This window comes from Sphaeramia orbicularis, chromosome 4 (genome assembly GCF_902148855.1).
Source record: "Sphaeramia orbicularis chromosome 4, fSphaOr1.1, whole genome shotgun sequence".
Classification (NCBI taxonomy): Eukaryota; Metazoa; Chordata; class Actinopteri; order Kurtiformes; family Apogonidae; genus Sphaeramia; species Sphaeramia orbicularis.
In genome coordinates this window covers 38,084,130-38,141,856 of record NC_043960.1, presented here as the reverse complement: position 1 = coordinate 38,141,856, position 57,727 = coordinate 38,084,130, and the positions used below count along the sequence as shown (strand labels likewise).

The window sequence follows — 57,727 nt, the reverse complement described above, 5'->3', positions numbered from 1 at the left end:
GATATAAAGGATAAACAGGTTTGTGCTAATGCTCATGCAGGTGAAAAAATACAGAGCTGCAGATGTGGGATTTATTTGGAGGAGTCTTCAGCTTCTACTGACTTCTCATTAGGATATCAGAGAAACTCTTGTGCCACCAAGTGGACAGAAACACTCATTACACCCATGTTTTAATTTTCATTGGTGAGAAAATGATGCAAAAGTAATGTTCAGAGATGTTTTGTCTGTGACACATGAAGGCTGGTTCTGCTTATTTGACTTATGTGGACCTTTTTTTTTTTATTTTTGCATGCACACAATTATTTTTTGTACAGTTTGTTTCCATCTTTGCTGGTTTGTTTAATTTGTATTGTACACAGCTATGATTGTGTATGCATTTTGTACTGTTTTCATGTTGTTTTATGCATATAGCCCTTAAAGATAGAGTAACTTCCAAATGTATTTTTCTCTGTGCTTATCCTTATCTATGTCATTTGTCACCATTTATTACAATATAATCCTCTGTATTTTGCAGTTTTCAGTCAAATTTGAGTTTTTATGTATCAAATCATGTTCATAAAAGCTCAAAGTAAATTTTAAGGTTATGATCAAAACTGAAATAAAGAAGAAAAAGTTACTTTGGGGTCAAATATATCATTAACTCAATTTAAACACAAGCATCTACAGACATTGTCAAACAGACTGAGGGATAGTTTCTTCCCAAAAGCTATCACCACAATAAGCAACCAAACAATATATCATTAGAACACCTCCACTGTTAGTCCACTGTAGTAGCATTAACCTCACCATACCCTGTAACATGTGCAATACCTGCAATACCTGTTTAATGTTTACAGCCTTCTAAATTATTTTATCCTTTCACTCTATTTATTCCACAGTATTTAAATTCCCATGTCATTTGTACTTTTCTAATTCCATTTGCACCACTGTCAAAATATTTGCACTACCAAATCTACATATCTTTTTTTTTTTCCACTTTATGTTTCCTATTGTAAATAGTGTGCCTTCTATTGTCTTTTGTTGTGCCTTGTAATTTCTGCACCAAGTTGGAGAGCTCTATCTCAATTTCGTTGTACTTGTACAATGACAATAAAGAGATTCTGATTCTGATTTATCAAACTACATGGGTTTTATCGGTAAATGTTGCAGAAGATGGCAGTGTTTCCACATTCACTATGGATTCACTATATCTAATGACCCTGAAAAGTTAAAAAATTACATTTAACTGAATTATTTTAATGTATTAATGTGAATAGGTTTTCACAAGTAATTTCACATTTCAGATCAATAGATACTTTTGGTCACCAGCAGCTGCTCAGGTCTTTGAGGGTTAAATGCCCAGCAAAGGACTGGGACTGGTCTGTGGTAATAGTCTATACTACATACTTGTCCCTGAATAAATACACTGTAGATTAACCCATAAAGACCCAGTGCTTCTTTTGTGGCAGTTTCCAAATGATTTTTTTTCTCTATTAAACCACCAAGTGATTTATCCCCATTAATTATTACATTTTTGTCTATATTTTTTGTGTTTTTTTTCAGTGAAAACCATGCATTTTCCTAAATTTAATTTACTCATCGTGTAGATGTTCCTAAAAGCTCAGAGTAAAGTTAAGGGTTATTATATCAGAAACAGAGAAAACCAAAGAAAATGTGACTTTTTCAGCAAAGATATCAAGTAACCAGTGTGCCCATTCACTGTCATTGATCAAAATCCATGGGTTTTACTGGTGAATCAATGTTGTAGAAGGTGACGGTGTTTCTACGGTAACTACGGAGCCTCTGAATGTCCAAAAGGGTCATATCTGATGACCATGAAAAGATGACAAACTGTATTTTACACTAATTATTTGCATGTATTGATAAGATTATCGGGTCAGAAGGTATTAAACATTTTAAAAGAGTAGATTTAGATTTTGGTCACCGGTGGCTGTTTGAGTCTTTATGGGTTAATAAATAAAACCTTTGGAAACATTTCAATGCAGACTGTAACCAGGCTTTAACACCCAACACCAACATCCCACGTTACTAACACTGAATAATAGCAAAGCCTGTAGTGTAACATGTGAGCATATAATATTTGGCAGCATCATATTTTATTATCATATTACAGGTACATATAGAGAACAACAACCATGCACTTGTACAGCCACAGGCAATTTAGAGTGAGCAGTGAATGCATGAAGGGGTATGTAACCAGACAGAACCCATGCAGAAACTGGGAAAACATGCAACGTCTTCACAAAAAAACAACCTTACTGTGAAGCATGATTTCATACATGCACAAATAATTAAAAACTGAAATAGCAAGACTCAGATTCCTCATTTAATTACAATGAAAACACTTTATTGGTCATGTTGTAAGCATCATTTCATTGAAAGGAAACAGACCAGTAAAAAGAAAACAATACAGATTGAAATTCATATCCTATTCCTCATGATATACCGTACCTTTTTGATCCGGTGCAGATATTATAGAATGGCTTTTTAATTAAGAGTCCTTTCTGTTAATCATGTGTCGATATTGTCATTCAATATTACACACTCTATTATATGTTTACAGTAAATATTAACACAAAAAAATCACAAGTCTACAGCAGAGTCGTGCCATACTGGCATTTTGGCGGTTAAGATGAACTATCGAAGCGTCACTCGCATGCACAGTTTATTGTCTACACAGCCTGGATTAAAAGGGAGCATTACAGGACATCAAAAGCACTGAGAGGAAAATCTTTTCTAAGACTGTGCAACTCTGTTCAATAGCAAAGGTCTATGTTAAAAGCTTTGCATTACACATTGTTACAGAGGTTATCCTTCAGTATGTGCCCCTAGGACATACAAAATGGTCAGCTATTAGAAAGCACATGGCACATTTAACAACTAAGAACCCTTTAAGTGATATAAGAGCAATAATATGATAATAATATTACAGTAATAGGTGCAATCTCCTTTCTCTCTTTCTTCAGAGTCTGTTTTATAATATACAGACCAATCGGTTACATTTTATCTAATGAATTAACTGTACATGGCACTTCAATAACACTATTAACAGCCAACTCAGTGATTCAGAATAAATAGACAAGAAAATAAATATGCATTTCATGTTTATGTTTACTCATTCTCAGATAAGAGCATCCAGTTCTGAATCCAGTTGTAATTCCACCACTTTCTGCCATTTGTGCTGTTGCAGATGCATCCAAAAAACTTACACAGAAAAACCAGACATGGGTTTGGAAATTCACAGCAGCTGTGTGTGCATTTGTTGAACTAAATTTAGTGACAACATATTTACGGTGCAAGAGAATTTCTAGACCATTTTAATCTTTAGAAGACAATACAATGCTATATTATAAAACAGCTCACAATGCTGATTATGTAAACATTTCATAAACCATGAGTTCCAGTATTTGTTTCATGCAGCTCATAAGAGAGCTCTTGTTCTCTTATTTGTCTTTCTCCCCTCTCCTTTGTTTTTTTTTTCGTTTTTTTACCAGTTGATTTTCTCTCAGAATGCCATTAATTAATCAAATCTCTGTGAGAACAAGGAAAATAAAATCTACAATGAATTTTAGCTTTTGTCTTCTTTTGTTTACACCAGTCGTAAAAAATGATCTGAAAGCTCTCGACTGTAATTCACCGTTTTTGAGACAAAAGGGCTTTTTCATTTCATGTATTGAATAATCTGAATGAAGCAAAGAGAAGGCTGATCATTTCAAGGAGTCAGGACTGTACAAGAAAATGTCACGCATGAGGGTAGCTAAATGAAAAGCCCACCGAGCAAAATAAGACATTTCAATGAGATAAACGGCAGGAGATGTGATGATCTTAAAATATGTTTTTAAAAATTCTGGTGACGGACTGAGTCGCATGATGTGTTCGTGTCACCCCTTCCTCCTTCTAGCCTTTAGGTTTTTACATGATTACCTTTGAGAACATAACATCTCTACATATATAGGTCCTGTCTAAACACATGTTTTGTTAAGGTCGACTTTGACCGGCAGTGGCCCCGCCTCCTGACTCTCCTCTGATTGTTTCACAGTGACGGCGATCACGGGGCTCAGGTGGTATGGGTTGACTTTATGGGTGTTATCCAGAAACTCTTTGTCTCCATTGATGCTCAGCTGAAAAGAAACAGAAGAACAGTGACAACAGTGAGAGGAAGTAAGTTTATTTATACATATATTCTGTACACCATCGACGAGTAGGCAGATCAAGTCATGACATTTAAAAATAAAATAACAGTTAGTATGATGTTCCTATCTACTGCAAAAGTTATTAGAAAAAAAAGATGAAGTTGACTTAATATGAAGGATATAAATGACAGGTTGGATCAAACAGTCTAAAAGGTAAGATAAGATAAGGAAAGATAAGATAAGATAAGATAAGATAAGATAAGATAAGATAAGATAAGATAAGATAAGATAAGATAAGATAAGATAAGATGAGATAAGATAAGATAAGATAAGATAAGATAAGATAAGATAAGATAAGATGAGATAAGATAAGATAAGATAAGATAAGATAAGATAAGATAAGATAAGATCAGATCAGATAAGATCAGATCAGATCAGATAAGATAAGATAGCTGAGGATAAAGTAGAGTAAAACACAACAAAGGACTATATACATAGCCCTATGAACACAAGAAAACACTGTAAAAGGAATAAATAAATAAATAAATACATACATACATACATACACACATATATATATATATATTTACTGAGATAAAAGAGAAACAATTTTTCAGATAAAATACATTTTTAAAATTATTTTTGTATTATTTTTATACAAAAAATCTGCATGTAACATGATAAAAAGGACATGAAAATTACGTGCAACTATTTTTTCGAATATTTTTTTATGCTCTCACAGGTACATTTTGGGAGTTGAACTAATTATGCAAGGCAGAGTGTTTCAAAAAATGACCGCTGTTGCAAAATCACTCAGGATTTATATGTGTTTAAATGGGCAGGTTCTGCATGTAACGCGAGTGGACATGATGGGTTACACACAAAACCTGGAATGAGACTGAGATTCATGACTGAGACATCTAGGTTATTTTTTCATGTCCCAATTTTGGTCCTAATTTTGGCCCCAATATTCTATTAAAAATTCACTAATTTTGGGATGGCTCAGAGCAAGAGTATAATTTTTTTTTACATTTATCTGAGGTCATCATTTGGTACATCCTGGAGGGAAATATGTCTACATTTCTCTTTTATTTTTGGGTCTAAAAAGCTGGAAAAGTGCCAGGTACCAAAATGAACCCAGTTTCATAGAGGCACCCACATACGTATATGATACATATATATATGATAGCATGACACAAGTGAAGATTTGTTATAAAATATAGAAAATACAAAATTTAAGTGAATGGATGGATGGATGATGGACGATGGATGGACGACAACTGTTACCAATAGTCCATCGGACTCTTTGGGCCGTTGGACTAAAAATACAACATTTTATGTGCATTTTTTAAAGTACGCATTATGTCTAAAGAATGTCATAAGGCTTCCATCAAGCTACATTCCAAATTTTAACTGTTTGGTCAGAAGTTCCCCAAAAGGAAATGCAAATGTATGTGTGTTTCATCTCATCATCATCATCGTCGTCGTCGTCATCATCATCATCATCATCATCATCAGCATCATCATCGTCATCATCATCATCATCATCAGCATCATCATCGTCATCATCATCATCGTCATCCTCATCATCATCATCATCATCTCTTTACAGAGTGCCTGTTAGATAATGTTTTCTGTAATAACATAATACCCAAGCTGTCAGACATAAGAAAAACAGCTTTCGCTTCCTGAACCAAACCACTCGTCTGATTTGTAAAATGCTGATTCAAAGTCCTTCCTCTACATTTGTTTCTGCAGCTCTTCATGCACGGTGTTATGTCATTGTTGTTTTCATCTGATATTTCCTGATGTTTAGAATCTATTCACTAAATGTGCTTCAACTGCACATAGTCTTTTACCTTATATCTGTACTGCTACTTTTCCACCTCTCTCAGTTTTTTTTTGTTTGTTTTTTTTTTAATTTTCTTCATTTACATCTGGCTTCATCAATGTGCAAATTGTAAATGCAAATAAAACAGCAGGATGGAAATGCACCTACTGTCTTAAACACTCTTTATTCTAAAAATACTGCAGTTTGTTGACTGATTGCAGGGTACGTTACTGAAAGAATGCAAAAGGAAAGAAAACACCCTCAGGCCAGGTGGATGTCAAATAAGTTACTTAGCTGAAACTGATGTTTTTAATACGTTTTCTTTTCTTTTCTTTTCTTTCCTTTTTTTTTTTTTCTACAGTTGATTGAAAATACTGGTATAAACCACATATTTATCATGTCTCTGTCTCAGTGGACTAACTAAAACTGCATTCTTTCTGACTGTGTAGTTGTGTACCAGATAGACAAACTTACAGAAAGTTTTGCCATTTTGTAGAAGAGGGATTCCACCAGCTCAAGTAAAGAAAACACAGAGACAGCAAATTCCAAAGGCACAGACTTCTGAGGACAGGCTGAGTCTAAGATGCATTTTTTCGTAGGATGGGGCTGTAACTATTCACTCATCATCTCCTCTCTACACTGCAGCACATACAAGCACTGACAGGAAGACCTTTCATGTTTTTATTTGTCATTTGTGTACAGTATATGTGTGTGTATACATTCATGCATGTGTGTACCTGTGTCTTGACATGTTGCTCTGGTGCGGTGACCAGACTGGCACAGCTAAGCCATAGCATGACCATGATAGACAAGAAGAGACAGGCCGCTAAAATCCACCGTGGGAGACCGGATCGTCTGTAGAACATGACAAAGACAGACGAGTTAATGAGGGACGTCGCACTTTTAAGACAAGGAATTATCCAGTAAGTGTTGAAAACAGTACACACAATTTTTATGCGATAAATTTTAAGTCTTAGAAGATCTTATAACTGTTAGATTTTCCTGCCATTTACACCATCTAACGTTAAAAGATAAGATAAGATAAGATAAGATAAGATAGCTGAGGGTAAAAGAAAGGTAAAACACAACAAAGGGCAAAAATAAAAGTATACAAATAGCCATATGAACACAACAAAACACTATTAAAAAAAAAAAAAAAAAAAAAAAAAAAAAATATATATATATATATATATGTATATATATACACACACACACACACACACACACACACACATATATATATATATATATATACAGTCATGACATGAGTGACAAGTGATAAATATAAAAATACAAAATTTTATGTGAATTTTTTAACGTATCCATTATGTCTAAAGAATGTCATAAGGTTTCCATTAAGCTGCATTCCAAATTGTAACTGTTTTGTCAGAAATTCTGCAAAAGAAAAAGCAAATTTATGTGTGTTTCCATCCACTACTATTGTTCCTCATCATCATCCTCATCATCCTCATCATCCTCATCATCATTACTATCATCTCTTTAAAACTTGCCTGTTAGATACTGTTTCTTGTAATAACATAATACTCAAGCTGTCAGACATAAGAAGTCATGAAAAAACAGGAACAGCTTTTGCCTCCTCAACCAAACCACTCGTCTGAATTTATAATGTTGATTCAAAGATGAGATAAGATAAGATAAGATAAGATAAGATAAGATAAGATAAGATAAGATAAGATAAGATAAGATAAGATAGAAACAGGAAATATATAGGTGAATATGTGCTATTTATGTTGAGACTTTTATCTATTTATTACTTTTATTACAATTACACTGCACAAATATGAACCAGAAAATCCATGTCACTGAATGCTTTTGCTCTGACTCTTATTCTAATGTGTTTTGGATTGCAGATTGGATAACAGTCAGCCAAAGTACTGCCTTTCTACAGGATAAGCCTTTTTTTTTTTTTATTCCAGCTCACCTTGACATGCATCCCAGGAAGTCGTGCTCAGCGGTGGGGTCGTCTGCATGCTGGACAGGGTGCTTTCCTTTTCCTCCTGTTTTCGAGGCTCCCTTCTCTCCATGTCCTCTCACACCTGTTAATGGAGTTTGTTTTGTTTCTTTAATGTGCTTATTTCATTCGGTACTGTAATGTGACATACAGGTGTGCATATCAGGTGTGTGGGAGTTCTCACCGTGGGGTCTCTGGGTATGAGAGTGCACCTGAGGCCAGGGTTATCCGCGACATTAGATCGAGGAGCCTGTAACTCAGGCAGAGAGTACTCCATCTCTGGCTGGCTCTGAGAAAAACACCAAGCAAGAACAGTTAATATCATAGTCACTCATCTGCAAAGGACCTGATGGGAAACATGATAGCAAAGGGAAATCATCTGAGAGACGAAGAGCGACTAGGAACAGACACTGAAAGTATAAGTTTGTGTTCTCCCACCGAAAATATTACCCCACGATGACCCAAACATCCACTATCGACCAAAATCATCTATTGATCTAAACTGTTTAATACCTATTGATCCATTAATTCTATGAATACATATAAATAATTGGTGTAAAATACAGTTTGTCATCTTTTCATAGTCATCAGATATGACCCATTTTTCAGAGGCTCCATAGTTACCATGGAAATACTGTCATCTTCTACAACATTGATTCATCAGTAAAACCCATGGAATTTGATATATTAAAGTGGATGGAGACACACGGTTTATGTTCAGTTAATGATAGATTTGACTGAAAAAGTCACTTTTTCTTCAGTTTTCTTTGCTTTTGATATAATAACCCTCAACTTTAATCGGAGCTTTTATGAACATCTACATCACAGGTGCCAAACATCCGACCTGGGGTCCAAAACTGGCCCACCAAAGTTTCCAATCCAGCCTGCGGGATGAATTTGCAAAGTGCAAATTAGGGCATCCAACTCAAAAATAATATCATGATAATAAGCTATAAATAATGACAACACCATTTTTTTCTCTTTGATTTAGTGCAAAAAACATTAAATTATGAAAATATTTACATTAAGAAACTATCCTTTAACAATAAAATGTGAATAACCTGAACAAATATGAACAACCTGAAATTTTCTAAAGAAAATTAAGTACAATTTTTAACAATATTCTGCCTGTTAGTAAATGTTTTGTGCCTTTGTAGATCTGATCTGTAATGCATATGTGGCCTATAAATGATAAGTCGAGGCATAATACTGATAAAATTGTACTTGTACTTCTTAACAAATTTCATTTTTTTCTGGTTATTGAAATCCTTTTCATTTGGATAGTTTGTAAATGTAAATATTGGCAGAAGTGAATGTTATTTTTTGCACTAGAACAATTTGAAGTTGTCATTATTTATTGGCTATTATGCTATTATTTTACTGGTCTGGTCCACTTCAGATAATATTGGACTGAATGTAGCCCCCGGAAGAAAATGAGTTTGACACTCCTGATCTACATGATCTGTGAATTAAATATGGGAAAATACTTGATTTACACTGAAAAATGCAAATTACAGAGCATAATATTAGAATAAATGGTGAGAAATCAATTAAGAAAGGTTAAAAATGGAGAAAAATTAATTTGGGGACTGCCACAAAAGTAGCACTGGGTCTTTATGGGTTAAACACACATTTTAGAGCATCCATTATGTAGTATTTACTTGAAAAACTTTAATTAAGCTGAACCTCTGACTTTTCCATCCAGTTTGGAAAGGTCAAAGGTCATGATCAGCTGAACATTTGAAGACCCTCAGGTAGATTTTCTAATAAAGTTCATTCCAGCCTGAACACAGGGTTTTACTGAATCACAATCTGTCAGCTAGATTAACTGTCTCTGATGGGACATAAACAGGACTAGAGCTGTTCTCTGATCGAGGCCGATGGCTAATATTAGCCCACTCAACCACAGCTACTGACTTCAGCAAAATAACAGCTAGAGGTAAAAAGTTACACATCCAAGTTTTAACATTTTTCATAGTTCAAAATGTATTGATGTATTTGAGTTTGGGGTATAAGTCACTGTGATTTAGACATCCAGGTCAACAATGATTCAGTTTGTAATAGTAGAAGAGTTAAAAAAATTAATGTCACCACTGGGCTGATATGTGCTCTTAATCGGTTAACAGCTTTTTGGCTCTAAAGTATCATTCTTGTCACCTTCTGTCATTGGATAACAATATAGTACATCAGGGTAACATCATAAATACAACTTATGGACCAAGACCAAAAATACACAAACACAAACTTTGGGAAACGGTAAAGTTTCAATGATGCTGAGGTCATTTCTTTCATTTTCATCCACTGAATCTTAATTTTCAAGAGTAAAAATAAAAGAAATGTCTAATAATTCAAACAGTCCAGATAGATAGATAGATAGATAAATGGATAGATAGATAGATAGATAGATAGATAGATAGATAGATAGATAGATAGATAGATAGATAGATAGATAGATAGATAGATAGATAGATAGACAGACAGACAGACAGACAGACAGACAGACAGACAGACAGACAGACAGACAGACAGACAGACAGACAGACAGACAGATAGATAGATAGATAGATAGACTCTATTGATCCCAAACTGGATAATAATAATAATACTAATAATACTAATAATACTAATACTACTACTACTACTACTACTACTAATAATAATAATAATAATATTTCATTTGGACATTTGGTGTAGAGTTATGCCTCAGTTAATGATTTCCCTCGATATGTCTAGCCTGTTTCTTCGTATCTGTTCTTGTGTGGGTTTAATGGTGAAGCCCCTTGAACTGGGACAGCCCCCCTGAAAAACTGCCTTTCCAACAACTGTAGCACACATACACACCCGTCCTGCTGTCAGTGTGTGCGCCGCTGTGTGTTTCATTATGTGCGCTGTGTTTCTGCTTCCCCTGGAGAACTCATTAAAAGAGGATTTTCGTTCTCCACTGATGACCCTCCCTCCTCTACGGCAGCAGCTGTAGTCATTTGCAACAGTACTACTGCTGGCCTCAGCAACACACACACACACACGCACGCACGCACGCACGCACGCACGCACGCACACACACACACACACACACACACACACACACACACACACAGCTTTTTATAACAATACATTAAACTGCAGCAGTTCTGCCTTCTGATACTTTGATTGATCACTTGCTGTGTTAAAGTAGAACCAGCTACATTCATTCTCAGTTTCTTTTACTTGTCCAGAAATGTCTCATCTGTTTAATACTGTTTGATTTTAGTCAATTGTCCAGGATAAAAACGGTGGAGATACAGATTCTTAAACTTCTTACAATCATCAAAATTCTTCTGTCGAAAAACGTATTTCACAACCGAGTTTATTACCCCTAGCGAGCATTGTTTTCTGACAGAGTGCATTGAAACCAGATGCAGCGCCAGTGTAAAGGTTTGAGGAAGAGGGCACATGTGAGGGGGATGATTCTGATTGGCTGCAGACTGAAGAGATCTAAACATCAGAACGAGCAGAGCCTGATCTGCATCTGCAATCCATTAGGAGAGGGAACGTAAAAGGTGCTCTGGTTTAAAGAGAGAGAGCACAGAGAACCAGGGTTTAGAGAGTTCAGAAAAGTCCAGAAGTGAATGAAAACACTGAAGAATACAATTAAAAGGGATTTCATATTTGTTATTTAGCTGAATTTGGAAATATCACGTGTAAGTTTGGTGATTCTATATAATTGCAGGAGGGTGAAAGCTCATTGTAAACATTTTAAGAAAGAAAGGCTATGATTTCTTTTCAATCACACTGTAGGGTCTGTACATGAGAAGACCTGAAATTGTTTAATTTCACTTAAAATTTTGCATCAATAAAAAAATACTGGTAAGATTTTTAATAGTTCATTAACCTGAACTATAAACACAGTGCTCAGTTTGTGGATTTTCCTGTACTCTGTAGCATTTCTGTACTATGTAAACAAGCTAAACACATTATAACGGCATACGGTAAAAGGTTTGTGCATGACCTTTTTACTGCTTCCATACAGATACCATACTATGCATGTCCTTAGGTGAGAAAACACACACACTCCTGCTCATTTGTAAGTCAGCATCACACTCCTTTGAGTTGTCGTTGTTGAATCACCGCATCTTTGTGTTCGGTCTGTGGTTTTTGTTTCTTTGAAATTCATTTTGGCAGAGTGACTAATGCAATTGTCAGGAAGAAGTAGGGTAGAGCCTTCTCTTTGTATTCAACCTTACACTGAGTTCAATTTGTTCTGGAGGCCGGCTCACTAACACACCACAGCTCAGTTGGAAGGAAGTATTTAATTGAGTGACTTTTGTCCACAACTCTCCCAAAACTGCTGCGCTATCACCGTGTTTTTCTTCCACCTCTATCATATCTAAAAACTAATCTGTAATAACTGCTGTCACTGATTTGTTTGGTTACAGGGAGTTTCTCTTCTTTTTTTTTTTTTTGTTGTTGCGCTTTTATGATACTTCACACCGAATAAAACTAGTTAATGAGAAAACGGGAGCTCTCAGAAACACACGTGCAAACAGATGGGCGTACGCAGACAGTCTCGACTCATTATGGATATCCACATTATGTGTACTTCAGACAGACTGTGCTTGTTTCCCTCCTTTGCCTTCCCTTCTCGTAGCTGGACTTTTTCTGTTGTTTCAACACTCAAAGAGTCAATCTGTCAACTCGGTGGCACTTTGCCAGGTGCCCACTAAACACAGGCCTGATGGTCTTCTCACCGCCCTGTGGAGCCTCAGCCTTCACGTCACTGCCATAAAGAGCAAACATCCATTACCAGGTCCAAGAGAAATGCTGGTAATTTCACGTTATGCGGCTGCTGCGTCTTGAGGCTTCCCAGCCCAGTTCGCACGCAGCTCCCTATATCTGATAATAAATTTCAGTACATAAGAGAGTCTTCTTTTATACAGAAGTCCTTTTGTATGGGCTAGGGTGCGTAAGTACTATAATTTCCCAAAGAACCCTTTAATTATACGGCTATATTTGCCTTATAAGCCACGTAATGCACACAGGAAAAACCCCTGACAGAAATGCAGGTTTCTTGCAAGTTTTTGAAATTTGGAGGATATGGCTGGGGTAGTGTGGTGGTTAGTCAGACCCAGTCTCATTATAGCTTTAATATATGGGTATTTCAATGGGGGAAATTATGCGCTTAAGTTCACAAGTTCAGAGAAAAAGCATTATAACAAAGCATACACCTCTGCCACAGATGCAATGTGCAGAAATATTTAACAGGCAAATGATCTAGATGTGCACCACATAACACATAATTCACTGGATATACACATGTGCCACACTGCTTTTGACAAAAACAAAAAAGAAAAACCATGAAAGAATAGTGAAAATGGAAAAAATCATGAGAAAAATTCAGGATTCACACCGATTCAACCAATTCATCTGCATTTATCAATATTCTTACAAATGCATCTTTTAAAGGGGTAACAGTCCACTTTAAATCCAGTTACTATCAAATATAAACACATTTGCATAAAGCTAAAGCCTGTTTTCTGTTTTTTGATAAAGTTGCTGAAGACTCAAAGTAAATGAATAAATGATATTTGTCATAACCCAAACAGTCCACTCTTTTTTTTACATCTTGCAGCGTGTGTCTGTCCTGAGCTGAGTTCAGCGCTGCTATCCCTGCTGGCTATCAAATATGCATAGTACTGAGGGCAGTGACATAATTTAGAAGGACATTTATAAACAATTAAAGCCTTAAGATAAAGTTTGCAGTGTTGTAAATCTAAGCACCTTATCCTGCCACGTGCCCTTGCTCAGTCAACCTTCACAGAAGCAGAGACTGGAAAATAGGGTGTGAGGTGGATTGGCAGCGACCCAGACTCTACGGCTCTTTATAACTCAGACTGTATTTCACCATCTCCACAGAAGGCAAGGGTTAGCTCAACTGATAATCTGTAAAAGTCTGGATTGCTTTTAACCCCCATTTAAAACCATATGACATGAAAAAGCATTGTGAACATTAATTTTATAATTTGCACTATCAGGACTAAGTGGGTCATAAAACACTGTGAAAGATACTGAATTTATGGAGATTTTTGCTCGTTTGTCTGTGTCCTTTTTACAGCAAAGTACTTATACCCATTAAACCCATCATTGCTGGTGAATTTAAAAGGTGTCTGGAGTTTAGGCTGAATAGCGTTTCTGCAAAAGGAATACTGACATTTATCTATATCAACATGTAGCGTATTAAAGCATTGTGTTCAAGTATGAAGACCGTATAAAAATGATTAAACCATCAGGGACAGATCAGACTATAAATAGATCGTTTTTCCTGGTTAATTGGTACCGATAGGATGTTTTATAAACTATCAGTATCTGCAAAAGGTGGAGGTGAAAGTAGCTGATGGACAGCATGGGGGTTCTAAAGTGGAAATACTGCAAAAAAAAAAAAAAGCAACAACAACTCAATAAATAATGAATGGTCCCATAAGGTGCACCTTTAGTTGGTTTGATGCTTACTTCAACATTTATTGATTTATTACTTTAGAACACAGGTGTCAAACATGTGGCCTGGGGGCCAAATCCGGCCTGCCAAAGGGTCCAGTCGGGCCCTCGGGATGAATTTGTGAAATGCAAAAATAAGATATTAACAATCCTTTTAGTTCAGGTTTCAAAATTCAGACCAGTTCAATCTCAAGTGGACAGGATTCAGTAAAATACTATCATAATAACATTTAAAAAAAAGACAACTCCAAATTTTTCTGTTTGTAAATGTACATATTTTCATGTTTTTCCACTAAAAAAAAGTATAATTTTGCAAAAAATGTGAATAACCTGAACAAATATGAACAACTTGAAATGTCTTAAGAGAAGAAAGTACAATTTTAACAAGATGTTTTGTGTATTTGTAGATCCACTGTGATCTGTCAGTTATAATGTACATGTGCAAACGATAAACTGAGGCAGAATATTGTTAAAATTACACTTATTTTTTCAGTTTGTTCATGTTATTCACATCGTTTGAAAGGATAGTTTGTAGATGTATACCTTTTCATAATGTAAATTTCTTTTTTCGCTCTAAAACATAGAGAAAAGTTTGGAGTTGACATTATTTATATATTATATATTATTATGTTATTATTTTACTGGTTCTGCCCACTTCAAATCAGATTTTGCCAAATGTGGCCCCTGAACTAAAATGAGTTTGACACCCCTGCTTTAGAAGAAGAAGAATCTTCATTTGTCAGTATATTTTACATGTGGACATGCAACAGACACTGAAATTGACCTTTGTGCTTTTGCAGGAAAACACCACACACTGCAGAGTAGGAGCAGGGGGTTGAGTGCCTTGCTCAAGGGCACAACAGCCAACAATTTCTCTTCCAGTCAGGGAAATTGACCCAGCAGCCCTTATATTCAGGAACTCAGATTTATTGATTGATTAGGAATTTATTACTTTGACTTTGCTGTTCTATTCAGCAGTTAAACGACTTATAATTTAAAGATTTCAGACATACATCAAGTTTTTTTGGAGGTTTTTATTTATTTATCCTGTATTTGTTCAGGAAAGTTCTGAAAGTATGGCAAGTCCACATATAAAGCACACTTAATAGATAAAAGCAACATAAAAAAATATAGTAAAAAATAAGAAGAAAAGAAGTAAGAAAGAGTAAAATACAGCATAACAGTGATAACCATAATCCACACACATCTACAGAGGTTATGTTTCTTTCATAATAATATGTAAAGGTATTTAAAGAAGGAAATGCTTCAAGTGAAATTGTGTTTTTCAATTCATTCCATGCTCATAAATATGAGAGGTTTATATTGATGATATCGCCCAGTGTAATGACTATGGTTATTAATCAGCTTTTAAAAATCTATTATGAGTCGACCTCTAGATGAGAGTTAACGTCAGTTCTTTTTCTGAAACCAAAGGGCAATGCCTTACCTGGAAAACAACCACTTTGCCATCGTCCGCCTGCAGGTAGAAGGTCCAGGTGGAGGAGATGAAGCTTTGGGCAGAGCTGACAATGTCGTTGCACCAGCTGGATACTGCCTCCATCACAGAGGGGGGTTTAGGGCGAAGAGTCATGGCCTTGAGCTGCAGAGGGAAGAGGGGACGCTCAATCATGACGGAAAATATTGTGTGAGTGCAAACATGTGTGTGTGTGTTTCTCAGTATTAATAGTAGTGTATGGTCACTTTAGCTGTTACACCTCCAGTTCTTTGTGTGACAGGCCACTGACTGCAGAGTGCCCTTTCTCACCTTCCTCCTCTTGATCTCAGGTTCAGAGGGTTGGCTGGCGCAGCCGGTGCTGCAGGCCTCCTGCTCCAGCAGCTTAATATATGCCTCCTGGCAAGCTGGAGAGAAACAAACACAGAGAGAGGGGGACAGTTATGAAGCATTAAAGAAGGAGCATGATGGAAAGTAAGTGGAGGAGAGGGGGCTGACAGGACAAATGGAGGAGTAAGAGGAAAGAATGGAGCACTAGTCAAGGCGAGTGCAGAGCACTGTAGTCTGACTGTTTATGTGAAGACGGATAAAAGTGCATGGGAGGCTCTACTGGACTCTGCACAGGTGAGTCATGCCATGTTACTGTTACTGATAAAATGGGCAAATCATTATAATTATTTGTATATTTTCATTTTATTTTGTTTTCTTTCTCTTTTTCCCCTCCCTCCCTCCCTCATTTGGATGTATGGAGGTGTATGTGGACGCTGCAGGGGTGCAAACATCCATAGACTCCCCTTGAGCTGATCTCCACTTGTGATGTGCCTGGTGGGTGTGGAAACAAGTGACTATTTGATTTTATGTTTGCACCTGAGGATAAATGATAATAAAAAGGAAGTTGAAAACAGGGAGCAATGGGGCATCTGCTGTGTGGAAAGCAAATCACACCACTGATCTCCCATTCAGCGGTCCAGACGGAGGTAACTGCCTCAAACAGCCAGAAAATACCTACTGAGCATGTTGTCTTTAACTGACATTAGAGAGGAGAAAAGAAACAGAGCTGATTTTAGTCAGATGCTCAAAATCCCAGTGATGTTGTGTAATTGAAAATAAATTTTAACTCCCTTTTACTCTCAAGAATAGCGAAAATGTTGAGTTATGAAACATAGTGCAACCATTTGGGCTCAGATAATCAAAGTAGCATTTACTGGATTTAACACTATCATTTAACTTGTGTGTTGCTCTCAGCAGATCAAAACTCAGGATCATGGCACTACTCAACTTGGGTTTGATCCTTGTATCAGGACTGAGGCCTCGGGAGCTTGAACTTTGCCCTTAAAACTGCAACAAACCCACTCCTCTTCCCACCAAACATATTCAGAGTCCAACAAACAAACCTCAGACTGACTCACCTCCCTGACACTCCTCCCTGCTGGTATTGAAGCCTGCATTGCCATTGACGAACTGGCAGATGGAGTAGAGGCGACAGCCACGGTGACAGGCGTTCATTATGGAGTCCTAAGAGCCAGCCAGGCCAGAGGGATGGGAAGAAACAGAGAGGAGGGGCGGGATACAAAATTAGAGATGTCTCCTGTGCTTTTGGATAAACTCAAGATAACCTTGTTAGAAAATATGACGAGGATGTGTTATGGCATGCCTTAATGACACTGTGTCGCTTTTGTATTATAGCCTGTCACAAACAGTTGATAAGAAGCTTTGAGTTATTGCAAACGAAAACCAGTGATAATGACTCATTTGCGTAAAAGGAGTGCAGAGAATGTGGTGGTGAGAAAAGAAGGTGTACATTACAGTAGTTCTAATCACAATACTTCTATTATCACTGCTAAGTAAAGAAACTGCGCCCTCTAGTGACCTGTCAGGGAGCAGGACAGACAAAGAGAATCCCGGACCGCGACCATGAAGGGTTTATTACAGCATAGTGCCTGTCATCATCTCCACCGCTGTTTCCTTGTTTATCCACAGAGACGCACAGATAGATGCTTATCCCAAACCCTGAAATTGCGCACTAGGTCGCTGGCACTTTTAACTCAGCATTCCTCAACTCGACACATGCAGGAGCCACTCGTTCTCGGTCCAAATCCCCTGAACTCCCGTGTTAACACAAGCAGGTGACAGTGGGCCGCTGTGCAGCTCTGCTTTGCCCTGCAAGATGTCTGAACCACACCTGAAGCCATGCAAAGAAGAGGAGGAGGAGGAGGAGGAGGAGGAGGAGGAGGAGGAGGAGGAGGTGATGGGAGGAAAAACATCAGAAGCTGCAAATGAAGCCTGAAAACCACAGAAACTCCACCGTCCTGCTCCGGCCCAGTCTGGCCTTGTCTGTGTAAAAAAAAAAAAAAAAGTCAATAAAGCAGAATTGTTCCATGTTTGACAATAGTCTCACTGATGCGTCTGCGCTGCGCCTGCACGCGCTGGTGGATATTAATTCCTGATTAATACATCAGCGTTTATTCCATCGCATGCTTTCAATACAGTGTACTTCTCGGACCTTTCTCTTGGATCTTTAAGGTGCAGGGGAAGAAAACGCTCTGCATCCATTTTCGGCCTAAGTGTGCGCCGTTACATCCAAAAGACGCAGAGAAAAACCGGAGCCAACGTGGTGCCTGTCATTCCATCCAGGCATGGACGCGTTTTAGAAACTAATTCAGTCTAAAACACTTCACTATTGATCTCAGGGGTGATGATTGTGTTTTAGTTTTGCTTCGACTGCAGGGGCTGAAATGTCGGACAGCGGGGATGCAGATGTCATAACCGCAAATAATAATAATAATAATAATAATGATGATGATGATGATGATGATGATTATAATAATAATGCGCCTTCTGCGGTAACAGCCACGCAACTGCATAAACAGGAATAACTTACTTTAGCAGGGCTTTTGTTTTTGATGGTGAGCTGGCATTGCTTTTTGCAGTAATTGATATCGCCCAGTTGGTTGTCAAAGAGATCCGAGGACGCAGCCGCAAGTCCGGCGAGAAGCACCGAGAGCAACGCCGAGAAGCCGCGCATCCTGCCGCCGAGCCGGAGCATCTGAACCCGGGAGCGACACCGAGGAGGAGGAGGATGGAGCCCGCTTTGTGCTGGTGCTGGTGGTGGTGGTACTGGTGGTGGTGGTGCGGATGCTGCTGCTGCCTCAGCTCGGCTCCTGTCTGCTCCTCCGCGGGGCTGCTCCTGCTCGTAGCGTCACGCGCATCATCATCATCACCACCATCATCATCATCACGCACACGCTGCCCCCCTTTCCAAATCCACAACCCGCAGACGAGCCCTCTCACTGCAGTGCACATAATATCCCGGTGATGACATTCATAAATGAGTGGAGCAGGGGTTTATGGGGGCCCGGGCTGCGGGTGGCAGATGTCCACCTCTAAACGGCCAGATGGGACGTTTACAAATGTATTGACAACTCATACATAATCAATGTCACAATTATCGCTTGAATGTAAAGGTGCTGATGAAACACATGGGACTCTCATCTGCACCGATGAGTCATATTTCACATTAAAGGAAAAGAAATTGTCAAAGTGAAAAAGTTGCACTTGAGTATCACAAGTAGGGGAGACCGGGTTTAGTTGGAACATCAATCCCACTCAGGTCTCACAAGTCAATCACAGGAAAATCCCACAACTTTTGGATTTTGGGGTATTGTTTTTGGTTTGGTTTGTTTGTTGGTTTGGTTGTTAACACTCTAGCAGAAAAAACTATGGGTTCAGTTCACACCAAATTGAGTTTATAGATTGCCAGTGACCAAGAATAGATCTGATTACATTTTGGGAACAGTAGGTCAAACTTTATTTATTTATTTATTTTCAAATTTTTAACCCCCCCATTTATTTATAAAGGGGCGAAATTTCAAATGTCTGTAGCAGCAAAACTACCTGGAGAAATCATACCAAATTGGGCTTATAGATTGCCAGTGACCCAGAATAGATGCCATTACATTTTGGGAAAAGTAGGTCAAACTTTCAATTTTTTAGGAATTTCTTAGTTCTTTTTCTTTTTCATTTACTTATAATGGGCAAAATGTCACTTGTCTCTAGGAGCAAAACTATTGGTTGAATTCATACTAAACTGGGTTTATAGATTGCCAGTGACCTAGAATAGACATGGTTACATTTTGGGAAAAGTAGGTCAAACTTCACATTTTTTAGGAATTTTTTAAAATCTTTTTTTCTCCCATTTACTTGTAATGGGCGACATTTCACATGTCTATAAAAACATCAATTTTGTTTCAGTTTACTTCAAACTTCAACAGTTGATATGCTGACATCAGCACATGCATAGACATGATGACATCAGATGGATTGATGCCAAAATAACCTACAATACATGCGAGGGGTGGGGTTTGTTGTGCCTGGCACCACTTGTACTATCCTAGTTTGCAGTAGTCACCATAATCCCACTCTGGCCCAATCCCAACTCCCCCCTTGGCCCTTCCCCTTACCCCTACCCCTCCATTTTGCAGGTTCATGTGAAGTGATAGTGTTGTCCCAATTCTCAATGAGTCAGAGGGGAAGGTTTAAGGGGGAGGGCTGTTTAGCCCTCGAAACAGAGGTTTTTCAGGACCGCACTACAAACGGAGGGGTAGGAGAAATCTCCTATAATTCTGTATGAATCATTGGCAAGATTGAGATAAACACAACAAAAAAGTGCAGCAGCATGATGAAACACACAAGTATACGTATTTTCTTCATAAACAACTTAATCATTTGATTGCCCCCTGTTTTAATGTGTTATAGATCGCATTTCTGCGGTTTACGATTGATAGCCACAAAATAGATGACCAAAGCCCATGCAACAGAGACGGTTACAGCTACTGACAGCATGGGGAATACTTTTGGAAACAAAGTTGTCGCATCTGTTAATAGCGGCATCGATGACCGCTGATGACATAACAGGTCTTGAAGGGTTGTCCCATTTCACGGGGGAATATTTCAACCCATACCTGTTGCAATTCCGTTTCAAGGGGTAGTGCCAAATGCAAGGGCCAAGGGGGAGGGGTAAGGGGGAGGGCCCAGGGGTGAATTAGGATTGGGCCTCTGTCTTTGGTTCTTAGATTGATCATGGTACATTTAACCATAGCATGTTATATTTTTAGCCCAATGTCAGGATAAGTTGTAACAAAGGAGCATCATTTGGCCTGTTTTCTCACAACGTCTATTTTTAATATTCTTGCAGAATTGGTGTTATTTGTAAGAGAAAAACTGGGTACAGGTCAATCCCACAAGTTTTATTTTTGCAAAACTTGTTGCCTAAGTTTCTTTTTAATTATTATTTTTTAATGGATAAAGATCCAAATATACACAAGTGACCAAAATCATCTATTTTTCCAAACTGTTTATACCTGCTGATCCACTAATCCTATCAATACATGTCAATAATTGATGTAAAATACAGTTTGCCATCTTTTCATGGTCATCAGATATGACCCATTTGGATGTTCAGAGGCTCTGTAGTGAATGTGGAAACACTGTCATCTTCTACAACACTGATTCACCAGTAAAACCCATGGAGTTGGATCAGTAACAGTGGATGGAGATACTGGGTTTATGTTCAGTTAATGATAAATTTAATGAAAAAGTCACTTTTCTTGAGTTTTCTCTATTTTTGGTATGATAACCCTCAAATGTAATCTCAGCATGATGATAAAAGGACATGACCAGTGAATTAAATATGGGAAAATATCTGATTTTCATTGAAAAAATGCAAAATACAGAGGATAACATTATAATAAATGGTGATAAATCACCTGAGAAAAGTTAAATTGAAAGAAAAAATCATTTCGGAACTGCCACGAAAGTAGCACTGGGTCTTTATGGGTTAAATTCCCCTGTGTTTCTGAGGTACACTGAAGAAGAATTATTAGCATTATATAGGTTTCAAAGGAAGTGAATGAGAAATAACTCTTACAGTCCAAGAAGAATGGAGTTATATGGACACCTCCTTCCTTCCTGATCCCATACAGTAAATATTAAGGCAGTAGTCTGGTTCTCTGGGAGTACTTTGCCAGAATAAGCTTGGATATTTCGATTGTACAGTAGCAGGATTATCAGTTTACTTTCTTCAGGACCACTGTGTAGCCACTTTTGAAACTCATAAAGACCCAAACAACCACCAACAACCAAAACCATCTACTGGTCTAAAACATTTAATGACTGTTTAACCATTTGTCCTATCAATACATGCAAATAACTGAGATAAAATGCAGTTTGTTGTCTTTTCATGGTCATCAGATATGACTCAGGGGCTCCATAGTGAACATGAAAACGTCATTGTGTGTAACATTGATTCACCGGTAAAACACATGCAGTTTGACAAATGATAGAAGTTTTAGATGCTTATTTTTATGTTTAGTTAATGAGCATCTACATAATCAGTGAATTAAGTATTGGTAAATATCGGATTTAGACTGAAAATTGTAAAAATACAGAAGATAGTATTGTAATAAACCGTGATAAATCACTTAGGAAAGATTAGATTTAGAGAAAAAAAATCATTTGGAAGTTGACACAAAAGTAGTTCTGGGTCTTTAAGGGTTAATGTCGTAGTGAACTAATGATTACTATCAACTACACTCTGGCAATAAAATGTTGAATCTTCAGGTCCTAGTCAATGCACGGTATCTGCTCATTATCACTTCGAAAGCCATGTGAAAGAACAATGACCTCAAAGATGCAGCTACATGTAAAAAAAATTGGACCTAATTCCACATTTACTTTATGCACTGTTGTCTATTCTGTGGATTTAGTCATTATAACACCATGAAATGCTTCCTCATATGCACATATTCCACCAAAACTAGTTCTCTCCTGACACTAGCTTGCAAATGCACCATTATATCATCCTAGCCAGACAATCCAAATAACCTTTACTACTAATCCAGAATAATTGCAGAGGCTGAAAGATGTATTTACAGGACTTGAGCAGAACATATTAGGTGCAGATACGTCTGGATGTGTAAGACTATGTAACACGTCTACAAAAAGTGTTAAAACCATCCTTTAAATCCAGTTAAATTGCACATTAGCACAGTTTTGACATTGTTTTTATTGGACCTGCATGTTCATTTGACATAGTAGAGCTGAGCGTACATTACAACAGGCTATTATTAAATATAAATAAGTAAATAATAAAGATGGTCTTCACATTATTACTGGCCAGATGCCATCTTCTTTTACAGTGGAAATCTTCTAAACCTCCTTCATTATCTCAGTGGATTAAGGATACATTTTCTTTTCTTAATCTGGAAAAAATCAAATACACAACAAGAGGAGGTGCTGGCAAGTTTTTTCAGAAGTGATATTCATTTTTGGAATTTTTTGCTGATTTGAGAGTCCTGCTTGAATAGGTGCTGTTGTTAAGATTATGGAATATTTTGTTGAATAATGTGTGCAGATGATCGAGCCAGGGTAAGGGTGGGGGGGCAGGTTTTTTTGTTTTTTGTTTGTTTGTTCGTTTTTCCCTCTTTTTTCTCACTTTCTTTTCCTCTGTTTGTATTTCTTAATGTTCTAAATTTAAAAATCAATAAAGATATCTGAAAAAACAAAAAAAACAAAACTGTATATAATAAAGTATTGCAGCAGTACAGAGATGTCACAGGATATGGATCACATCCAGAAAAAAAAATCATTATAATTATATTTTCTTAAGTGGAAATTAAATGAAAATTATGGCTTATATTGCACTCTCTATTTTTGTACATTATTCTATCCTAGTTTCAGTATTAAGTTTCTTTTTGAGGTATGGCCTCTTTTTGTGTCTTTGATCGATCATGTGACAACTTACCCCAGCATGTTATAATTTACTCCAGTAGTAATAAAGAAGCACCATGCAGCCTGGTATCTCACAATATTTATTTGTAATATTCTTGTAGATATAGTATAATTTGCAGGAGACAAAACTTGTGTACTTTCACTCCCTCCAGGAAATACACAGGACCGCTGATGGATTTATTTCACTTCTTCAAATCATCGCCATAAAATCCACCATCAACATGATCATAAAAACAGTAAACAAACAGACACTTAACGTAACTCATTGGTGGCAATAAATACATCCGACGTAACATAAATACAAACATAAATACATACCTCCCTAGATGCACTGCCAAGAGGATGATCATTTTCATCTCGACAAGGTCCAGAAGTAAAAAAAATAGACAAATATTCTAAACTAAATTATTAATAAATTCATAATAGACACTGGAATATCTCTCAAAAAGTCTCAACAAATCATTAATGCCATTCTTTGTATTAAAACGAAAAGAAAAATACAGTTATACCTAAATGTTACTGTTACCTTGTGCAACACATACAGCAGAAAATGAATTCCTGCTGTAATCTAATACACACAATTAAAAAACCATATAAACAAGATCCATCCATCCATCCTTAGTGTGAGGTGACAGTGCTGACCACTGCACCACCATGTTGCCCTATAAAGTCCTAACATAAATTAAAAATACTTTATGTAAAAGTTTAAGATATTGAACTCCAAATTATTACCAAAAGGTGTTACGGTCGTACCCAGTCTCCCCTACTTTTGCATGGTTACAGTGCATGTATTATTACCTCATATTGTACAATGTACTTCGGCTGTGTGTATTTTAAGGGTAAAGCTGCTTTCTTCTGCTTTTTCTAACGTGGCCTTGGCAGAGGTGACGCCATATTTAATATTTGCCTAAAGTTGTATATATGTTTGTGTTTATGTATATGCTGTGTGTGTATACATGTGTATAAGAATTGTGTTTCGTTTTCTTTATTTGTTTGTTCATTTTGTCTTTTCCGCTTTGTAACTGACTGAAAACATGTTAAAACCAATAAAAACTTAAATGACAAAAAAAAAAAAAAAAAATGCCTAAAGTTAAAACTAAGATCAGCCTAAATAATACCTACATGGTGATTCATATAGGCTATAGGGCCTCGCGTAAAAAAGTAAAAAACACATTAACTTGAAATTCAGTGTGTACATATATGAGTGCATACAGTATATATGGTTTTTATCTACTCTTTTTTTATTTCCAATTATAGTGAGATGATTAAAGGGAATATTGGTAAAAGGAAAAGAGAGCGGATGGAAGAGGAGGAGGTCTGTCCCAGATGTCCTTATGCTTCTTGATCTTAATGAATATGGTCATTTCATTTATTTCAATGATACAGTCCTCGTCTCACTGCTTGTTAGTTCTGTCTGATACGACTTTCTACATTTAGTCCAAGCATTTTATATGTGCGTTTTTCTTTGTATTGTTTATTGTGGGTTTCTCATTTTACTTATTAATGATTGTTGATTTTCTTTTCCTTTCCTTTTCTTTTCTGTGTGGTTATATGTGGATTCCATGTCATTGTGTCACTTGTTTTTAATCTTTGCAACTTAAATAAAAATAAATAAAGTAATTAAATCTACAGACCCTATGGGGTGCATTTTATGAATTTTAATGTTTGTTTCTGTAAATTATTTTAATGCAACAGACCAAAACCATAGAGTTAAACCTGACTTGGTAGCTTATCCTAGTGAGACCCAGAAATGCATTTTTGTCCTCTGTAGTGGACAAGAGCTTCACTTAAAAAAAAAAAAAAATAATAATAATAATTTAAAAAGTCCACTGAAAAGGACATTATATAAAACATTTTTTAAAAAATGTATGTGAAAAAAATGTTGCATCATGCTGTTTCCAATTAAGGCAATTATTTAATGTAATATGGCGAAAATATTTACTTACAGGGTCTCAGGAGGTTAAAACTGTACGTATAAATTATAGAATAGAATAGAATAGAATAGAATAGAATAGAATAGAATAGAATAGAATAGAATAGAACAGAATAGAATAACACATTGTTATAATACACCAGTGGTTCTCAATCTTTTACTCAGGCCCCTCTTTGGAGGACGAAAAATCTCCAGACCTCCCTCAACCCCAACAACATTGTAACATGGGTGCAATAACAACTTTTACTGAAAGAAACATCAATATCGTAAACATACTTTTTGCTTTTTCTAAATAATTTGTTGTGCAAATTGAAAATAACTTAGATTTTTGCTTGAATAACACAAATAAACTCAACCAGACTGCTCCCTGAGGCAATATTTTTCCAAATAAAGATAGGAAATGTGCAAATATCTTACAAATATGACAATAAAGTAACTTTTTTTAGAACAACAAACTAATTTTGATAACAAAGATTTTAACAATACCAGTGGCTGCAATGATCCCATTTACATGCACATCTCAGAACATTAAAGTGCAAACTGTATAAACTATGCAAAAACAGAAACATTGCAGTAAAATCCTTGTCCACTCTCCAAACCTAAACTCTGTGTTTAGTCTAGTGACAGATCACCATGGCAGTAGATTTGTTTGTTGTACGTCCCTAAAATGGGCCCAGGGTGCTCCAGCGCTAAAACATTAGTTCTACCTGCTACATGTGCTGACCTGAGGAAAAAAAAAAAAAAAAAAAAAACACCCAGGAGTGATCCCATGGCCCCCCTGGCAAGTCTTCACGCCTGCCCTGGGGGGCCCGCCCCACAGTTTGAGAACCTCTGTAATACACTAAGAAACTATTTAGGCAGGCATAATAATAATAATAATAATAATAATAATAATAATAATAATAATAATAATAATAATAATAATAATAATAATAATAAAGAACAACAACAATAATATTGAGCAAATCCAATAAATGCAATAAACCAAATGACAATAATAATTGTAAAGGGTTATATTAACCCTCCAGTATCCGGGGTGCACCTTCTATGCACACTTTGCATTTTGTTTTAAAAAACTCCATATTATTTTTCACAATTTAAATAAGGTTAGAATTCAAAAGTTGTTCATTTTTGCATGATCTTTAAAATTCTGGCCACCAACTACAATTTGCACATTGCAAACAAAAGAAAATTACAAGACTAGCATCTGTCTCCCAAGTGTGCCTAAAACGCACTATTTCTTCCATTTGATGTGTATGATTAGGGCTGACCTTGATTTACAAAAATAAAATCAAATTAGAGCAGAAAAATTAATCAATATATAATATTTAATAGTTTTATTTGTAAGTGTGCATTTTACGCACACTTGGTGACAGATGTTAGTATTTTTGAAATTTGACCTAGCACCAAAAATAATCATGCAAATGAACCAGTGTTGGAGTTAATCATTGACACATGCCAGGCTGCAAAAACCAAATAATATGTGATTCAGTTTTTATGTCAGTGGTGATTTCTCATAGACTGCAAGGGAAGCCCAGCTCCCCCTAAAATTACAAAAATTAAATGGTTAAATATGTGCGGTTGTGTTGACATTTCATTGACTACAAATGTGTTAGAACATCTCACAGATGAGTTCGTTTAGAATCAGCTTTATCACAAATCAACTGACGCGATGTTGTTCACTTCTCCTCCATTCCCATTGCGCTGTTTTCTCATTCGATCTCTGCTCAGTGCATTTGTCCGTAGACTGCGGGCGTCCATGAACTTCAATGGGACTGAGTGGAACAGTTTTTTTCATTGCGTCAAAACTGGACGGTAATTGGATAAATGCCACGATGTTGTCCCGCCCCCGGACGCCGGGCGTCTCTGGGGGTGAATGGAGCTGTGGGCGGAGCTCGGCCGGGCTGGACACCAGAATCCCACGTGCTGATTGGAGGATCAGTCGAAAGGCTGAATCCCGTTTGATTGACAGCCGTTTTCAGATCTGCTCCTTCACTGACACAGTTCAGTTTAATACCGTCACACATTCTGCTGTGAAATCAGAGAAACCACTACGAAATTACTCGTTCATTTCTTGCACTGTAAATAAAACCCACTCATTGTACTTCCTTGTTTCAATTTAACATAATTTCAGCGTTTTCTTGTTTCAATTACATAATTTAATCATTTCTTGTTCGAGTTTAATATCGTTTTGTAGATAGTTAAATCAGTCATACTGTCGGCTAGGTCGGAGTGAAAGGAGCATCTGTAGTTTAAAAAGGCTGAAGTCTTACACCTGCAACACAATGGGCCAAGGCAGAGAGGACACTGGTCCAGTCCCTGGAAAAGACGCCTACTTGGTACGATAAGGTTACTGAGCATTTTCTTAAAAAGGAACGGAGGGCCGAATTTATATTTAAATAACTTGACAATAAATATATATATTTTTTTATGTAAGCCGACAATGAGCTTCCCCTGTCTGAAAGACGAGCAGCCGCCACTGTTTTATGTAGTATATTGAAAAAAGGATATTTTTTTTGTGTTTTTTTGCATTAAAAAAATGGTTTGTTTACATTACAAACACAGCATTTAAAGGGTTAAAAAAATGTGACAATTATTGAGTATTTGGTATTTTTAGTTATGGCTCAAGTTGATGAAATAGAAAAAAAGTGTAAAAGAATTAAAAACAAACTGTATGAAAATTTTTTGGACATTATTCCACAAGTGTGCCAAAAACGCACACTTGGTGCTTAGTAAGGGCCTTGCTGGACGGGATACCGGAGGGTTAAATTAGTTGGATATAAATACAGACATGGGCTGTTGTGTTGTTGACAGTCTCTCCTTTCTAAACCCAGACACCTCCTTCTCCTTCTCCTCCTTCTTCTCCTTCTGTCGGAGTCTCCGCCGGGTTTCCATGTGGAACATGTTGTGTCACGCTGGTGTTTAGTCCATTTGTCACCCGTGTTGTGTTTTTGTGCTCTGTGGGTGTGTGTTTGTGTGTCTGGGAGGGGACACAACTAATGACTAGTGACTGAGAAAACTAAGGGAGGAGCGAACAGAATGAACCTGAGTGTCGTCTGTGCAGCAGAGACACTGTGGAGGGAAAAGGAAGCAAACCTCGTGTTTCCTCCTGCTGTCCGCTCTCTGCTGCTCCTACACTGGCTGGTTTTGGGGTTTTTTTTCCTGGAACTATTGGATCCAATGTGATTTGGAAACAGGAAGCTCCGCAGAGCCTCCTCTCTTTGACTCCCTCTGTCCCTTTCGCACGACTTTGCTCCAGTTGTCCACAGAAGCAGAGGAAGTGAGCAGGACCCACACACAGGACCCACACACAGGACCCACACACAGGAACATACACAGGAACACACACAGGAACACACACTGGAACACACACTGGAACCATGGTGTCCCTCCTGTGCCTCCTCCTTCTCCTCCTCCTCCTCCTCCTGGCTCCACATGGGTTACTCTCCTCGACACGTAAGTATCAAACTTTGACAAGCACAGCAACTATGTGTGTGTGTGTGTGTGTGTGTGTGTGTGTGTGTGTGTGTGTGTGTGTGTGTGTGTGTGTGTGTGTGTAGTAGATGGATGTCAACAGTATGAGTGTCATCCTCTATGCTGAACTGACAAAACATGTGTATCCACTGGGTTAAATGTGGGGGTTTTTTTGGTTTTTTTTTTGTTTTTTTAATATACATATTTTTTTGAACATTCACAGCTGCTGTTATGGTTGTTACCACCACACCTTTTATGATCATTTTCAATGTAGTTCAACTCCTCAAGTCATAAAGGTAACCACAGACATTTACTCGGCTATTTTAGAAAAAAAAAAAAAAATTACCCCACCTATAATAATGATAGTAGGTGTGTGTGTAGGTGTGCTCTGAAATAGGTTCAGAACTGTGTCTGGGCTTCAGTCAAAACAAGTTCTGTGAAGGATGCTAATTCAGTTTAGTTACAATAAAAGAAAATACTAAACATATCTGTGTCAGTTTTGTCAAATCCAATTAACCCATAAAGACCCAGTTTTACTTTTGGGTCAGTTCCCAAATGAATTTTTCTCTCTATTTAACCTTTCTTAAGTGATTTATCAGCATTCATTATAGCATTATATTCTGCTTTTTTTTTTTTTTTTTTTTTACTGTAAATCATGTGTTTTCCTTCCTTTAATTTGATATATTTAATTTTGATGTTTACGAAAACTCAGTAAATTCAAAGGTTATTATATCAAAACAGAAAAAAAAAACGAAGAAAAAGGGACTTTTTCAGCAAACATATCATTAACTGAACATAAAACTAGCACCTCCATCCACTGTCGTTGATCTAACTCCATGGGTTTTACAATGTTGTTGGAAATGTTAGTGTTTCCACGTTTACTACAGAGCCTCTGAACGTCCAAACGGGTCAAATCTGATGATGATTTATAGCTGAGAAACTGCATTTTACACCAAGTATTTACATGTATTGATAGGATTAGTGGCTCAACGGTGTAAATTCAGTGTAAATCAAATAGTTACCTACATTTAATACCCTGATTATGTAGATGCTCAATAAAGCTGAGAGTTTTTAAAGCAAAATATATTATTAACTAAGCATAAAAGTAGGCATCTAAAATGACTATCATTTGTCAAACTATGTGGGTTTTACTGGTGAATCAATGTTGCAGATGATGACGTTTTCATGGTCACTATGGAGCCTCTGAATGTCCAAATCTGATGACCATGAAAAGATGACAAATTGCATTTTACCTTAATTATTTACATGTATTGATAGGATAAATAGTTAAACAGTTATTAAACAGTTTACATCAGTAGATGCTTTTGGTCATTGGTGGATGTTTTGGTGTTTATGAGTTAATAACAATGGTCTACAAGCAAAATACCTCCAGAATAAATGCAATGAAACTAAGTCTGAGTCACTAATAGAGAAAAATTAAGTCAGAATGTTGGCTGTAGTTTCCAAGATACAGTCTTGGGTCAAAATTGGGTTTTATTTAAAAGGAATATTTGTCTCATAGCTACTAGATCTACTTCAAAACACTGTCTGCACATTACAATGCATTCACTTTTCAGGTTCTTTTTAGTAAAAAATTTATAAATCTATTGTACAAATAAACCAATATATATGTACAATAACACTTTTTCATATGCATTAAAAACATCAGCTAACCAGGACTTTTGTCATTTGTTATTCAATTGCTCTTGTTAAAGTATGTTAGATTTTGCACATTTAATCTCAGAGGTAGATCATTTATAAAAAATAAATAAATAAATGAATAAATAAACAATTGTAAACCAGTGTAACCAGATAAACAGTTGACAGTTTTACATCCTGTTTTGGTTTGTTTCATCAAATTACCCACATCTTATTTGAAGATTACTGTCGTTTCCAAAACAATGAGGGCTTCTTTGATTAGATTAGATTAGATGAGAGTCCAACTAATGAAACGGTGCCAAAAACAATAATTCCTTAATTCCTGCATTTTTCCACTAAAATGATTCCTCATTCAGTGACACCACAGTTGTTATTGGGTGTGATTTTTGTGCCTGGTGGTGAATTAGACTGTGAACAAGGCCTATTAATCACTGTGGAGATGGAGCTGATGAGACAAATTGGACTAAACAGTGTTCATCAGCACCGTTGCATGAAGGAAACTGGAAAAAAAAAGATAATATTCCAAAACATCCGCACACCAGGATGTGAGACTGAGCCACCGATCTGCAAGTCCTGTATTTTGGTGTGTGTACGTACAGTTTTTACACTTTAGACACACACAGTTCAGTCCTGCATCTAGAGTTGTGTGCAGACATACTCAGCGCTGTAGTGGTACATATGTTAGAAGACTTGTCCACCGCCCACCTGGATCATGGATCATAAAACGCTACACATTAACCTGCGTATCTGTGTGAAGCAGCCCACTGGTAACATTTACACACACAGAGGAGGGTTTCTCATGGGCATCAATCATAAAGGAAAAGTTTCAGAACAAGTTTGGAAAGGGTCATTGTATGGAAAAGCATTCAAGGATTTTACTGACAGAGCAGACTGACCTTTCTGAGTGATCCTTCTGGGGCACCATAAATCCACTTCATTACGGGGTCATAAATATGTGCTGGGCTGTGGTGCAGTGCTGCTGCTCTCCTCCTCACACACAAACAATGAGTTTTCTAATGGAGGGCAAGAAATTCAGCTTCAGATGTGTTTGTGGATGTTATAGTTCCACGTTCAGTTCTTCCAGAAATGATCGTCGTATTAAACCAAATTAAATTATTAGTAAATTAAATTGCTGAAACAAACAGCTGCCCATGATCTAATGCAGGAGTCCAATTTATAGAAAAGACAGGTTATAATATGAGATGCACTATAGTAGAAGACAAGTTCCTGTTGGTATCACAAAAAAAAAAATCAAATTCAAAGCACATCTGATGGTTGTAAATGTTATATCCTCCAGATCTAGAATGTTCTATGTTCAGTTTTTTTTTCCTTCGATAAAGATCTTTATAGTTGGTATGTTTTCATATGTTAGGTAAAACGTGGAATTGTATTCTGTAATAGCAGGTGTTTTTATTCCTGCATGAAAACTTAAAAAATACAGTCTTCTTGCTGTGACATAAACTAAGGATCATAAATTAACATCGCTTCATCGCCTCACCGATCAATCGCCTATTTATTAATGTCAGATTTTAATGTCAGTTTTACTAGTTAGTTTTAATGTCAGTATTTGTACATTTTACGCAATGAAAGGCAAGGCAAGTTTATTTATAGGAAATTCAGTGTGTTTTAAAGAAAGAAACATTTAGAAAATAAAAACAAAGTGTTAAAAAAATTACATAACAAAATAATTTTTAAAAAATGGAATTAGAAGAGATAATAGAATTGAATAAATACTTACAAATATATATTAGAAAATTAAAAGAATATGCTGATTTATCCATTTCAATGAGGCTAATAGTGTAATAAGAATAGTTATATAGACTTATATGACTAGAATTCATTTGTACATGAAAAGAGAAATGTTCACTTCAACTTGGAAATGTAGTCTGGTGTCTATAACTGGGTCACATCCAAGCTCTACTGGTGGTTTGTTCCAGTTGTTAAACGCTGCTTCGTCATGTTTAGTTTGGACACTGGGTTCAACTCTTTATTCTAAAAACATCTGTGGATCCAAATGTGGTGCAGACACTAAGACCCAGGCCTTTATACAGGATGTCTGCAGATCCTTAAAAACGCTTACATTTAATTGTCCTAAATTATCCTTAAAATTGATCATTAATCCTTAAATCTGGAGACAGAAGGACTTAAAAATTCTACAGACACAGTAAATGATATTTCTATAAATGCAATTAAGTGTAACAGATCAAAATGGACCCATCAGCAGGAACATCAGTCATGGGGAAATGGAAATGTAATTTTAGCTTCACTGCAATATGGTGAAAAGTGGTTCAAAGGAATAACGATGAGGCCTGTTGTGGTGTTATTTTCATGACTCGAAGGTCTTAAATATGGCCTTGAAAAACATCTTTAAGTCATAAATTTGGCTTCCTCTGACCTGCAGATACCCTGGTTATGTGAAGTTGTAGAAAACAAACAGTATTTATGGACAATATTAGCATAAGAATAGAGCTGCAGCTGTCAATTATTTTTGTAATCAGTTAGTCTATTGAGTATTATCTTTGATTCGATTCAATTAAACTGTTATTTGTATAGAAGAAAAAAATAGTGAAAATGTGAAAATGACAAATAACTTGTCCTTTATTCTTGAACCAGCTGAAACAAACACAAAAAGTATATAAAAGTAAAAGCATAATAACAGTATAAAAGTATATAAAAAATCTATAGGCATACAGAAATAACAACAATAACATAAAAGTATATATAAAATCTCTCTCTCTCTCTCTCTCTCTCTCTCTCTCTCTCTCTCTATCTATCTATCTATCTATCTATCTATCTATCTAAACAACAACAAATAAGTCAAATGACATCTGCAAACACATAGCGTCATGTGCGTCACAATAAGCGTCCGTGTGAAACACAACAGTGAAAACAGTTTTTACCAGCAGCAAAATTAAGGAAACAAGGCTCTGATTTATGAAAATTGTATTGAATATTTTTTTAAATCGATTTGAGTTGATTAATTGATGAATCGTTTCTGCTCTACATTAAAATATCACCAGACACACACTTAATCCTATCTACCTTTTCCAGTTATATGATTGCACAGACTAACATAGTGGTTGTGATTCAGTGCAACCATCAGTTGTCAATGATAGCATTGTGATGATTGTCATATTAGTAAAAGAAAAGAGATTAAATCCACAGTTTTGATCTTTGTTTTCAGCTTAACCCTTAGATGCATAAGTGGGTCAAAACGACCCAGTGAGGATGTTTTTTTTGTAATATCTTTGTCATGAAAAGTTATTATTTTATTTTCCAGGTATTCCTCGAAAAACATGTTATTGACATCATGCTATTTAAATTCTTAATTTACCTTTAATAGATTTTGTGAAATTATAGTTTTGTATGACTAGCCCAAGCTTCCATAGGTAGGTCAAAAATAATTCATTTTCAATGGAATTTCATCTGGACATTCTATAGCAAAACCAAAGGACTCACTCACTCACTCACTCACTCACTCACTCACTCACTCACTCACTCACTCACTCACTCACCTGTTGCTGTTATATACTATATATTATATATATTTGATGTTAAAATGTTCAAAATATTGAAAATTTTTTTTTTAAATTGTTAAAAATGTTAAAAAACTAAACATAAAAATTATTTCAAGCATGAAATCATTCTTTTGTGCATGAAAATATAACATCGATTATTTTTAACACGACAAATTGACAAACGTGGCATAAAAATACATAAACACATTGATGTGAAAAAGAGTGTAGGGTCCAGACACTCAGACATCTAAGGGTTAAATCCGCCAAAATAAATATATCGGAGTTGCTTGAGATAAGTGTTGTCAGTTCTGTCTAATATTCATGACCCGCTGTGTGTGTGTGTTTGTAAAACTCAGATGTTGCAGTGATTTCCCCGCAGGATCCCGTCCTGCGCATCGGCTCCAGTCTGACGGCCTCTTGCGTGCTCAGTCCTGACTTCGACCTCCCTGCCACCTCGCTGTACTGGACGCTGAACGGGGTGCGTCTGCCCGGTAGCTCCTATAGCGTGGTGAGCTCAGACGTCTTGAGTGTCACCCTTCACAGCCTCAGCGGCTCGCGGCAGCAGTCTGGAGACAACCTGATGTGTCACGGAGCAGACGGACAGATCCTGGCCGGGTCCTGTCTGTATGTGGGCAGTAAGTACAGGCTTTTCTGTCTGCATGAGGAGGAAAAAGGTTCAATCATACATTTCATGCCTAATTTGACTCTTTTTAGAGTTAACCTTCAAAACCCTAAGCCTAAAACTGACTTTTTTTTCTTACTTTGATGAACTAAAAGGTTAGAAAATATGCTGTGAGTGAGTCCCTTTGCCCATTTTTCCAGAGTACTTTTTTTCCAGACCTTTAAAAATCTAGAAATCATTTACAATTTTCTGCATGTTATAATGCTGCTAAAATGGCTTATTCTCCAGCTTCTAGTACAGGCATGAGTGAAATTACCGTAATGACCCAATAAAATCTATAAATCACAACGCCTCAGGGTTAAGAAACTGTAGGAATTTTTCCAATTGTACAAACAGTGAAAGAGTTACAGCCATCCAAACTGCGTATGTGCAGGGTGTGTCAGCAATGACACGTCAGGTTTTAAAACAGGGCTCTTATTTTCTTTCATGGGCCACATTCAGCCCGATTTGATCTCAAGTGAGCTGGACCAGAAAAATAATAGCATGATAAACGATAAATACTGACAACCCCAAAATTTTTTTTTTTTTTTTTTTTTTTAGTGTAAAAATCCTGATTAAAAATGATGAAAATACTTACTTTTATAAACTATCCAAACTACAAAAGATGTGAATAACCTGAAAAAACTGAAATTTCTTAAGAATACTAAGTGCAATTTTAACAATATTCTGCCTCAACTTATCATTTCTACATGTGCATTATGGATCGGATCTACAAAGATACTAAACACTTAGTAACAGGTAGAAAATTGTTAAACTTGTACTTAATTTTCTTTAGACTTTTCAGGTGGTTCATATTTGTTCAGGTTATTCACATTTTATTGTTACAGGATAGTTTATAAATGCAAATATTTTCATTATTTAATGTTATTTTTGGCACTAAAACAAAGACAAAAAATTTGAAGTTGTCATTATTTATAGGCATAGTGTAATATAATTTTATTTTCACATCAAACCAAGAAGAAAACATGGAGTCATTATTTTTTGTAGGTTATTCTGCTATGATTTTACTTGAGATCATATTAGTCTGTATGTGGAACCTTATGTAAAATGAGTTCAACAGCCTTGACTGTGGAATTTTAACACTTTGCAAATTCATCCCACGGGCCGGATTGGAACCTTTCCATTTGGCCCCCGGGCTGCATGTCTGAGACCCTTGTTTTAAAGAGTTAAGCGTTTCTATATAAAATCACAACTGACCAGTATAATGTTATGGGTTTGGAAGCTCTAGTATTTGGGAATCTGAAAGTACAAAATCTCATTAGACTTAGACACAGACAATGTGTCCTGTGAATTTTCTTTTCATTTTTCAGTGCAAGTGAAAGCCTTTGATGATAATCCGTCTGTCTGTGCAAATCCTGTTGTATAACTAACCTGCTTTTTAATGCAGATTTAATAAATCTTCACATAAATGGTTCTTATGATGTTGTTGTTTTTTTGGTCCTTAATAGCCAGAATCAAGGTCACGCTCAGTAAATCACAAAGAAATACTTAGATGTTCCTCATGTCAGTCTGTTAGACTATTTTCATGTGTTGATTCCAGTGTGAAGTGGTGAAATATCTTTCAAGGTCAGCTTTAAAATCTAGTCCGTCTCCTTGTCTCCTGGTGCTTCTCATTGCTGTATCTTTTTCCACAGTGCCTCCAGAAAAGCCAGTCAATTTAACGTGCTGGTCCCGCAACGCTAAGGACCTGAGCTGCAAATGGAGCCCGGGGGGGCAGGGCGAGACCCACATCCGAACCAAATACACCCTCAAGTACAAATTGAGGTGAGCGCCTCAGACAGACCTGGATCACCTAAAGCAACTGCAACCTCGTCCAACACCACTCAGGTAGACTAGCAACAAATGTGCAGTATTAGCCCCAACAGTGTAGAGGCTGCAGTATGTTGTTCTACTTCTGTCACTGTTCTCAGTAGACAATGGGATAAAAAAGTACCAGGTTGTTTGTTTGGTCATGTTGTTTGTGTTTTGTTTTTGTTCAGGTGGTATGAGAGAGAGGAGGAGTGTGGGAATTATAGAACAGGGAAGCAGCGTTATTCTTGTTACATCCCCCGCAATCCAGCCCTGTTTACTCCCTACGAGATCTGGGTGGAAGCAGCCAATCAGCTGGGCTCTGCCACCTCTGACATCACCACCCTGGACATCCTGGATGTAGGTGAGTGAGGGACGGCCTCTGAAGGTTTCTGAAAATGTTTGTCAACTTTCCTATCCTTTCCTTTCCTTTCTTTCCTTTCCTTTCCTTTTCCTTTCCTTTCCTTTCCTTTCCTTTCCTTTCCTTTCTTTCCTTTCTTTTCGTTTCTTTTCTTTTTGTTTCTTTTCTTTTCCTTTTCTTTCCCTTCCCTTCCTTTCTTTTCTTTTCTTTCCCTTCCCTTCCTTTCTTTTCTTTTCTTTTCTTTTCTTTCCCTTTCTTTCTTTTCTTTTCCTTTCCTTTCCTTTCCCTTCCTTCCTTTTCGTTTCTTTTCGTTTCTTTTTCGTTTCTTTTCTTTTCGTTTCGTTTCTTTTCTTTTCTTTTCTTTTCTTTTCTTTTCTTTTTGTTTCTTTTCTTTTCCTTTTCTTTCCTTTCCTTTCCTTTTCCTCTCCTCTCCTCTCCTCTCCTCTCCTTTCTCCTCCTCCTCTTTGTCTGCAGATCTCCTGCATATGGCTAACACACTTTGCTATGGGAGAGGGGATTTATTTTTATGGTGCACTCCCTCCAACAGTATTATGGCTTCTGGCTGCAACTTTCAAAGATAAAGTGTTTAGTTGTAAAAGTTAACAGCACAGCAGGCGCCTCTCAGGTAATGGCTTCACAGGTAACTCATTGAGAATATAAGATGATATATGAGCCCTAGTTGCTTATTTCATACATTTTCTTCAACTTTAATGTAATCTCATAGCCTTGTGTCCTCCAGTGAATGCCACATTTGGAAAACAGAGTTTATTGTCCGTGACTGAGCATCCACTCCCTCAGTTCATTGTCACCCCACACTGACAAACAGATCACTTTGAGCCTGTGTGTGGGCTGAAGGAGAAGGAGGAGCAGTGTTATTATATGAGGCGCATTAATTAGCTTGTGTGCATCTCCATATCCTAACCAGCAAAACAGGGAAAATGCAACCTGCTGAAAGCTGCAAGTGCTTCTCTTTTGTGATATATTTGACCTTCGACTTTAAAGAACATCTTTGTTCATTAATGAGTGAAGTAAAAAAAAACAACCTAAGCTGGCAAAGCTGTAAACAACACTGAAGCCAGTCAGAATGTCTCAAACAAAGTCCTACAAACACTTTTACAAGACGTTTTAATAAGTTCTTCCTCTTCCGTTGTCTCATTTCACTTTATCTCAACCTGTGTTTTTGCCTCCAATAAAGCTTTTGATTTGTTTTACTGCAGTAAGTTAAGGTTTCAGCTGATATCGACTGAGGACACAGTGAAACAGGAGGCAGTGAGTGGCCTGCACTAAAGCAGGGACGCACGTCTCACCAAACACTCAAATAACATGTTAATTATTTTTTTCAGCCTTTTTTTTTAAATTTTGGTAATTCTATTCATTTATTTATATTTATTCATTTTGTACCTTCCCCCTGATAAAAACAGTTTTGAGACACATTAGTGAGTTGCAATATGGGTGATTTCTAAAGCTTAAACCACACTAGAATCCCCAAACAACCTATTAAAAAGGAACATTCTGGTCATTTATTTGTACCTTCCTCCTGAGGCGATGGGATTGCTATTGTCTTATGGGAGCTAAAGGAATGACACTTTCTACTAGATGTGCAGTAGAATCTCAAAAAACATGACAGTAGCAAGTTGTGTTAAAATGTGGAACAGGGAAATGCACTGATGAGGTTGAGGATCACATGCAATGTCACATCCTGTTTGTTGGATTGGGATAGTTTTTATACTCTTTTGTGCAAATTAATGACCAGAATGTTCCTTTTTAATAAGGTGTTTGGGGATTCTAGTGTGGTTAAAGCTTTAGAAATGACCCATATTGCAACACAGTAATGTGCCTCAAAACTGTTTTTATCTGGTAAACATTACAAACACACAAGCTGAAATAACGCTAGTGATGCCATTGAGTTTGTTTTGGGACAAGCACATTAAGCATTAAACACAACATCTGGTCCTACAAGTGATAGGCTGGCTGTTACACTATATTTTATGAAAAAAGTGTTTTTATTGTAGATTTTCCAGACTAGCCTCTTTTTGTTTTCTCACTAGTTTTCATGGGATTAGAGAGGAAAATAAAATAAAACAATAGACACGGACAATTGGTTAAGATAACCCAAGGACACACAAACAATTTTCACAGTAAAACCAACATAGTATAAATGAATGCTGAATCTTAACAAGTGTTAGAATGTAAATATGTATCAGGAATTTCCAAAAACACATTAAAACTTGTACGTGAGCAGATGGTCGTTAATGATGCAGTATTAATAATCCTTGTCTTTGTTGATTAGATAAATGATGTGGTGTAATGTTTGTTTGTGGCTGTTGTTTCAGTCTGTCTCTGCTGTATGTACTGTAAATGCAGACACGCACACACAGACAGACAGGCAGACAGACAGGCAGTAAACCGTGGTCTTCCTGTGTGCAGTGACCACAGACGCTCCCGCCAACGTCCAGGTGAGTCGTGTCGGCGACCTGGAGGACCAGCTGACGGTCCGCTGGGCCAGCCCCCCTGAGCTCAAAGACATCCTATTTCAGGCCAAATATCAGATACGCTACAGACTGGAGGACAGCACTGAGTGGAAGGTAGAACACACACCGACACACACATACACACACACACACACACTCTAACACATACTTCTCTCTGCGGTGTTGACACTTCTGACACTTCACTGGAAACATCTGAAGTGCAGAACTGACTCAACATTTAAATGATGAACATAAAAGTTGCCTCTTCTGCATCTTTAGACTCTTTTCTTGTGATTTCATTGAAAAGAACGTCTTACTCATTGAAAACCTTGACAGCTGCCACTTATTCACCGCTGGAAAACTGAAACCTGGCTTTCATCCAGACGTGTGGAAGTAGAGCTCCTAGAAACTGCTGTTTCTCAAACCGTTTCTTTGATGTTTTCTGGTCTGAGCTGAACACCAAGGATTTCCTCATTATGTTCTTTCTCTTCTCTGTGTACATACAGTATGCTTGTGGCTACATTTAACTGAAATATAGTTGCTTCAGTTTTAATATTAAAAAAGGAAGAACAAGTAATAATAAGACTTAGAGGTATTTTTATAGTGACTTCTAAATGAATTTGATCTGCATTTAACCATTCCCAATTCATGTATCACCATGGATTGTAATATTATCCTCTGCATTTTGCGTTTTGTTTTGCGAAAAATCATGTATTTTCCTGTATTTAATTCACTCATCATGTAGATTTCAAAGGGTATTATATCAAAATAGAGAAAACAGAAGAAAAAGTGACTTGCAGTTAAATGTATGGTTTACTGAACATAAAGATAAGTGTATACAACCACTGTCATTTGTCATACTACATTTTTATTATTATAACTTTTATTTAACCAGGAAAAAAAGCTCATTGAGAGTGTCCTGGCCAAGACAGCAGCAGCAGAAGTTACACAAAATGGAAATCACTTCCATACATCCACACTAATATACATAAACACAATGAAAGTCAGTGCTAAAAACAAACTTAAAACTGATAAGAACATACATATAAAACATCACCATTATTTTAAAAGGTACTAAAAGTATAAACACAATGTTCCTTAAAAGTATCTGAAAGCCGAACCCAATTCAATCAATTGGAAAAACATCTACACCCACATTTGTCCTTTTCCCATTGATTTAAAATGACTTTGAATGTATTAAAAGAGACCAGTTCCTTCAGTTTAATGAGTGTTATTAAATGTTTCAGATGATGACAGTGTTTCTATATTCACAACAGAGCCTCTGAATGTCCAAATGGGTCATATCTGATGCTGCTGAAAAGCTGAGAAACTGCATTTTATCCAACATTTTACATCAGCACATGCTTTTGGTCCCTGGCAGCTGTTTAGGTCTTAAAGGGTTCATGAGTGCTTGAAGCTTAAACTTGACATAAAATGCAAAAATGCATCAGATCTCAAAGGACGACTCTAAGGGTTTTGTCTATGTCACTGTCGTTGTTCCATGACCTGTGTTCCCTCTCCAAGGTGGTGGATGATATCGGGAACCAGACGTCATGTCGTCTGGCAGGCCTCCAGCCCGGTACCGTTTATTTTGTCCAGGTAAGGTGTAGACCGGTGGGCATCTACGGCTCCAGGAAACCCGGCATTTGGAGCGAGTGGAGCCACCCGACGGCCGCCTCCACACCGAGCAGCGGTGAGTCCTCATGGCACTGAAATGAAAAGAAATAGTTAGTTTACACATATGTGAGTGAGGGACAACATTCGCAGGACTGTGCATTATGTTTGTGCTTTCTGGATGAAAAACACCAACTGTTTTAAAGTGTCTCCTTTCAAAGGCCGCCTCATGGATTAAATTGCTTTTAAATGTTTCTCAAACATCATAAATCTTGACTGTTCGTTCCTTTCTAATAATGAACCTTTCATAGCCAATTAAAGCCAGAAAAACAATGTCCTTATCCCTGATTCAACATCCTGAACAAACAGATCCAAACCGCATGTGACCTGAGAGGAACCAAACATCAATAGGCATGATACCTTGATAGAGATCTTTCAGCAGAGGATTAGAGGGAACTGCAAAGAGCCAGCGGGACATTTGATAGATTTTTGTCGTCAGCTTCAAAGATTGATCGAGTTAAAAAGCTGGTTGTCTGTCCGCGGCACACACAGGGCTGTAAAGCCTGAGTGGAAGCAGGTTTTGGGAACAGGAGGAGCAGATAATGAGTTACATAGGTTATGTGGTATTTACTCCCCAGAGGGAGGAAGTCGTTATCAGGCTCTGTTGTTTGCCATATAGAATTGACTGTGGCAGACTTTTGACTTTCAGTAGCCTTTCCTCCCCAGTAGTAACCACATCACCTTCACAGTTTGGATATTTAGATGCAGCAACTTCATTTACTTGTTTGGTGATTTTCATACTCACTTACTCTCTATTTTATGCTCGTTTTGGTTGGCAAGTAAAAACATGACGTGAAATAAAGAACATGAGCAGTGGTTTTAGAGCTACTGTGACACATGACGTAATGAATAACTTTTATTATTTGCTCCTGATGAGAGGTTTGTAGAGGTTTATAGAATTCACCAATGCAATTATGAGTAACTTAGTATGATATTCAGTGTCCCTTTCACTATTAAGAATGCAGAAATATTTTCTTAATCAAAGAAATCAAGGAGATTGAATCATTAATGTTCATTTAGTAAGTGAGTGCTCCTTATTTGTCAGATATGTAGATTTTTATTATAAGTTTCATGTAATGTTGAGCGATAAATAGTACTTTTGTTGTCACCATATAAACTTGCAAACTATGCACAATAGACTGCCTGAAATGCAACGAGTAAAGAAAAATGAAAAGGAATGCAAAACTCTGCTAAAGGAGTTAAATTCCCCACAAAAACACACAACATCACACTGGCCTCATGGAGATAATGATTCACAACTGTGCCCTTGACCTTTGAAGTTTAAACTTTATGTATAATTAGATCTTGAGACTATACATTTATGAGGTTAATTTGAATAAATTAGATGAATTCTGACTAAGATCTGACTTTTTTTTCATTTATAAGAGGACATTTAGGGATTTTTTTTTTTCTTAAACTTGACCTCTGACCTATAACGGCCAAAAAGTAACCGTCTACATTCACTGTCATCAAGAACTCGCACAAAAAAACAGAATGAGTTGTTCAAAATTATAGATGTTAGACTGCAAACAGGCAAATAATGAGAAAGCAAATGCTCTCTCTTTGTTGTCAGATAAGCGTGTTTTTTTCTTATTTAATTCCTTTTTTTCCACAGAGGATTATTTTGACATTTGTATCAGATAATTCACTTCTATTTAGTGCTGATGATAAAGTCTATTTTCATTGTCAGTATAGTACGTACTTGCGCAATAAACACATTGCAAAAGACTGCCTGACATGCAATGAATAACGAAAAACATAAATAAATCAGTGACTGAATTGCTATTTGAATAAATAATTCTGTTTATTTGGTTGTAATTTATTCCTGCCATCATAACATTGAACAGATTTTCCTCATATTGTGCAGGCCAATACTCCAAAAGTCTGAACTGACAAAGATGTGATGGACATTTCTGTTTTTTGTTCTAATCATGAACACTTATTAGATTAGAGCAGAACGTCAGATCTGTTTCATTTACTTCATGTCGTAATCCACTCAGTATCAGTGATGCTGCTTCCTGAACTCTACGCTGTGAATGTGTGTAATCTGTGTGAGATGTGTCCGACGTGTAACCTTGACGCTGTTCTTCACATTCTCTGTCTTCCCTTTGTCTCCCCTCTTCCTCCTTCTCCTCATCACCCCACCCCACCCCCCACTCCTCCTCCAGAGCGCCTGCAGAGTGGCTCGTGTGATCCTAAGCCTGGCGATCAGAACTCCACCCTGCGTCGAGAACTCAAGCAGTTCTTCGGTTGGGTCCGCAAGCACGCGTATGGCTGCAGCGGCATGTCAATCAAACTGTACGACCAGTGGAGGGTGTGGCTGCAGAAATCGCATAAAACAGGCAACCAGGTAGGTAAGCACAATTTCTCTCTCTCTCCTGTTTCCCTCTCCATGATCTGGGCTAAACCTCTCTCACTCACACACACACTGTTTCTGAGTCAAACACAAACAGCCTCTGCTGCATCACTGTCTTGAACTGAATTTCTGACCCTGCCTTTGTTATGCCATGTGGTCAGTATTTCAACAAACACAAGGACAGATTTCTCTTGAACTGGCTCTGTGAAGTCTCAGCCCGTACTTTATGATCAGGTAAAATGTGCGGTTTTGACTTTACTGGCCCAGAAGTGGAAGCATAAAAGTAGATACGCTCTCAGTTGTGCACTCTGCGTTTTATTACATATTTTTAACAATGTGGACTTCTGATCTTCTGCTGACAACCACAACAAAAAGAAATGAACATGTAAATGTAATTAACAGCCCACTGTAGTGCGTCCCTTTTTTGTTTTGTTCTGTCTTGGCATGAGGAGTCCCTTTCACCAAAAATAACTCAGGCCAAATGGCAGGCAGAGCTCCGGCATCGGCTGTGTATTTATGTGACTTTGTGAACAGTTGAAATCCTTCAGCCACTTCCTCTGCTCAGTCCTTGAACTCACAGAAACCTTCAGTCTACCTGACTCAATTAGCTCAGCAGGCTCCGTTTTTTTCCCTTTATAGGGCACACGCTGTCGCTTGAATAATGTCTTTGTTCACGAAGCATGACAGGCTCCCATCGATTACCTTAAGGGAAAGGTAACAGGGGGTGGAAACAATACAGCAGGAATAAGAAAAGAGGTGACGCAAAGACAGACAGAAGTACCATCCAGGCAGAGAAACAGAATCTCTACAGCGATGACTGTGAATTACAATGATTTTTTTTTCTGTTTAATTGTCCCAGTATGAAACATCTGCTTGTCTTTTTAGATTCTACAAGACGATAATTCATAGCACAGCCGTTCAGCACGGCTGTGGTGTTGAATTCACGAACAGCTTCAAGAAACACTGACAGATAACTGGCCCCGGGAGCCCCAGCTGCGTGAGAGGTCCAACGCCCCAGCTGAGGGATACCGCAGTGTTTGGTCTTAACAGTCTTAACTTGAGTTTAAAGGACCCGTGTGGAAGATAACTGAAGTGAAACAATGCAGCATTTTTCTGCTCTTTCAGCTGGTCAGATCTGTTAGATGTCTTCGCACAAACACAAATGTTCAATCCCTCAGTGTTCGCACTTACAATAAGTTACAATTTCCTTACAGTAGAAACAGTTCCCACTTCTTCTTAACTTACTATTGACCTTATGGCAATTTTATATCAAACATTAAACTAAGCATTAATAATGAATTGCACAGTAAGAAAATGACAAAGCTGCTCACTAACACAGCTTAAAGTTAAGCATCTGTCATCAAGCAATGTAAAAAGTTTGTTTTATACCCATTCATGAAGCTGTTGGACCAGCATGAATGCATCATAAGCTAAAGTCTCTGTTCATGTTGTTCTGTATCTGTTTTTGACTTTTGTTTTTTTTTTTTTAATGTTTGATGTTTCTGTAACTGCTTTTTAAAAATGTGGAATTTAAGTTATATTATTATTTTACTTTATCAATGACATGTCAAAAATTGTAAAGTAAAAAGCAAAACTTACTTTGGAAAATGTCTTTTTATTAAAAAAAAAAAAAGCAAGGTATCAAGTAAGTGGCTTCTCAGAATTATTTACTTATTTACACAACATAGTTTTTGCTGAGCCATGCATTTACACAAACACATGACTATAGATAGAAACACACACACACTGTGAGAAGGTGGAAACCCCCTGGGTGGAATAAGACTGCAGCAGTGAAGAGGGCGGAGCCAAAGGGGGATCAATAGGTGCAGCTGAAGACTCCAGGCTGGAAGTTGCAGCAGTACTGAGTCGATCTGTCAGCCTTTCTGTCTGGTGATGTGAGAGGGTGGGTTCAGGCCTCCTGAGAGGCACCTGTCAATCAGACTCCTCGGAGTCGTACTTAAAGTCCTGCATGATCTCACTCAGAGTTTCTTTGTTCTTGATGATGCTGGACAGGAAGACAACATTAATGCACACATTTATCTGGAAACCACCAAACTGGATTTGCAGTTCTTTAACAAGATTTGCAAACATTTTTTGACACAGTATCAGACAAGTTAAATCACAGAGGTTCAAAAGGCTCTTCTGTAGATCAGGAAGCATACATCCCCCTGAGCTGTTCTGCAGCCGACAGCAGCTTGATAGTGAGTGAGCGAATGGGTCAGTGGGGAGCTAACGCAGTAAAAGGAGGGGTGGTAATAGCTGCTCTTACTCGTGCTTGATCTCCTGAATCTTTTCTTGACAATCCTCGTCCTCTGGGTGATCCTGGGCCCGCTGCCTGGCCAGCTGCAGCTTGGCTGTCTGCAGAGAAGGCACATCAGATAAGATTTATGCAAACCATTCATCAGCGGAGGATGGAGAAGAGACAGGATGGATTCTGAGATAATAGAAGCTTTATAACATTACTGGCAGAGAGGACACTGAGTTAATATTATAAAAGAGTGTAAAACCTAATACAAAAGAGGAGCGCATTAACACTATGCACCAGATGGTGAAAATGTGGACAGTTAAAAAATGTGAGGCGCACCAAAGTCATAACATTTAAAGTCAGAGACAGACGGCAGCTTTCAGGTCACTGACTTCAATGGAGACTTGAAAAGCTCTGGAAATCATCTGTAATTCAGCTGCCCAAAACTAAACCTAAAGTAGTCTATTTATGATGCATTCTGTACATACACTGGTCACTCACCAGTGTTAATAATAACCTGACTTAAGTTTTGCAGGGTAATGCTATTTATTTGACCCTAAGACATTCAAGACTTTACACCGTTTTTGCATTAGAACACTGCCCTCTTGTGGTCAAGTAGTGAAACTATTAAGGGTAAAAAAAAAAAAAATACTCTGTGTATAAGGTTCAATTTAATACAGTTGTTAAAATAATTTTCCAACAGAGAAAACAGATAATTGAAAAAAATTCACAAACAAACACAAACAAATGTGAAGGACAAAGACAGTCCTTTGTGGTGCTGAAATGGTTATCTATAATGGGTTTTTGTAATGTCACAAAATAGTTTGCAGAAAAATGTTAACTTTTGTCTTAGTAACTGGCAAATACAATAATAAATGCTAAAATTACAGTAATTTTACAAATACCAAAATGGAAGGTCTGTCCTGAACTGGGTAAAGGGCCTTTAAATACGCTACCCCTTTTACAAAGAATCAGTTACAAAATGAATGGAAACTTCAGGAACTGGTCTCACTGGACACTTCTAAGATTGTAAATGCCACAGAGGCAGAAACATCTGGTTACAGAGGTTTTGTTTAATTGATTTTCCATACTTTAATGACTCTATTTGCGCATGTCATTTTATACTTGCCTTGTTTTTCATATGATGTATGTGTGGCTGCTATCTGTACCCTAGGTAATTGTGCTACTGCTTATCTTGGCCATAATGCTCTTGCAAAAATGGGATTTTGAATCTCAATGACACTTTCCTGGTTAATGGTTACATAAATAAAAAAAAACAATGAACTATTTCCAAATTGTTTACTAGTCGATTTGCTTTCTTTGTTGTCAGGTATGTGGTTGTAACATAAGACTGTAAAAATAATGTTAAATCATACTAACAATAGACATTTCTATTGTGAAACTTGGAAGTTGTTCATTCATCCCTCCCTCATTTTCTAGCTCTGATGTTATTTAAAACACACGCATGTACACAAACAAAGCTTCCTACCAGTTCAAGCTTCTCCTTCTCCTTGCTCTGCAGTTTTTCAATGTGCTCTGAGAGGTCTGGCCGGTCAAAGTCACGGTGCAGCTTCTCCTTGATCTGCAGCACTTCATTGGAGATGCCGCAGAAAGCCTGCGTTATCTCATGGACCAGCTGCCTGTAGTGGTCAAAGTCATACTGCGGGCCTGTCCTCAAGTAGGCCTCATGTCCTCTGGAAGGCAGTCAAAACAACCAAACCATGAATGAAGACATGAGCAGAAGTCAGTGCACCCAATTACTCAGATTTCTCTGGTTATGATTCTGGAATCGAGGAGACTGATTCCTGTCGACAGGAGGAAAAATGACTGGAAAAGAACACTGTGGGTATGTGTAGTTGTGTGCACTGACAGCAGCAGAGTGAGCCTTCATCAGCTGCTCTGGACTTACTCTTCAAAGAGCCGATATGTCTCCAGTCGCTCTGACTGAAGGTGATAAAACCTCTGGATCAGGGCTTTAAAGTCTGTAGGGACCTGACAGAAAACAATTACATTTAAGTCCATGTTATACGAAACATAATTTATATTTATAATGTAAGGAATAGCAGGAAATGAAAATAGTTAGGACTGAAAGATAATCGTTATTATGGTAATAAGTCAGGTTACAATATCTGTACACAGTTACACATATATTTGTTTTAAACCCATAAAGACCCAAACATCCACCGTTGACCAAAAGCATCTACTGACATAAACTCTTTAATACCTGTTGACCCACTAATCCTATCTATACATGTAAATAATTGGTGTAAAATACAGTTTGTCGTCTTTTCATGTTCATCAGATATGACCCATTTGGACGTTCAGAGGCTCCGTAGTGAACATGAAAACATAGTCATCTTCTATAACGTTGATTCACCAGTAAAACCCATGGAGCTTGATCAATGACAGTGGATGGAGACACTTGTTTATTTTCAAGCATTTATATCTTTGCTGATAAAGTCTATTTTTCTTCAGTTTTCTTTGTTTTTTAAATTATAACCTTAAACTTTAAGCTGAGCTCTTATGAACATCTACATGATCAGTGAATTATATATAAGAAAATACTGGATTTTTACTGAAAATTTGCAAAATACAAAGGATAATATTATAATAAATGGGGATAAATGATTTAAGAAAGGTTAAATAGGGGAAAAAAAATAATTTGGGAACTACCACACAAAGTCACAATGGGTCTTTATGGGTTAAGTTATTATAGATGGTTATTTCCATTATGATTAAAAAATGACAACCAACATATCACATTGTATCTGTAATTAGAGTTCACAATAGTGAGATAAAGTACAAATCTGTTACGTGTCTCAAATATACAGTAACGTGGTTACAACATTTAGCATTAGCTTTAGCTTAGCTCAGTCCATGTGAAACCATCAGCTCTGACACTTTGCGGTGATTATATATTGATATAAAATATTAGATACGTACCATTTTGACCTTTCTGAAAATATTGCGACTCGATTTCCACCGTTTATAATCGTGACATATTTAATTTACAGTATGTTATTATTTTCCTCCTGTTTGTGATTCAGCAGCTTGAACTGACCTCTCACCCGGATGTGTTGCAGCAGTGGTGACTTTCACAATAAAAGTTCCCATATGACGGCGATAAAATAACTACAGTTCCGGATTAAAGTTAAAGTTTCATTCTTAATTGTAGGATTTAAAGATTTTTTAAGCGAATCAAAGCAAAACTTCCAAATAAGTGATGTATGTATTTGATTAGAGTAAAGAACTTTTTTTCCCTTTCTTTTCCCTTATATCATAAGTAATGTTGATGACAAAGCATTTATAAACCCACATATTATTACCACCATATACCACCATTCACTTATTTATCACGGCTAGCTCATAATTTTTAGCTTGCTTTCCCCCCTAGTCAATTCATTCAGTCATTATTTCCAGTACCTAAAATGTATCTTAATTTATATTTCGGCCATTTGTCCTATTTTTCACATTTAAAGACAGGAAAAAAGAGGATATTATCAATAATAATTACATACTTGCATATTTGTCTATATTTTATAAATAAATGTTACTTTTGATGTTATTATAGATACAGATTAACTTTATTTAGGGGAAAGAAAGAAAGAAAGAAAGAAAGAAAGAAAGAAAGAAAGAAAGAAGAAAGAAAGAAAGAAAGAAAGAAAGAAAGAAAGAAAGAAATTGGACATTTATTACATTATGACATATTATGTTAATTGTTGTTTAGGTTGTTTTTGACATTAATAGATCAATTATCACCCTGGGTCACTGACTATAGAAATAAGGGGGTATGAGCACCTGGAGATTTGTGTCATTTTAGAAGACTCACTGGGAAACTACATTCCCTACACAAACATTATAGGTTAAAGCAGTTCATGATAAACAAAAAGTCTATGATTCCAACTATAAAAATGCTGTTGACAAAAATGAATTAGTATTTAGATCAATTTCTAAAGTAAAAATGTCAGACACATGAGCTCAATGTAAAGTATTGACTAAAAGGTCCCAGTTTGACTTTGGTTTGGATTGGTGTTAGTTTGGCAAGTTTATGTCTAGTTTTACATTAAGTGACACCTAATAAATCTGAAAACTGATGAGATGACTAATAGGGAAACAAATTAAAAATTTGATAGACAAATCTTATCTAAATTTTTGGATAAAATAAAGTAAGACATTTGGAGGTAAATGTCTGCTTATTGGAGCTTTAACAACTCATTGATATCTGAAGTGTGAACCAGACGGCACACATACTCACACAGGCATCACTGGTTTAATCTTTTGTGTATTGTTTTTTAAAAGCTTATCACACTATTTGTTGTGTAAAATCGACATTTTATTGATAACTGTCAGAAAAATGAAACAGAGTAAAAAGTACAATCTCTCTGCAATGTAGTGGAAATATAAAAAAGCATAACATGTACATATATACATATACACTGTTTCCCATAAAGTTTTAATAATTTTGTTTTCAGACACATTCCTCTTTTTTCTTCCTGTTTATACACATCAGTAATTACCTCTGATCAGGTACAATGATTACATACGGACACCCAGGTACACTTTATCTGAAAAACCCATTTGATTCCGAGCGTTGTACACTTTAAAGTTATACTTTAAGGTACTTGGTTACATCCCACCGCTGGCTCTTGTAACCTCCATCACCTAGAGAAGGCAGATGTTGTATCACCTGATATGTAATAGTGGTATTAACAGTGTATGATGGAGATTATGTCCGTTTTATTTTTCAGTGTGTCATAATCCTCTCGGCAGCTGACTGCCATCACCAGCTCTCCAGTCACTTAGAGGCACTTAAGCCCATTAATTACAAAAAGTGTGTTATTTACAGATAGGCCTATTAGTAACAGACCCTAGAGGGGACGTTTAGGATACAAAACCACAAGGAGATGTTTGTTTTTATCAGGAACTGGCCTACCTGTTGCATCTTATCTGGCAGACGCATTAAAACAATGACCAACTGGGGGCTTATCTGCTTTGTGTTTGGGTGATTAGAAGGCATTATTCCAACATGGAGGAAGGAGGTCGCGAAGCCACTACTGTGCAGACGCGGGCACTCCTACGCCTCCGATCTGCCTCCGCCGTTCATTGGTCCATTCAGCATCTTCAGCACCACCGGGGCTGAACAGCGACACACAGCCATGCAGCTCTCATCGAATGAGGATGGCGCGCGACGCACGGAGCCCTACGAGGTTACTATGATGCTGTTTGTGTGGTTTTTGCAGCACTAGTGCCATCCTTTCATCACTTCACCGCATATGTTTACAGTCGGCGTATTGCAGGTCGTTCTCATCCTTCGTCTTGATCGTGAACAACCCGTGTGTGTCGTCTCACCCTCCAAGAGGAAGCTTTTTTCTCTCTCTCTCCAGATGCCTGATTCACCGACGCTCGGAATCCCGGGTTTTGTCAGCTTCACCGGGGTTCCCTCCCTTTGAGTCGACAGGCATGACGGTTCAGCTCACAGACTGGAACGCCGCCGCTCAGGTTCTCGGCAGCAGCAGCAGCAGCAGCAGCAGCAGCATCTCATGTTCAGTGCCGCATCAACAAGCACCGCCGCCCGACCACCGGGTCCCCCTGCCGGCGCCCTGGCGTCCACCTGTCCCCCGACGCCTCTTGTGACATGACAGCACGGGCAAGAAAGAAGAGGTTTAAAGGCTACGCGCAGGATCGTGGGTTTGAGCCTGGTGTCGGATCCTGGAGGAGAGGGCAGGAGGGAGAGGACTGTCTGCACGGTCTGAGGAGACAGGATCCAATCTGACGTCTGGGAAACATGTCTGTGGGACTTTATTAACCTGGGCGGTGCGGTTGTTTGTTTGTTTTTTTCTTTTCTTTTGTTTGTTTGTTTGTTTTGGAGGGGTCAGAGCTCGGGGTCAGCCCCAGACCAGTGCACCTGCAGCAGCTGCTGGTGTCGCGCTCACCTCTTCAGCAGGGCGGGTGCCCGCTGGAGGCTGGCATCACCAGGGCAGCCTCATCCTCATGTGATCCCTCTGAAGAAAGCTTCTTTTGAGTTCTGATTCGGGCCTGTACAGTGTGGTAGCACCCACCTTTGCCTTACAGTTTCATCTGATGCACGGCCTCGTAGTGTTGATCCTGGTCAAGTCCCAGACAGCAGTGCTGCTCCCCAGGCCCGTCCAGTTCAGTTGGCTGCTGCTGACCATCACCTTCACCTGCACAGCCATGGGGTGCATCCAGAGCATAGCCTGCAACAAGACCCGCATCAAACGGGAGAACATCGTAGTGTACGACCTGTCCGCCACCATAGACCACTGCCCCACTATCATAGAGGAGAACTCGCCTATAGTGCTCCGGTACAAGACGCCTTATTTCAAAGCGTCAGCGCGGGTTGTCATGCCCCCTATTCCGCGCAATGAGACATGGGTGGTGGGTTGGATCCAGGCGTGCACCCAGATGGAATTTTACAACAGCTATGGAGACGTCGGCATGTGAGTTCGCACCTCTGTCACCTGCGTCCCCAATAACACTATGACGTGCTCTCTTAGATGCAGAATATGTGCGTGCGTAATAGCCGGCGTGCAGGTTTCGTGCACTTCAGATAACGCGTTCATGCCTGTAAATCACACAGTGTTGGAAAGAGGAGCATTTGTGCACGCAGCAGGTTAACTGTGCTTGTCAGCCTCCTTCATTCAAACGCCCACCGACAGATTTTGTTCCTGTGACTTTGGCACCTAAATAGAAAAGCTGCTATTAGAGGAGCTAAACAACAGTTGCTGCTCTCGCACTCAAATTGTGCCCACGGAGACATGTCCTCCCCCACACCCCCTAACACAACACACATAGTATCTGGAAGGCATATGTGAGGGGGTGTTAAATGCTGATGGGTTTAGGGAGTGGGTGGGAGTGGGGGTGAGAGGCTGGGGGTTTGGGGTGTGGTGTCCTCAGATTGGTCATGAAAGTACAACAAATAGAGGGAAGGGGGGCACCAGATGACACAAACTGCTGGGCACAACAAAGAGATGATGATAATCCGCTTTGCTGACACACTGAACCACTAGATACCATTTACAGACTATTGTGCTTTCAGTTCAAGCTTGTGCCAGGAGAAGAGTTTGAGTGAATTTCTTAACCATTCCCTCCTGTAGTTCACTTGTAAACAAAAGGAAATATTGGCAACTACAGCAAAGTACACTAACCACACAAATTAAGCAAACAAAAAGTCTGCTGTGATTTCTATTTCTATAGATTAAATGATCATCATCAGTTATGCTCCTTTTTGCAACATCCAGCTTATTTCCTCAGTGACATACAGTATCCTTAATTCCCCAGAGTCCAAGGGAACACTTTCTAATTGTTGGCTTTGAGATACAGGAACAAATTAACAAATTTTTCTTCAAAATTGCTTGAAGACAAGAATAGCTGATTGGCAGTGTTGGATGTTAAATTATCGTGTACAGCACTCTTAATTTTATACTGATTTTCAGCTAATTACGATAGCATTAAAAATGAAGTGTCCCTCTGTCACTCATTTAGCTCTCCCACTGCCAACCAGGAGCCAGAAATGTTAAGTTTTTGTTTTTTTTAAAAATCTATTTTACATAAAACATCAGGCATTTTGCCAGTGTTACTGAAATATTGCATTTGCGAGAGTACATTAGCTGGGGAGACACATCATTTGTGCTCCACTGAGTATTTATGAGAGTAGGAAGATGTTTGCAATTTTGACTCAAAATAAACTTCATTGCTCATTTTTGTCAATATAAAGACTATGTCAATTTATGACTCAGTGGTAGGTTTTGAGATGGTTTTGAGGTCTACAGCTCAGCAGAGTAACTTACATCAGGCTATTATCACGCAGACAGCGCTTGTTCATGACACCTTTGTGGCGTTTGGTCTTGTAAATGGGACTGGATGAAGGAAAATAAATGAATGTCATGCAGTTATCTAGAATGTCCTCTTGATGTTTTATGGTCTCATGCTGTGTGTCTCCTCCTAGGTCGAGCTGGGAGCTGCCTCAGCTACGAGAAGGCCTGGTGAGGGCCATCAGTGACTCCGATGGCGTCAGTTACCCCTGGTATGGAAACACAACAGAGACTGTCACTATAGTCGGCCCTACCTCCAAGCCATCTCGCTTCATAGTTAGCATGAATGACAATTTTTACCCCAGTGTCACCTGGGCCGTGCCGGTCAGTGAATCCAACACCCCCTTACTGACTAACATCAAAAGAGACCAGAGTTTCACCACCTGGCTGGTGGCGCTCAACACCACGTCCAAGGAAAAGATTCTCCTCCACACCATCAAGTGGAGGATGAGGGTTGACATCGTGGTGGACCCGACCCTGCCTCTGGGCTCCAGGGCCAGACTGGTGGGCCGGGTGCACCAGGACCAGCCACGGGTGCTGACCCGCATGGAGTCAATCCCTCCTAACGCCACGGGGAGACCCAATGCTAATGATGCCCAGGTTCTGATGTGGAGGCCGAGGAGAGGCCCTCCTATGGTCGTCATACCACCAAAATAGTGTTAATCCTGATTGGCCGTGGGGTTTTTACATCACCATGGCCTGTTTGTGCAGCAAAGTGGCTAAATGGATAACTACACGAACAAGCAACAAAAGACAAAGATTTTTAAGCAGGCTGAGAGTTGTACAAACTGTTGATGGCACAAATCGGAATAAAATCTTGAGGGGACAACTGCCTTAATTCCCCACCGCTGCCTTTGACGATCCAGAAAGTATGTTGGTCTCTTATCTCTGGTGCTGCTGAGCTATCGGGTGTGCAGGCCTGTACTCCAATCCAGCACCACTGAGGCGCTGTCAGTGCTGGGGGGTGTAATCTGTACTGTAGCTACTCAGGCCCAGACGGAAACGATCAAACCTAAATACAGACAATGTTCAGAGTGTCCGTCAGCCTTAATGATGACTGGACTGGACAGAGAAGTGTTGTCTGAGAGCGTAACAAAAGAAAGGTCTTACTGTTTGTGTAATACAGGTCTGAGGAGAACACTGCTGCGGGGTTTACTCGTTATGGACAGAGATGACTATAAGATCCACTGAAATGTCACTGGACGATGCTTTTAGAGATGGTCCGAGTGTGGGAACAGTATTCAGGCATGTGTCTATGTGTTTGTAGTTGTTTCCTCTAACGGAACTCCAGGGTCAGGGTCAAGGTTTGCTGCTTTGTCACACCAGACTGCCTCACACATTTACGCACACACACATCACACACACACATACAGACCAGAGGCCTCATTTTGTTTGCATTGATGCTTCTAGATTGTTGGACAGTTTAAAAGCATGATTTCAAGCAGTAGTAAGAACCGAACATCCATACACACACATGCATTTACTTAACTCATCTGACATATCACAGGAAATGTAGAGAATGGATTTGTTCATATGCACATAAATCTCATAAATGTAACCCTGCAGCAGCTTTTCTTTCTAACAATCACAAATGGCCAGTTCATCTAAGCTGCCTTTTTTGAGAAACCAGTGATGCCTGCATTAACAATAGCCTCATCGAGAAAAGAACATCCTTTCTTGTCCCATTAGATCAGATTTGTAAGGTGCAGAAGTAAGATTTCTTTATTCGAAAATGAGTGTATGAGTGGCTGCGACAGGACAAACAGAGCTACAGCATGACGTGTTTACCAGACAGTATATGTTCTTATGAAGAACCACTGGAAAAAAGAGATGTATTTACCCAGGAAAGTTTTATGGATATGTTCACTTAAATGATACAAACAGCATATTTCTTCATGTACCTCAAGTAGAATTTAGCCATGACCACTTGATTTCCTCAGGTTTTGAAATGTCTGACCTTGAGATTTCTATCTGCAGTCCAGTACAACAGAGGTAGATTTCATTTTTTAACATGGTTTTCTAGAAGCATGTGACTTTTATTGAATATCCTGCTGAACACTGAAAAGTTTTCATAGCCAGGGAAGCTCCAGTGTTATTTTTTTTTATCCTGTTTCCTCTAATGAACTGGTGTAGAGGCAAATATCTAAAAGAAAATTGGAGTTATTAACCCATAAAGACCCAAACAGCCACTGGCAACCAAAAGCAACTACTGATCTAAAATGTTGAATAAATTCTGAACCACTAAACCTATCAACATGTTGCAATAATGCAGGTAAAATGCAGTTTGTCATCTTTTCATGGTCACCACATATGACCCATTTGGACATTCAGAGGTTCCGTAGTGAATGTGAAAACACCATCATCTTCTACAACGTTAATTCAGCAGTAAAACCAGTGGAGTTTGATAAATGACAGTGGATGGAGACACTTCAGTTATTGATATCTTCAGTGAAAAAGTCACTTTTTCTTCAGTTTTCTCTGTTTCTGATATAATAACCCTCAATTTTAATCTGAGCTTTATTTAAATAAATAAATAAATAATAATAATAATAATAATAATAATAATAATAATAATAATGGATTCGATTTATATAACACTTTTCTATCAACGCATACTCAAAGCACGTACAATGGATCCATTATTCATTCACTCACACGTTCACACTCTTATGACATGATCAGTAAATTAAATATAGGAAAATACCTGATTTTTACTGAAAAAAACACAAAATACAGACTACACTATTATAATAAATGGTGATAAATCCCTTAAGAAAAGTTAAATATAGAGAAAAATACATTTTGGGAACTGCCACAAAAGTAGCACTGGGTCTTTATGGGTTAAAGTGGTCATGGCTGCTTGAATGCTTCAACGAATGTGGTGAACTGACCATATGAAGGTGGATCCAGTGTTTGGTTTACACTGACATAGTCTCTTGTGCCATTATGACTTTTTGTAAAATGTGTCTTGGTGACGTTAAGAATGAAAATCACAAATAGAATATGAGCCTTTCAGTTATGAAGGTGAAAAAGAAAAAAAAAAAAGAAAAAACAATCCTGATTGTTTTACATCCAGGGACACACGTGAATTTCTGAGTTTATTTTGATGAGACAGAGATGAAGAGAGATGAAATATGTAACCATGTTAAGTTAACCCATGCTGCTCATTAACCTTGGTGCAAACCGAACAAGCCTTCACATGTACACCTCATCAACACTACAGCCATGATCACCGGAAGAACTGTTCTGCCTGTGTACTGCAAAACCCTGCAACACACCTCGAAGGCTTGAACATAAGTTATTTTAAGAGCATGCCTATTGTAGCCATGACACAGGAGCGGTTTGTGAAGCAAACAGCATCTGAGAGCCCACGCTGACAATCAAGGGCAACATCTCGAGCAGCACTTTGAGTAGAGGAAACCGAGAAGGTGATTCCTACCGGTCAGTGATTTTACTCTGAGGATTGAGGCTTTTAAAAGGTGAAACTAATCAGAAACCTTTTCTCACATGTTGCCCCCAATCTAAACAAAGTGACTGAATGAATGAACGCACAGACTGTTTCTGTGTGTCAGGGCCTCAAGTGTCTTTTCCAGTAACAGATGTGCCTGAAGACTTGAGGGTGGAGCGGTGCACGGCCCATCACGCGGGAGCTGAAGTTGTTAATTCCTACGTGTGATTCTGGTCAGAGTTTGATGCAGTGATTGGTCAAAAGTACTGTTTTAAAATGTTACATATGAAGGACCTGACACTCAGCCGAGTTACAGTCCTTTCTCTCAGACTGTCTGGCTTTTGCATGCAGTGTTTTTAACTCATTAAAATAAAAACCAAAAATATCACAAGTGTGAATTTATTCATGTCATCCCAGCTCTCACACGACACACTGAGTATTAAATCAGGCAAGTTAGACTTTTGTGCTAATTGTCTACGAGGGTGATGACAGTTTATCCAGATGGTTTCAAAATAATGAAGTACCAGTTGGGGGAAAAAAACTGACATAATTTTCACTGACTAGCTTAATGCATTATGTAAATACAAATACACTGAGATTTTATTTGCAATATGATAGAAAAAGTTGGGGCAGAGATG

At 37.9% G+C, this 57,727-nt stretch overlaps 4 protein-coding genes across 5 annotated transcripts; 2 read left to right on the top strand and 2 right to left on the bottom strand.

The window, feature by feature from the left end:
• Positions 1-2,322: 2,322 nt before the first annotated feature.
• On the bottom strand, positions 2,323-19,019 carry LOC115418177 (transmembrane protein 59). The gene is given in 9 exon segments (XM_075353467.1): positions 2,323-4,121; positions 6,702-6,819; positions 7,907-8,021; positions 8,121-8,162; positions 8,165-8,225; positions 15,855-16,007; positions 16,173-16,267; positions 17,270-17,375; positions 18,742-19,019. Coding segments are annotated over 9 exon segments (1,014 nt in total). The 5' UTR covers positions 18,907-19,019; the 3' UTR covers positions 2,323-3,962.
• A 9,647-nt stretch (positions 19,020-28,666) lies between these two features.
• On the top strand, positions 28,667-45,148 carry crlf1b (cytokine receptor-like factor 1b). 2 transcript variants are annotated; one of them, XM_030132143.1, is made up of 8 exons: positions 28,667-29,037; positions 34,589-34,867; positions 36,549-36,678; positions 36,894-37,066; positions 39,491-39,648; positions 41,059-41,227; positions 43,377-43,562; positions 44,450-45,148. In XM_030132143.1, the coding sequence occupies exons 1-8, from the start codon at positions 28,962-28,964 to the stop codon at positions 44,464-44,466; spliced, it is 1,188 nt and encodes a 395-aa protein (XP_029988003.1). In that variant the 5' UTR covers positions 28,667-28,961; the 3' UTR covers positions 44,467-45,148. The 2 variants fall into 2 exon arrangements, with proteins under 2 accessions (XP_029988003.1, XP_029988002.1); XM_030132142.1 differs by having other exon boundaries at positions 43,377-43,558; positions 44,450-45,145.
• An 11-nt stretch (positions 45,149-45,159) lies between these two features.
• rex1bd (required for excision 1-B domain containing) lies at positions 45,160-48,907 on the bottom strand. The gene is made up of 5 exons (XM_030132148.1): positions 48,753-48,907; positions 47,719-47,801; positions 47,299-47,503; positions 45,834-45,922; positions 45,160-45,569 (listed from the first exon to the last, which is right to left on the bottom strand). The coding sequence occupies exons 1-5, from the start codon at positions 48,753-48,755 to the stop codon at positions 45,497-45,499; spliced, it is 453 nt and encodes a 150-aa protein (XP_029988008.1). The 5' UTR covers positions 48,756-48,907; the 3' UTR covers positions 45,160-45,496.
• A 1,703-nt stretch (positions 48,908-50,610) lies between these two features.
• On the top strand, positions 50,611-55,518 carry fam78bb (family with sequence similarity 78 member Bb). Its single transcript, XM_030132147.1, has 2 exons — positions 50,611-52,267; positions 53,776-55,518. Exons 1-2 carry the CDS (start codon positions 51,891-51,893, stop codon positions 54,296-54,298), a joined length of 900 nt encoding a protein of 299 aa, XP_029988007.1. The 5' UTR covers positions 50,611-51,890; the 3' UTR covers positions 54,299-55,518.
• Positions 55,519-57,727: the final 2,209 nt, after the last annotated feature.

Excerpts from the sequence above, each read along its gene's own strand:
- crlf1b (XM_030132142.1), top strand. The coding sequence starts at position 28,962 with ATGGTGTCCCTCCTGTGCCTCCTCCTTCTCCTCCTCCTCCTCCTCCTG. Across the intron at positions 34,868-36,548 it reads GTCCTGTCTGTATGTGGGCA|TGCCTCCAGAAAAGCCAGTC; the intron begins GTAAGTACAGGC and ends CTTTTTCCACAG. Across the intron at positions 43,559-44,449 it reads CGCATAAAACAGGCAACCAG|ATTCTACAAGACGATAATTC; the intron begins GTAGGTAAGCAC and ends TTGTCTTTTTAG.
- rex1bd (XM_030132148.1), bottom strand. Across the intron at positions 47,504-47,718 it reads ACATATCGGCTCTTTGAAGA|AGGACATGAGGCCTACTTGA; the intron begins GTAAGTCCAGAG and ends ACTGCCTTCCAG. Across the intron at positions 45,923-47,298 it reads AGAAGGAGAAGCTTGAACTG|ACAGCCAAGCTGCAGCTGGC; the intron begins GTAGGAAGCTTT and ends CCTTCTCTGCAG.
- fam78bb (XM_030132147.1), top strand. The coding sequence starts at position 51,891 with ATGCACGGCCTCGTAGTGTTGATCCTGGTCAAGTCCCAGACAGCAGTG. Across the intron at positions 52,268-53,775 it reads AGCTATGGAGACGTCGGCAT|GTCGAGCTGGGAGCTGCCTC; the intron begins GTGAGTTCGCAC and ends GTCTCCTCCTAG.